General features: G+C 51.5%; 2 protein-coding genes and 2 long non-coding RNA genes across 8 annotated transcripts; 2 read left to right on the top strand and 2 right to left on the bottom strand.

Annotated features, from left to right (window-relative positions):
• Positions 1-1,129: 1,129 nt before the first annotated feature.
• Positions 1,130-5,717, top strand: LOC116451236. The gene is made up of 3 exons (XR_004243145.1): positions 1,130-1,900; positions 2,177-2,316; positions 3,332-5,717. It is a non-coding gene; the product is annotated as an uncharacterized LOC116451236 (long non-coding RNA).
• Positions 5,718-8,713: 2,996 nt separating this feature from the next.
• On the top strand, positions 8,714-20,465 carry LOC116451079 (probable G-protein coupled receptor 83). Of its 4 annotated transcripts, XM_032124215.1 has the most exons (6): positions 8,714-8,924; positions 9,097-9,373; positions 9,458-9,728; positions 10,502-10,627; positions 11,289-11,422; positions 14,587-20,465. In XM_032124215.1, the coding sequence occupies exons 2-6, from the start codon at positions 9,345-9,347 to the stop codon at positions 15,179-15,181; spliced, it is 1,155 nt and encodes a 384-aa protein (XP_031980106.1). In that variant the 5' UTR covers positions 8,714-8,924; positions 9,097-9,344; the 3' UTR covers positions 15,182-20,465. The 4 variants fall into 4 exon arrangements, with proteins under 4 accessions (XP_031980106.1, XP_031980105.1, XP_031980103.1 ...); XM_032124214.1 differs by having other exon boundaries at positions 8,715-8,924; positions 9,142-9,728; XM_032124212.1 differs by having other exon boundaries at positions 8,715-8,924; positions 9,097-9,728.
• A 4,589-nt stretch (positions 20,466-25,054) lies between these two features.
• On the bottom strand, positions 25,055-38,677 carry EDA2R (ectodysplasin A2 receptor). Of its 2 annotated transcripts, none has more exons than XM_032124039.1 (9): positions 38,472-38,677; positions 33,426-33,534; positions 32,590-32,768; positions 31,734-31,819; positions 31,408-31,572; positions 30,796-30,942; positions 30,175-30,653; positions 29,899-29,947; positions 25,055-29,507 (listed from the first exon to the last, which is right to left on the bottom strand). In XM_032124039.1, the coding sequence occupies exons 2-9, from the start codon at positions 33,510-33,512 to the stop codon at positions 29,212-29,214; spliced, it is 1,488 nt and encodes a 495-aa protein (XP_031979930.1). In that variant the 5' UTR covers positions 33,513-33,534; positions 38,472-38,677; the 3' UTR covers positions 25,055-29,211. The 2 variants fall into 2 exon arrangements, with proteins under 2 accessions (XP_031979930.1, XP_031979931.1); XM_032124040.1 differs by having other exon boundaries at positions 33,426-33,516.
• An 11,510-nt stretch (positions 38,678-50,187) lies between these two features.
• Positions 50,188-56,399, bottom strand: LOC116451227. Its single transcript, XR_004243138.1, has 2 exons — positions 52,272-56,399; positions 50,188-50,547 (listed from the first exon to the last, which is right to left on the bottom strand). It is a non-coding gene; the product is annotated as an uncharacterized LOC116451227 (long non-coding RNA).
• Positions 56,400-60,948: the final 4,549 nt, after the last annotated feature.

The following is a 60,948-nucleotide window of genomic DNA, read 5'->3' as shown; positions in this document are numbered from 1 at the left end:
TGGGGCATGGTTTATGTTACAGGGTACTATTATTTTGCTGTTCCTATTTCCCCACACATGCACACAACAAACTCATCTGGTTTTAAGCCTTTTGTTGAGCTGTTGGTGTATTTGAGCTCAATTACATACTAAGGAGGGAAGAGAGAAGATTGCTCACTGAGCAGCCTGGCAAAGAACCTCACTGCTGAAGGTCCCTCTTCGCCACAGCAACAAAGTCACTCAGGCCTTCCAGTGCTCCATTGCAGTGCTGATTGACTGGAGTACAAAACATGGGATGGTGATCAGGAGATGTGGGGGTGTAGCTGCTTCCAAAGCCACGCTGAGTTTTAGCACATCAATGAGCTTCTGGTACCTGGGGAATCTGTCGTTTTATTATCACCTGAGCTGCAAGAAAAGCAGAACCATATCAGCTCATCTTTTTTCACAGCTATCACACAACTGCAACACTGAGTTCGGTACCTTCCCTCTTCCCAGGGAATACAGGATTTTCTCCTGAATCAGAATGGGAGGGCTTAGACTGCCAAAACAAGGAGTCAGCCCAAGACCTGTGGTGTACCTCTGCTCTCAAATGAGGTCTTCATTGCTGACAACAGGCTGTTTTCTTCACAGGAGTGTTTTAGGGTTCAGGTCTACAAATCAGTTTAGGCTGGTCTAAGCCAGCCATCCCTCCATCCCAGCAAGCCATATCAGGGCCACTGACCTGCACTCACTTGTTTCATTTAGATTATACCCTTGCTGATTAGCATAAATGAGATGAATAGAAAGTGGAAAATTGGTCTTTGAGCCCAGCACTTGGCACTGAATTCTTATACAAAAAGGAAATGCCTGTCTCTTCAGTTTCTTTTCAGTTTTTTGTTCACAAATTCTTAAGTGAACAGAGAGACTCCTGGTGCTCCTTCTTTGCAGCCATTCATGTGCCTCTGGGAAAGGTTTGGCTTCTATGCTTGCCAGGCTAATCAAGGAAACAGAAAATACAGAACATTAGTGCATTGAAATCCCAGGCACTCTAAAGTCTCAAGAAAATAGAAAAATGTTAGGCAGATACACCTGATGCCCACAGCCCTGAGGGCCTCGGCTGGGAAAGAGTAACAGGAGGGGCTTCTTTGAGGTGAAGTTTCCTGACTGAGATACCAGCTAGGGCAGGAAAAAACCAGAAGAAAAAAGGATAGGACCTGAGTCCCAGATTGGATAAGCCCCAAATACAGAAATTAATCCATCACCCAGGGTGATTAAGCATTGTGGATAGGAGAAATGAGTTTCCAGGGAGGATCCGGGCAGGCTTGCCAGAGGTCCCAGCATCAAGGGGGATGGCATTGAGCCGACCAAAGGCTCTGTGTTTTCTTCTGGGAAAAGCCTCAGCAGCCCCAACAGCAGCAGCATTTCCCTTGGTCTCTGCATTTTCCCCAGCAGGAGCCCCCTGCCACATGTGGGTCTTTCTGGCCTACCAAAGGTTCTGCAGCGTCATGGTCAGGGTTTCAGGGTTTTGGGAATGTGCTGGGGACTGTGCAGGTGCTGGGGAGGGCAGGCAGGAAGTATGGGCAGCCCCTGCTGGCATTCTCTCCCCATCCCTGCTCCTTCCAGCCCTGGCCCAGTGGTCCCTGCCTCAGCAGTTTTGTGCCTCCCATCTTGTCTGAACATCTCAAAAACAAGAAGAGGATTCATAATTTTTCCTCTTACATCTGGAAAGGGAGGAACCCCACAAGACTGTGATTTAGATCAGTCCCTGGAGCAAGAAAGCTGAGCAGAAGCAACAAATCAGCATTCCTGAAACCTCTCCTGGTACCTGAGGTACCTTAGCTCTGGAGCAGAGGAACGTTCTGACAAGTACTGAACCCTGAGCAGAGCTCCCTGCATCCAGGAGAAACCCAGGAATTTCAAAATATAGCTAAGCTTCATTTTGGTAAGGAGAATATTTTGCACCATGGCTGGGGAGGGGCCCAGCCCCTGCAGAACCTCACAACCCAAATGGCAGTAACTGGGCTGCAGCAAGCGGCTCCTGCCGAGCACCAGCTGGGGGGCTGAGGTGTGACCTTGCTGTCGGTGTGACAGCCTGGGAGGCTTTATTAGCTGAGCTCTCTAGTAGTAGGTTGGTTGTTTTTGTGTTTGTTTGTTTGGGGATGGTTTTTGTGAAAACTTAATCTCCTGGTTTAATAAAATGGCATGTTTTTCCCTTGAGCTGGGCTGGCTCCCTGCAGATGCCCACCCATCACTGCTCGCCTGGTCTCTGCTGGAGGAGAGGTTCCAGTAGCCAAGGGCCAAGTGATGCTGGTGGCTGGAGACCATGGAAACTGACAAGAGGAAGACACACACCTTCAGGTATGTCCTTTCTGGTTTTGCTGATTCCTGAACTTGTTCCACAATCACAGTTCCAGAGGGTTTAAGTACAAAAGTTTTTGATAGAAATATTGTATCACTATTGTGAAGAGGAAAAAACTTGCCTCGCCTTTATCCAGCAGGGAAATGCACATTGATGGGCCTTGACTTCACCCTGTGGGCCTGTTTCCATTTAAGTAGTTCAAAATTCTGCAGATAAAGCAGCCAAAGCTGGCACAGGTAACGTGTTTTGTTGGATAATTGCAGCTGGGAGTGGAGGATGCTGGCTGGCTGTGTTCTGCAGCCATATGCTGGCTGGGTGGTTTGTGTGTTGATTTCTTGCCTGGGTTGTTTAGAATTCTGCACCAGTAAGTAAAGAAATGAAAAATTTTTGCCTTGTCCGCAGTTGTTACAGAAATCTAAGGCTTCAAGCGGCCCTGGAAATCTTTGTGCTGCTTGATCCTAGGGCCAAAGCTCACTCCTCAGTGCTCTTGTTTAGCTCCTCACACTGAGCTTTTGAAGCTCCAATTTTCTCCAGCGCTAGATTTTGCGGAGTTACCCCAGGGCTGCCTGGCTGCTCCAGGGGCAGAGGGGCAGTGTGGGGCTGCACAGGGACGTGCCTGAGCAGTCCCAGCTCTCTCCAGTTTTGCGCAGCAGTGACAAATGCCCCTTTCATTCTAAACCTGCCCAGCCATTCCTCTTCGTTGCAGTTCCCTGAAGTCATCCTGTGGCCATCTGTTTGTCCCGCTCAGGCAGAGTGGCAGCCAGTCACCCTCTGCCAGGTCTGCCTGTCCCCAAGGCTGCCCCATGCCCACCATCCCACCCAGATCAGTCTCTTCAAGAGCCTTTGCCGGGAAAACCAGTGGAAATCCTCCTAGGGATTGAAAGGGGTTGTGTGGAGAGGTCCTCTTTATCCATGGTGCCTCCTTCCAGCAAGGAGGTAATTTCTCTAAGATGCATGTGTCTGCATGCTCCAGCAAATCACATTTCTCCAGTGTGTATTAATCCTTTTTTTCAGGCTGCTTGGAAGGGAATCTGGATGTAAAATAACTAAGATTGCCCCTGAAGCCCCTTTCAGAAAGGACACCCTACTGGCTGTTTTCTGTTCCCTTGGTGGTAAGGTAGTTTAGCTTATAATTTAAAAGCACAATAATCAGTACTTTTGTGTTTGAGCTCTTTAGACCTCCTGGGAAAGTGCCATTTGGATTATGCTCTCCAGATTTTATTGCTGTAATTTCATAACCTCTATTGACTGAATGAGTTGAAAATTAAGTTATAAATGCTTCGACACAAGCGACTGTCAGAACTGCCCCTCCTTTCTTTTCCTGGTTGATTGTGCTTCTGCTTCTATGCATTTGCAAACCCAGAGATGGATTTTTGGGACCCTGCTGGGACCCTGCAGCACCTGCTGCAGCTCAGCTTTGCTGAGGCCCCCGCCCCCAATGCCCCTCGTGAGCAGCCGCTGGCGCCTGTGGCTGTCCTGCTAATCAGGAATCTGGCAGAGCCTCAGCACCCTCTGTCCTCTGGCCGAGCTGCTCCACAGTCCTGGCTGCCCTGGGCTGTGTGGCAGAGCTGCACCCCTGGCTGGGGCACCCATGGCCAGGGGTCGCTGCCAGGAGTAACGCAGGAACCTACCTGTCACCAATGCTGGTGGTGGCTGAACCATTCCTCCCAAATGCAGAAACTGGGTAAACATGTAGATCCTGGGGGATCCTTCCCAAGATCCTTGAGGGACCCTTCCAGCTGAGTGAGTGAGCTTTCACCAGAGCTCCACAGCTCAGAGGCTTTCTGAGCTGACACATCCCTACAGCTACACACAGACATTTGCCACACAGGGAGGTCCCTGAATCAGGGCCGTGGTGGGTGACTTGTCCCCAGATAGAACTCAGCAGGATGCTGCAGCTGCCATCAGCCTCTGCACAACTGTTCCTTGCTGCCTTTGTCACATCTCTTCCTTTGGTCAGAGCGGCACAACGGACAGAGTTTTGAAGTAAATGTATATTGTACCACTACTTTTCAAGTCATATCTCCATTCTTCCCTTCCTTTGGCGTGTGAGTCATCCCAGCAAACCTGTCATGCCTTAAATTAATTGGGCCTTGGAAGGGGACAGAGATAATGAGCCATTCCTGGATGGCATTTCTTAAAAGCCAGGGAATGTACAGCACAAGGTAAGGTGCTGCCTGAGTCTTCCTCACCTTGTCAAATGAATCCACATCTCTCCTGAGCTTGTGATGGGGTCTGTGTGGTGTCCATTGGCTGCTGGCCTCCAGTCCAGATACCTCTGAAGAGAAGCTGCTCTTACAAAGTCCTACTTCCAGAGCTCCAGTTTTCTGGCCTCAAACCAGCGATGTGCTCACAGAAGGGCTGAGTTTGGACACTGTGAGAGGTGGACAAGCTTTGAACTGTTCATCAAAGGCGAGAGGGCTCCTTGTGAGCTCAGTGCAGTGGGGGTGTGAGTGTGGGTTGTGCGTGGTCCCACCTGGACATGGGGGTGTCCCTGCTCACTAGCCTGTACCTGTGCAGGAGGACTCAAAGAAGCTCTGGCTGGTGCCCCCGAAGAGTGAGCTGCAAGCAGGGATGAGGGAATGAATGTCCCCCATCCCTGAGGGACATGAGTGTCCATGCATACCACACACAGAAAGTGACTTGCCCCTTCCACTCTTTGCCAAGTCCCTTTCATTAGCACAGAGTTTTCTGGTAAGAAAAACAGGATCTTTTTGTTTTGTTTTGTTTGTTTGTTTTTCTGTCTTGATTACCATGCAGAGGGGGAGAAGAACCAAAGAAGAACCTCCAAAAAGAAAATACACCATAAGGAATGTTCAAGGCTCAGAGGCTTCTGAAGCTGATAGTTCACTCCATCAAAGGACAATGCACATTGATGGGTTGAATTCCCACATGGATGGGCTGCACCAACCCAAAGGCCAGGCTTTGATGGCCTAAGCCATGGCCAGGCTGGAGCACTCAGAGCTGGTAGGACAGCACAGGTAGGAGCTGCCTATTACTGTTACCTGTTAGGGTTTTGCATCCCATTGAAAATCAGGGAACCAGCAATCAGACAGGAATTGGGTGTGCTGTCAGTCATTCTGCATGACTTTTTTCCAAGGAGAAACAAAAAAAAAGTGCCTGAAGATCCAGCCCCAGTGGGCCACTAGACAAAGCCCATCAGAGTGGGGAGGGGCCACAGTTACAATGGTAGATTGTAATAGATAGTTACAATGGTTGTTCTGTCACCCAAACCTTACAGCTGAACCTTGAGGACTATCAAATCCATTATAAAGCTTTTCTTTTCCAACTACCTTGAAACTGCACTATTAGTAGCTATTATGTACTTGTAATTTGTATTTTGAATAGTAAAGTCTAAATTGTAACTGTTCACAGGATATCAAATACAATTGTTATGGCATTGTTGCTCTTTTCTTATTTCTCCTTTTGAAGCCCATTTTGTACAACTTGCCCCTCCACCCACTCGCCTGTGCTGAATCTCAGAGCCAGTCAGAGCACATGATAACAGCAGGCTCTGGCCTGACATAATGCACACAAAAACACTGTTCCCATGTCAGTGGCAACTAATGCCAGATCATACTCTGACCCTGGGGAAATTGAGATTTGTTATCAGGATGACTATTTGCACTCCCCAGTTTCTGCCCCCTGAATTTTCATTTAAGTTGGACGATGAATTTAAAATTTAGTTGTAGTTTCTGCTTTAGATATGCAATGTCCATTGTTTAGAAATGTGGTGTGTCCATGCCAGGCGAGAGGATCCTGAAAGCCTCCACGGCTTGGGCTGGAGGAAGGTTCCAGAAGCACTCAGAGAGCCGGGCTCGGGTGGAAGCGCCTGGTGCCGAAGCTCCCACCCTGCCGCCACATCAGGCAAACCTGAGCTGGGTTATAACACCTGTCTGGGCTGTGCACATTAGTAGCACATGCAATGGAAGGCTTGGTAGTTAATATTTCAGGGGCTCAGATATACTTTCTGTGCCCTAGAATCTAACAGACAGACACAAATGTCTGAGAGCAAAAGGAGGAGTTCTGCAGCTCCTCAGTTCCAAAGCCTCTGGTGCCTATGTATCTGCACTCTTATTGATTCTTCTGTCCAGAGGGAAACCAGCCCTCCAGAAAACAAAAAGACCTTCTGACATTTAAGACACAGAAGGAAAGACACAGAGTACCTGTAATACCTCCAGCCTGCAAAGTCTCCTCAGAGAGATAACAGGAATTTTACTCAAGAAGGACAGGCAGAAAACTCTAACAATTTTATCCCACAACACAACCATTCCTGCTCCTGAAGTGTTTTCTGACAGATGAAAACCAGACAAGCATCAATCAGAGACTTGTCTAATGACATGGAACACATGGGACTGGCAGCTCCATCAGGGGTCCGAGGGCAGGAGAGGCTGGTCAGGATTATTGCTGTGTAAGGGATCAAGTCTTAACTCCTTAGCCAGTGAGGGCCTGAGTGTTTCAGGAGGTTCTAGCACATACCTGTAGTTGATAATTTGCACCTGGAGAAAGCTAGCATGCCTGGGATTTTGCTGGAAATACAATTAGACTAAACTCATAGCTCATAGCTCTCCTCTTCTGAGCTTGCAGCTCTAAAGCCAGCGATGATGTATGCCAGCAAGAACAGCATGGGAGGATAATGAAATGGCTCTTTGGATGCACAATAATCTCACAGCCATAGTGAGAACCGCTTCAGGGGGACTGAAAAATAGCAGAAGCCTCCCAGATCATCTTGCTATAGTGGTAATAAACATCCAGTGTGTCTTTTCTGTAGCCCTCAGGCAAGAAACTCCAGAGAGTAAATGCAAAGCTCATTCTGCTTCTGCTGAAAGCAACTGGAGTTCTGGCACAGGCATGAGCCGGAGCATCTCTTAGACCTGGGAATCCATAAATACAAAATTCTGAGCAAAGAGCCAGTTCCTTGGAAACACACACCAAATATACAGATATTTCCTCCTGCAGAAGGAATTCCTGTCTCCATCTGGACTCTTTTTCTACTATTTGCCAGGAAGATCTTCATTAGTCTCTCCAAGAGCCTATGGCTGACACGATGCAAACTGGGATGCCCAGTTTGCTCCATGGCAAACAGACCCCAAACTAGGAAAAACCTAACCTTCAACCTGTCATCATGGTTTATTTGCCCTGATAGAGGTTACAAATACCAGGGACCAGGATGGACATCAGGGCGCTTGTGAATGACATTTAAAAATGCATTATTAATTGGAATTAGGAAAAATTAGATGATTTGGAAAATAGAAGTGTTGTTATCATTGGAACACACAGGATGACCGGACCTGTTTATTGAACTGGCCTGGACTGACAATAAAAGTGAATTCTTGGCTCCACATGTCAGCATGGGACCTTTTCACTTAGAAGTAGAATTTGGAGTCTGACAAGAGGCACATCCTCTATGTCCCATGTCCTTCTCATGTGTTCCCCATCCTGTAGCTACTCCCCTGTCTTAGTCCTTGCATGGCCTGGCCACAGCATGGACATGGACAAGAGGAGCAGAGCCATGGACAGGGGAAGGCGATCATGCAGGGGACTGGATATGGACAGGAAAAATCCTTTTTTTTTTTTTTTTTTTAAATAAGGAATAAGTGACACATACAGGATGCAAAACGTGAAGGATTATAATACCTAGTTTAAAAATATGCTGTCTAAAGTCTTTGAAACTTAAACTCTCTTCTTCTGTGTCAGCATCTGTCAAGAGGGACCCAGCCGTGGGAAAAACACCAAAAAACAAGCGCTGAAACTCCACCAGAAGCCTTTCCGCAAAGATTCGTCCCGGGAGAGGCTTGTGAGGATGGTTTTCCCCTTTTCCCGTTAAGGCACAGCCAGGGTGTCTGCAAACACAGATGCTCCGTGCCCGCTCGCCACTGTGGTGGGCGCTGCCCTCCGCCCTGGCCCCACAGCGCCGCTTAGCCCGAGTCCGCAGCAGCCCCTCCGGGTACCGTGGGAGCAGACTCGGCACCTGCAGGTGCGTGTGCGCGCAGGAAACCGCGGCACTAATTAACCCCCGGTAACGACTCCCGGGCCGGTGGGGCCCCGCCCGCACCGTGTTATGAATGGAGCAGCGCCGCTCCCCGAGCCCCGCCCCGAGCGGCGACTCCGCTACCAGCGGCCGCACGTGCGGGGCGTGAAGGGGGTGCGCGGTGCGCTGCGCAAGGTGCGCGGGGTGAGAGGGAGTGCGCAAGGTGCGCGGTGCGCTGCGCAAGGTGCGCGGGGTGAGAGGGAGTGCGCAAGGTGCGCGGCGCGGTGCGGAGAGTGCGCGGGGTGAGAGGGAGTGCGCAAGGTGCGCGGTGCGGTGCGGAGAGTGCGCGGGGTGAGAGGGAGTGCGCAAGGTGCGCGGTGCGGTGCGGAGAGTGCGCGGGGTGAGAGGGAGTGCGCAAGGTGCGCGGTGCGGTGCGGAGAGTGCGCGGCGGTGAGTGCAGAGGGCGCGGCGCGGCGCGGGCAGTGGGCTCTGCGGGGTGTGTTGTGAGTGGGGTGTGTGCAGTGCGAGGTGTGTGGGGTGTGCGGTGTGGGGTGTCCTGCGCGGGGAGCCGGAAGAGCCGCTGCTGCCCCTTGGGACCGGAGGCCGAAGGGGACAAAAACGGCCGGGCAGTGCGAGGTAAGTGAGGGGGGGTAAGGGTAGGAGTTAGGGAGGGGGGTAAGGGTGGGGAGTTTGGTTTCTCCTTGTGGTTGGAGTGTGCAGGGAACTGGCATGTAATCATGCTGCAGTGTATGCACTGTCACATATAGACCTGTCTGGTCCAGGAAGTGAAGTGTTGGTTTCTATTCAGAATTCAGATTTCAGTTGCTGGAAAGACATCTTTGGATTTGTTTAGAGTGGAAGGTGAATGTTTCTGCATTGGGAAGAAATTCCTGCGACAGCAGCACGGGATGGTCAGGGAGCCTGCTTGAGCCCAGAGCTCACCTGTGAAGTTCTTGCTCTTCTTGGTATGTGAGAGAAAGTGTGGTCTCCAACCAGCCCCTTTTGGACACACCATTGGAACTGTTCCTCAGCAGGAAAGACTGGGGTTGACCTACCATGTCTCGCTCACTGCTTCAGCCATACAGGTCACAGGTGATGGGGTTTCTTGGGGAGTTTGACCATTACTCTTCACTGGCCAAACTCATGTCCATCTACCACACAACTAACAGGACCATCTTCAACTGGACAGAGAGCCGCATTGTTGAGTGGGAGAAATTTGCTGAGCTGGCTAAATATGAGCCAGAATCCCAGAAACCAACAGTGAAAGCGCTCCTAATCGTGGCGTACTCGGTCATTATTGTCATGTCTCTCTTTGGGAACATGCTGGTGTGTCACGTGGTGCTGAAGAACAAGAGGATGCACTCTGCCACCAGCCTGTTTATCGCTAACCTGGCAGTGTCAGACATCATGATCACACTGCTCAACACACCTTTCACCTTGGTAAGTAGCTGGTCTTGCTGTCCCTTCAGCCAGGACAGGAGTCTCCCTCCCACCAGAATTCTGCCTGGTGGTCACAGGCTTTTCTCCTAGGGCTGAGGTGGGAACCCAACACCACCAAGTCTAACTGATAACTCTCCCAGGCAAGTAAAACACTGTTCAGCAACCTGTGGGCTCTCTGTTTCTCTGTTAAGACTCTGTAACTCCTAGAAACTCTAAAGCCTCTCCATGTGTGCTATGAAACCCCAGCAAGAGCTTTTTGGGTGATGAGAACAAGTGCCTGGGTGAACATGTGTTTTTAATGCTCATGCAGGAGAGCACTAGAGAGTCCCTTAGTGGGTCAGAACAGTCTGAATGCCAGTCATACTGGGTGAGTGGAAGAAAGTAGTCGCACTTTTCAGAGATGCCAGCTGGATAAAGGCTTCAATGAAATCTCTCCAGATCTGACAGTGGGGTTGATATCAAACCTTGGTCCACTTTTTCCAAATATAGTTGTTAGTGTAATAAAAAGTTATTACCACTGTTTACAAGCAATGTCTGTAGAACAGGCCAGGAGGGCTGTGGTAGCTCCACTTCATAATCAGCAGGGTTTGACCCCATAAACTCTTCTGTAAAGGTGTTTCAGAGACCAGGATAGCTGATCTTTCTTTAAGTTTCAGGTGAAGCTGCCCAACCAGCCAGAACCCCTGAGCCAGCTCAGGTTCCAGCCAAGGGACTTTCCCATGTATTTGTTTTCAGCACGTTTTTCTGGCTGATGAGCTGTTGTTTCTCCTCAGGTCCGGTTTGTGAACAGCACGTGGATTTTTGGAAAGGCCATGTGCCACATCAGCCGCTTTGTGCAGTACTGCTCCCTCCATGTCTCCACACTGACCCTGACAGCCATAGCTCTCGACAGGCACCAGGTGACACTGCCCTCCCCTCTTCCTTCCAAGGCTCTGGGAGGAGACTTGAGCTGTGAGAAGTTTTCACCCATGTCTCTCTGTGGCCATGACAAATGCTGGCTGTGTGTCCAGTGCAGGGCAGCAAGGACAGCCCAGGCCATGTGCTTATCCCTAGCAATCACTCCCCTTCCCTGTGCTATTGTCAAATAGTAAGTTCCAGACTATCAGATTTTACCAGCTTAAAGATCTAACAAAGAAAATTTCATGGAAGGTGAGTTTCTGTCTCAGCAGAGGGGAGAAAAGCTCAGCTTCACAGGCCCAGCTAGAACAAGAGACATTTCTATATAGTTCATACAGAATAAACAAACATACCCCTGAGTGAATACCATTGTGTGGGAATCTTTTCTTTTTTTGACCTAATGTAACCCCCAGCTTAAGGAAAATGGTTCTCACAGAACAAGGTAGAGGATGAAGTTTGAAAGTTCTTCTGAGCAGACTGAGAAGTTCAATGTTTCCCATTTTCCAGGTCACTCTAACGAGCAGGACATTTTCCTAATCATGGCTGTCATTTTCCTCTCATTAGCTGTGTTAGGTTATGTCACAAACCGCCCACCCCCCACTGTGGGCTGTGAGGGCCTTTGCTTCCCGTGGGAGAAGAGTCATGACGGAGTCTCTGTTGCAGGTCATCCTGAACCCACTGAAGCAGAGGATGTCCCTGACGAAGGGAGCTCTGAGCATCTCTGTTATCTGGCTGATGGCAACCTGTTTCTCCCTGCCCCATGCCATCTACCAAAAGCTTTTCCAGTATAACTACAGGTGAGTGATCTCCCCTTCCCAGTGAGTGTGTGGAGGTCTGGCAGCCCTTGTGCAGTGCCACTCACTCAGCAGGGAGGGCGTTGGAGTGTCCCAGGCATGGGGACAGTGGTGTGGGATGAGAGGGTGTTGGTGTATGGGTGAGATCCCGCTTCCCACAGCAGAGGCTGGGGCTGTGGAAGAGCCTGCTGCCCGGGGTTTGCTCTTGCCACTTCCCACATGCCCAGATGAGGGTCTGGGTCCCACTCCCAGCCACGTGCTGGGGCAGTCCCAGGCATAGCCTGGCTGGGGCACAGACATTAGTGACACATACCTCCTCCAGTGCCATGGCCTTGCCAGGAGAGGCTCTGTCCCGAGAAGATAATTTTCTCCTGAGGGACTTTCCTCTTCCCTCCTTTTGCCTGCTCAGTTCCTCAGACCCAACAAGACCAAGCCCATCCAACTTGCTCAGGCAGGGAGGGGAGAGAGAGTCAAACTGCAGTTTCAAAAAGGAAGAAAATAAACCTCCTGTTGGGAATACCTGTGCTGACATCTCCAAAGCTCTGCAGGGAGCAGGAGCAGGGGACCACCCTGGCTTGTCAGCAGAGCCACCAATCCCTCTTCCCCAGGACTTCATACATTGAGTTTCAGGTTGTGACTTCCCTGTATTTCATCCATGTGAATTTATGAAGCAGGACCAACCTTCCCTGAAGCTTGAGGTTCCTCTGCCCAATGTTACACTAATGAGAAAAACAAAGAGAAGCCCCCACCCCCTTCTTCTGAAGCAGGGCTGTGGGGGACCAGTGTGGAGTTGGGGGGACCCAGTGAGGGGCAGGTGAGGGTCCAGTGCTTTGGCAGGAACCAGAGCTGTCCTGGTATGCCATGGTGCCTCCCCGCAGGAAAGGGAGCTCTTTGCTTGGCTGAGCACAGTGACAGCAGATGAAGTGGAATTTAACATCCACATGAGGACTGCTGAAATATAAGAAAATACAGAAGGTTCTGATATAGAGGGAAAGAAAGAAAAAGAAAAATAAGCTTCTGCTTTTAATATCTCCCCACAAAAGGCCCAGCAATGGCACTTGTCTCTGCTGTAACCCTCTGCCAGGGAGAAATACAGAATCCAAACTTTGGGGTTGCTTTGCCCTTGCAGTCCTTTCCTCTGTGGTACCCAGCCTGTTCTGTCCCTCCTGTCCCCACCAGCCTGTGGCATTGCTGTGACCTCTCCTGTCTAGAAAACAGTCTGTAACAGTACCCAAGTGGGATTTTTGTGGCAGGTGTCACGCTGCTGGTGCTGCCCTTCGCAGGAATTCCAGCCTCGAGGCCAAGGGGATAATCTTACCATGACCTGTATTTTCAGGCTGAGATCAGCATCCCAGGGAGTGGGGCAAGGAGACACTGACAGGCAGTAGGAATGAGATTTCTATTGTAGATATTGACCTTCTCTATAAAGGACAAATCTAATTTCCTGCAGCCCAGCCAAGTCCCTCCTGTTGGTGAGGGAGGGGAGCGTGAGTGTCTGCACAGGCTGTCACTGCTTTTTGTGTACGAGGGGCTGCACCAGCTAGAAGTGTGACTGGGGCTTCACAGTCCTCCCCTGCCTGTGCTTGTGCCTGATGTGACTGAGATACTCAGGGGATATCATACCTCCAACTGTCCAGACTGTAAACACAGGGCAGGGTTACTCCATGCTTGCATTGCTCCGCAGCTGTGCTTGGGGATTAGGGAACAAATTGCTCATGAATGAACGAACACTATGATCTGTTTCGGGGCACCTGTCTCTGCTCATCCTTTGGCATGGCCAGAGGAAACCGAGCCCCGTGTTGGCACGAGGCAGCTCAGCGATATAAGGACTTCCAGGACATGCTATTCCTGTCCCTGCTTTCCATTGAAAAAAAAAATCCCAGTTGTAATATTGCTTGTAATAGCTCTGCAGGGCCAGGGCTCCTGAGATTCCTACCAGGGAGTGGTTAGGGTTCTGGGATGGGAAACAGGAGCTCCAGCAACATCCATCTCTGGCTGTACTACACAGCAGCACATCTGAGTCCCTGATCGTACCAGAATTCACCAAAATATTGCCTTGTCACATCCCCTTTGGCAGGTCCCCTGTGCCAGGGGTGAGTCAGATCCAGGGGAGGAAAAGCCAAGACTGCAGTTCAGAAAGGATGATTTTCCCTTCTGCGTCAGTTCCCATCTTGAGTGGCGTCTCCAGGTCCTCTGCGCTCGGTGGACCCATTGTCACTCCTCTGACCTCATCCCCTGCTCCAGCTGCCTGTTCTCAACAGTCTCCTATTTGTGGTACAAAAGGCAGCTCCAGTGGTTGAAAACAGGATATTAAAGATACTAATCAATACTGCAATGAACAGTACAGCTTGATGAGGGCTAAAATCTGTGCTGAATAGAGGAGAACAGAGGACAAGGGATGAAGAGAGAAGAGTAAAATGGAATAAGAGAGAGAAAGAAAGAAAAAGAGAGGGGGGAAGGGAAACAAAAGGAGAAAACATCCACTGGAAATAAATTCCATCACTTCCAGTCACCAGCTGCAGGGTGTGGAGGGGACACGTGGTGCAGCAAAGGGTGCTGGGCCTGAGCCACTGCTGGCCAGGTAGTGGGAACACACCTGGTTCCTGGATGGGATGGGACAGGTGTACGGGAGTTGTTAAAATGAGCTGTTGTGTATGATTACACTCAGTTCTTCTGTCAGTTAATTGTCAGTGGTTCAACTGGAGCCAAGTGACCAATCATCACACCAGTTTTAAGAGGTAGCAGGAAGGTTGTAGGAGCTGATGGCAAGGGAATGGTGGGTAGGGAAGGGAAGGGAGGTGGGTTGGTCATGCCTGTGAGGCTTTCTCACAGCCTCCAGCCCCTCCCTCCCCTCCAGAACAGCTTTGGCTTAGAGCTGCTACAGCTGCTCTTGCTGAGGGATCCTGTGCTGGGGGGTATGGCAGGGTGAGGGGTCCTGGCTGCTGAGGGGCACAGAAGGGTGGGTGCTCCCGTGGAGGGCAGAGGCTGCAGGTCCAGCCTGAGAGAGACATGTCAGAGCTGTGGCTCTGTATCCTCCCTCTGTCCACACTACACCTCTGACCAGCTGGCTGTGGGCAGTGTGAGACCCCCACTGTGGTTTGCTGAGCCAGCAGCACCCATGTGACAGCAATGGCCATGTGCTCTATCTATATTTCTTCATTTTCAAGGGAAGCCACTGTCCGGAGTCTGTGTCTTCCTGATTTCCCTGAGCCTGCAGAGTTGGTCTGGAAGTATCTGGACCTGTCTACCTTTCTCCTTCTTTACCTCCTGCCTCTGCTGATTATCACTGTCACCTACATGCGTCTGGCCAAGAAGCTGTGGCTCCGCAATGCCATCGGGGACATCACCACGCAGCAGTACGTCACCCACCACAGGAACAAGAAGAAGAGCATCAAGATGCTGATGCTGGTGGTGGTGGTCTTTGCGATCTGCTGGTTCCCCCTGAACTGCTACGTGGTGCTCATCTCCAGTCTGGGCATCAAGACAAAGAACTTGCTCTATTTTGCCCTGCACTGGTTCGCGATGAGCAGCACCTGCTACAACCCCTTCATCTACTGCTGGCTGAACGAGAACTTCCGTGCAGAGCTCCGGTCCCTGCTCTGCATCTGCCAGAAGGCGCCACAGGCTCAGGACCAGGTGCTGCCACCCAGGGCCATGTCCTGCCATGAGGCATGGGTGGAGCAGGCCAGGTGCAGGAAGGGACCTGCCTCCCAGGCCAGATGCTCCACTGGGAACCTCCCAATGGCCAACACGGACCTGTGAGCCATGGGGCTGAGGGGAGTTACCTGGCTGCGGGAGGCATCAAAGGGCATCTCCCAGTCTCTCCTCAGGAGCCAGCGTTGCTGCTCTGCCTTTTCACTGCTGACTTTTGGCTGGTCTCACTGTAGCCCCTCCTCTGCTTGGCGTGGTGGGCACACAGCCTCTCCAGCACTCTACCAGTAGAACCCATGCTGCAGCTGGCCCAGGGGGCAGGAATATGTACAGGGGGCATGGAGCTTCTCAGACAGAGTGATCTACTTTCCGGTTTTCTCATTTTTTGCTATCAGAGGGAGTGGATCTGGGTTTCCATCACTGGGCTGACTCACTGGCCTGTAACATGTGCCATAATGTGGGGCTATGCACAGCAGTAGAAAAGGATCCATGATGACAGGTGTTTGAAGGAAGATCTTGGACATGCAGATGAACTCCATCCGTAGGGAGTCTCACCAGTTAGTGTATAGCAAAGTATCCAACAGAGGTAAGGATTGTTAACAGCCATTTTCCTCTCAGATTCTGCTGCCCCTCCTGCCCTCTGTCCCACCCACAGCAGCTGGAAGCCACCCTCAGACAAGGGGAGCAGGGATGCACCCTAGGAGCCATGGCCGTAGGCTCAGAGGGCATGATGACAGACTAATGTAGTTCATTGAGAAGTTCTTTTTATTATAAACATATTAACTCAGTAAAGAGAGCTACACTGGCACTTTACAAAAGGCCACAAAATATTTCATCAGGGCTGTAGCATTGACTCACTGAAGAATGGAATCATTCTGCATTGTTACTAGTTGCTGTGAAAGTCTCATTTAAACAACAGGAGGGCAAGAAAGGGCCGTAAGGAATGTCCTGTGAGGAGCAACCGAGGACTCTGGGGCTGTCTAGTTGGTGCAAACCAGGTGATGGATTCCAGAAGCCCAAGGGCAGCCATATCTGCTGGGAGGCTCCTGGTCTGCCCGGGTGATAGCCCAGACAGAGCTTCTGCCCAGAGAGGCAGTGGGGGGGCCTGAGTGACTTGAGGGAATAAGGACATACTCCCACCACCTTCCTGGGGGAAGATAAGCCAGACCAAAGAAGGAAAATTAAGGACTGTTTGGTTTGTTTTTTTGTTCTGTTTTTGGTTTGGTTTTTTTTTTTTTATTATTTTCCATTTGTGCAGTGAGAAAGAACAGGACAGAAAGGAGGGGGGTCCTTTCTTCAGGCCACTTGACCCCAGTTGGGTACCTCGGGTGTGCACTGCAATGCCTGCACCAGAAGAAAACAGCAGAACATGAGGAGTGGCAGAAGGAATGGGTGAATGCTTGGTCCCTGAGGCACTTTGCTTGGAGCTCACAATTATTGAACATGGGAATTCAAAGCTGTCTGTGCTGGGTGCTAGCGCTCTCTTCCCTCACTGTACAGCAGGGTTTGTTTTCAGTCAAAAAGCATAATTGTAAGTTTTTCAAAATGTTAAAATCATGTCTAATTAATGAGCATCACTTCATTTAATTATTAAGAGAAGCTATCATTTGCTTTTCTACTGTTCCTCACCCCTCATTAGCTTTTGATAGCAGCTCTCAAACTGCCATGTATTGTCTTTTATATTTCTTAGGTTTGTTTTCCTTCTTTTCTTTCCTTAAATGGCTTAATAACCTTTTTTTCTGGAGGAATCCAAGCCCTTACTCCAAAGAAGTGGGTCTCTCCACACTCCCTTGATCTGCTAATCCCTGTAGTTAGCGATCTCTTGCTGTCAGAAATAACCTGGCTGGTTTTCCTTGGATCTGTCAATTGCAGCATCTCCTCATTGCTGAATTTTTCTCCCCTAAATGGGCAGGATGTAAGAGCTGACTGTATCGAATCTCCGTAACGGCTCAGTTATCTGGACTGATAATTATCAATGCCTGAGTGAGATTCAGGGCCTTGCATGCTTCGCCCAATGCCCCAAGGCTCCTGTATCACTTTAGGATGCCCTAACTCCCAGCAGCTCTCAGGCAAACATAGAATGCACAATATATATAAAAAAATATAACCTGAGCGTTGTTTGACTGGGGCACACCTCAATTTGACTGACAGCACCTGAGGCAGGAGGCTGCATCCCTGCTGGACTCCAAGCCAGGCTCTGGAAAAGGGAATCTGTGAAATTCGGCTTCTGCTGGGTCTGAGTCAACTCAGCATGTAAATAGATGCTTAAACATTCCTTAATCTGTCTCCAGTCCCGCCGCCCACCTGTGGAAATGGCTTCCTGAGCGGCGCCGGGATCCAAGGGAGAGCTCCCAGAAACAGGACCAAGGATGTGCTCCCGCTCCCAGCCGGACAGTGCTGGTGGGCGCACGGTCCTGCCCCGGCCGGGGCAGCAGCAGCGCTCTTCGTGTCCTGCAGACCCGGAGCTGGAACCGGACAGGAGAGTGGGGTGGGAGGAGAATCCTCCGCCATGAGGAGACCCCTCCCTCTTCCTATCTGTGGACCGAACCCTCACCCGGTGCCTTCGGTGGCTGTGGCGCGGCTCCCTCGGCCGGCGAAGCCCCTGCGGGGCAGAACCCCGAGGGAGAATTTGGAGGGCAGATTATTGAAACACTGAGTCACCACAAGTCTACTCCCGGCAAACTATTTAAGCACACACAAATCAGTGTGAAAGATCCAACGAGACATGTCTGAGTGATTAACAGCCCAAATTTATTAAGGTTAGCTCATGCCAAATGCAGCAGAGTGCCTTCAGCAGAGTTGCTGATGAAGACGATAACAGGGAACACAGTGCAGGGGATACCTGAATTCCAGAGACAAATCCTCTTATATAGCCCCACCACATAATGAACAAAGAAACCACAGCATGCCAACTAGATTAACAAAAAGCTAGCAGAAAAACCCCCACAATGAGTCAGAAAACTAGCTCAGGAAGGAGAAACAGAATACAATCATCATCACTTAGCTCTTCAAGTGGAAAACAGTACGGAGGGGCTGGCCAAAGCACGCTGCAGGGATAAAGGGGAATGTCTTCAGTTAAATCCATCTTAAGCCCTGGAAGTGGGGGTGTAGGTGGGCCAGTGTCAGACCATCTTCTTGCACTGAGAAATAACTCGGCATCTTCAGTCACTCACAGATCAGGGGAGGAAGGAGCTTGACCCTTACCTGGGAGACTGGATGTGAAAGGCACACCCCGAATTCCTGCGTGGGAGATGATGTGCAGCTGCCCTGTGCCCCAGGCAGCAGGAAAGTCTGTCCCTTGAGCCCGGGCACACAGCTCTGCCCTCTCACCGACTGTGGAGGCAACCTGCCTGCCCCCCAAAGAACCCACCTGTCCCCGAAGAACCCACCTGCCCCCACAGAACCCGCCTGCTCTCTCCCGCCGCCTCCCCCCGCCACTACTTCGGCGCTGCGGTGGGCAAAGGAACGCTTCTGATCTCCCAGACTTTGGATGGAGCCCAGGCAGGAATACCGGCAAGTGAGGGCAGGTCTAGCACCAGGCACAGCGTGCAGCCAGTGCTTGGTTTGAAGACTAATGGCATTTCACAAGCTGCCCTGTCCTACCAGTGCTCAGCAGTGATCCCCACCCCAGTTCCAGGGTCTGTTCCTAAACTGCTCTCCTGAGGTGATACCAGAGTACTCCCAGTGCTTGGCTCTTCCCAATGTGCAGAGCAGGTACATTGGAGGCCCCTCTCTCCCCAAATGGGCTGTTGATGTTGGGTGTCTGCACTGGAGCAGGACTAATGTCCTTTGGGGTCCCTGATGGGATGGGGCAGCGGTACCAAAGGCTGCTCTGAGCAGTGCTGGAGAGAGCCAGGAGGGACTGGCCAGAGCAGGCAGGGGTGTGGGTGCTGTGCCTGGGGGGAGGTCACATGGAGTCCCCATAGGCAGCAAATCAAAAGCACCTCTTGCCCTGCTCCCCAGCCCTGGTATTTTGTTCTTTGCCCTGGTATAAAGGGCTGGATTAATGTACTTGGCCCTTGACTGATGTTTCACTCCCCCAGCAGCCCACACTGGCTGATGCTGCCCAGTTCAGTAGTGCCAAATTGCAGAAGGACACTGCGGCGAACTGTCAGTGGAGAGCAGCTCTCGCTTAACCAGAGGCAAGAGGGAAAAAATAGTAATAAACCCCCCCAAAAGCCACAGTCTTTGCAGGAACCGGGTCTGACTGTACAACAGAGTAGTCTGTCACTTGAAGAGACTCCTCCATGACAGGCCCATAAAAGTCTCCTTGGCAGATGAGAACAGACTAATTGCTTTATAAAATCAGATGAATGGACAATCTAATGCATCTGCTGGAGACAAACCCAACTGCTTTATGGGACACTATAAGGGGCAAGTACAGGGTGTGTCCCCATTAATGGAATTTCTGCTTATTACTTCACAATTAATGGGGCTTTAGAGCATGATGGTTTATATTCTCTATATCATTCCCACATGCTTTCATTGCATACATCTGTATCCGATCCATACTGTGTCCTGCAGGCTGTGGGACCTTGGTGGTCTCCTGTCTCCAGGATTTCTGCTCTGTAGGGACCTGCAGTTTGTGTTTGTAGCTGACAGCAGCAACAGGGATTTTCAAAGCCTCATTCTGACCGTTCCTTGCTGTTCCTACAGCACTGCAGAAGACATTTCCATTTCAAACCCACACTTGGAGCCAAGCTGAACACCACAATCAGTGTGACTCCGGGGTGGCCAGACTGTGGGTACCGATAGGAGATAATTTATGATACCTAACAAAAATGATGGCAGCAAGTTTCAGAGCAGCAGATTTTGTTTCTATTTTTGAGACAGACAATATTTGTTTGCAGCCACATCCTGTCTCAGGCAGTTTTCCACAGGAATTAAGCAATCAATTAATCAATGGTCTCAACCTTTCGCAGCTTCCTTCATCCTCCACAGCTTATTTTGACCTTTTACTGGTGCTATATGCCAAACATGGCAGAATTCAGAATACAAGGAGTGCCTGGATCACTTCAGTGATGGATTTACCACAGTTCCACCAGTGGGGAGTTGCAGTAGGCTGGGTGGCTCTGGGCTGTTTTGGACAGTTTCATTTGCTTTTGAACTGTAATGCACTGCTCAGACCTTTCACCTTCAGGTTAATAAACCAAGTCTCTCCTAAAGGCTGGAAAGGAATCGAGTTTTAGTTTTTACCATTACAGTATTTCTTTCACAGTACGTTGTCATTCCTGAACTCCACAGTTCAGTTATTTAACTGTTCATCTCCATTTCTCACCCTGTTCTGGAATTAAACACACCAGTTGCTCGTGCTGATGAGCAGTGACTGACGCCGACTGTTCCTGCATGGAGATGGCAATGGCTGCACTCCAAATAAAGTCTTTAATGCAGTGTCCTTTCCCTCTTTACGTTTGTGTTTCTATGGGAGGATATAGATTTTCCCCCGTTATTAAATTTGACACACCCTGTGTTCTATTTAAGAGAATTGCTCTGACTTGCCTTACCTTGCCTTTCATTTAGGAGAATATAAGTATTCTGCTGTCCTGCACAGCTTGCAGGGCAGGATGTAGGGACATTCACTCTCCAGGGGAACTGTTATGATTAACAGAGCAAATAAAGACCATGAATATTTAGCAATATATTCAGGCATGTCAGCTATAAATGGGAACATCTTCACCACTTGAGTAGTTCTCAGCTTCTTTGTGAAGCCAAGCTGTCAGTTTATTTGTTTTGCCTTTGTTTCTCCTGGTCACTGTGCAGGAAGGAGGGATTGAGGGGGAAGGTAGGACAAATGTCCAATTTTCCTCTCTGTAGTGTTGAGCATTGCTAACACATTCTCTGCTCCCCCTCCCCGTACAAAGTTGGGGACAGGAGCCTTTCCTCCATTTCATTTCTGTCTGTATTGATGTGTTTGTGTCCACACACACACTCTCAACACCAGGCTGCCATTTCTAACACTTTTCTGTGGCACAGGTGCTGCAGGGCAGGAGCATGACCCTGTAGGTGCCCAGGGCAGAGGGCGTGGGGCACATGCTTTGGGAATACCCTGTGGACAGGACCAGGATAAGACAATGGTGAGGAGCAAAGCAGCTCACAGCCCACCTGCTCTCGATGGAAATGTCCTTGCTCTGTTCCCTGGGTCCCATAGCACAAGGGCCCGGGCAGGATGGGAGCTCCAGCCTGGGGTCGTCTGACTTGTCTGACTTTGGAGGTAGCCAGGGCACAGACCTGGGGCATTGCTCTGACATGTTAACATTAACTGTAGGGGTAAGAAATGATGAACATTGGCTCTGTTGTTATTGTATTTGATTGGGGTATTTATTTGTAATCCTGTAATTCCTTCAAACCAGCTCAGGGGAGAATGAAGGGGAGTGTGAAGAGGTATTTAATGGGTTGTAAAAACACTTTATTCTTTTGCTAAAATTCCATCCCTAATGCTGCTGTATTGGAAGGCAAACCAGCCCAGTACCCAGGCTACCAGCTCTCATTAAAGCACTAATTGTCATAGAGAAACAGGCTGGCCAGGCTCAAAAACCTCATTTACCACCAGGGCTCGAGGCAGGAATATAGGAATTTCATTTGGGATAATAATGTATTTTTGAAGGATAAAAATAATAATAATTATTGGCATCAGGTTGTCCCCAAAGACAGAGTGCTTTTTTGCCTCCAGCACAGCTCATGTCTGGATTTGTTTCCCCTTAAAAATGAACATCTGCTGCCAATAAAGGAATTAGGATTTTTTTTTTTTCTCGATTGTGGTGGATGTTGCTGCTCACAGTTTGGTCCTAGATGAGATGCTTTGCTCTCATTGATGTTCCCCCAAGCATTCTGCCCAGCTCCTCAGAGTCTGGTGGCTCATTTGCCCACTGAGACAATGGGTGACGGTGGCACTTCCTGCAGGGGCACCCAGCCGCCTTGGACACCGTGCCCCAAACATGCACTGTGACGTTTTCAGCTGCTTTTTGAAAGTCCCTGTGAGTGATCTGACAGGTTGGGAAGGTGAGTGTGGAAGACAGAAGAAAAATAGATTTCTGCCTCCTGGCAAACACATCCAATTCAACAACATGCTGCGAAATGTGTGTTTTCCTTTGCTTGTGATTGCCCTCGTGTCCTACAGAGACTCGGTGAGGTGAGAACTGAGTGTGCAGGGGAAGCCTGGGGAAAATACAGAATGAGAAAAACAGGGAAGAAACAGTAAAAACACCACCTGTGGGGAAGGAAAGTGGAGAAGGAAAGGAACTTGGGTATGGAAATTCAGGTCTCTCTAATGGATTTCAGTCTTCAATTTTAGCAATGGAAATTTATCTGCCTGTTCCCCCCACCCCTGTGCAGGGCCCAGGGGCACACAGAGGGCAGGTGTTTAAGGTTTCTTTACTGGTGAGCCCCCTGGTTAGGCAAGGAATGAAGTGTGAAAGCAGGGAAGCTGTTTGCCAGGGCGCTCCAGAGCTGTCGGTGTCATTCCTGCCCTTTCCTCAATAAACACTGCAGCTCAGGCTCCCCAGAGCAGTGTGTGCTTCCCCTCTCCTGCATGGAAAAGGGCAGCCATCCCCTCCCTGTTAACGACAGCATTTCAATAGGTGCTTTAACAAAACGTTGTTCTTAATCCAGGTCATCTCAGCCCAATGCAAACATAGGGCTTTAGTAAAAAGTCCAACTGTGAAAGCTCTTCTTCTGTGCCCTCAGAATCTGCATGAGGGAGATCTTAGAAAGCTCCTCCGAGTTCACTGTCCACAGACCATGCTGTCCTTGTTAACACAGAACTCATGAATTAATCTGGTTCTAGGCAGGATCCCACCTGGAACACTTCATTTGTGAGAGCACCTCTTCACCCTGGCCAGCCCCCTCCACCAGCTCCCCCTTTGCCACTCAGTGCTCATGGGGAGAAGGACATGCCCTCAGAGCGGGGGTCACCTGTGACAAGGATACAAAGACCTCACGAGACTTGCAATCTCACCTCAGCAGGTCTGAGATAAGCTCTGCTGAGGGGTCACTGTCTACACAAGGACAGGGCCACAGTCCCTACCTCTGCAGGTACATTTCAGGGTGTGCAGGTGAGGTATCCACACCCCACACTTTTCACTAGAGCTCTTGAAGCAAACCCCCATCGGTCAGGAACATGTGGCTCAGTAGGACTGCTGGCTGCGATCTGTGGCTGCTGGGAGCAGCAGGACAGACGTCTGCCTTCCTGCTCCAAAGACAGCTCAGGAGAAGGCCTGGTGCATGTGCCTTGTCTGGGCCAAACAGCATTCCCTGGCATTCCCTTGGTAGCTGGAGGCTCACCAAGCTTTGAGTGCCTTTGCACAGCTCTGCATCCCAGCTGGAGATGCTCCTGCTGGAGGCAGCTGAGGTAAGGACTGGGTACCCCAGCACCCTGACATGCTGCCAACCTCTCTGTGAAGTGTGGCTGAGGTGGCACCAGGACTGGGGGTGGGAGCCAGCCTTGTAGTGGCCACCAAGGAATGGGTCCTCAACCCCACACTTCTCTGCTCACATGGAGCACATGTGTTTATCTGCCAGCTCTGCTTCACAGGAGCTACCTCTTATCCCAGGGTGGAGTATGAGAATCCCAAGTACTTTGAGGGGAACATGATTGATTTATCATTGCTCCTTGGGCTTCAGCCAAAAACGAGGCAAGACCAGACAACACAAGCGCTCTGAGGTGAGGAGCAGAGTGGGTGTAAACCTCTTGTTCACTGGGAGTTCCTGCCTTGGGTGGGAGCATCTGCTCTGCATGGGAGGGGTGCCCCTGTTCTTTCAGAGGAGCAGACCTGAGGTGTGGCCAAACCCACCCACCCTTTACCTACTGCAGTGTGTCCAGTCACCTGAGAATGCAGAGTCCGGATGGTTACAACCCCAGAGCCAGGAATCACTTGAAGGTAAGGCATGGCATGCCTTGAATTCCCACCCCAAAAGCATGCAGGAAGCTGCTCTCCCAATGGACACCTCTGGCCCTCTCCTCTTGCAGTGACAGTGGCCTTGGCCAAGTGACAGACACAGGCAGAGCTCTGGGCTCAGGTCACCCATGGGAGGGCCACAGCACCCTGCCCACACCTTCTGCCTTGGGGTGCAGGCATGGACACGGGGATCATCACCCCTTGCAGACTGTGGTGAGGTTGGGTGCTCTCAGAACACCTGGGCTGCACCATGTAGAGCGTCTGGGACAACAGGCTCCAGGCACCCACATACTCCACAGAAAAGGCTTCTTTGGAAACTGTGGGTGCAGAGTACCTGTACCACTGCATGGCTTTGTGTTTGGGGGTGGATGACTGATTCTTCTGCGCCCTGACTCCGGAGGCTGTGCTGTCCATAGCTGTTATTCTGTGGTATGACAGAGGCAGCCAGGGCTGCAGACACAGCACTGCATGGGGATCCTCACACACAGGATGAGCTGCAGCACTGCAAGCACTCATAGAGCCTGCCAGAGTTTGGACAAGTATCATAGCTTTAATTAGACCAAAAACATCCTTCATACTAATAATTATTTTAAACAGATCAGTGTAAGGGCATGAACAGGCTTAACGAACCTGTAATTACCGAGCTTAAACAGCAACTGCTCCTCAGCGAAGCTTCAGGAATGGGAGTTCCTTGGGCATTGCTTAGGGGTCTCTGCCTCCCTCTGTCCCCAGGCCATGCCGTGAACCACACCTGGGACTTAGCCCCTCTGGGGAATGTTAAACCCACCCAAAACCAAAAGCTGATGCCTGTGGTTGGGGCAGGTGCCCTCTGGGGACCCTGAGGGTACGGGCCCAGGACCACGGGCACCCCATCCAGCAGCACCCACTCCAGCCCCTCCCGCCTGTTCCCACACCAGGGGATGAGGCCGATGGCCTCGGCTGCTGCAGCATCTCTCTGAGAAGTGCTGCCTGCCCTGCCAGATGGGCCCCCTCCCAGACAGGGCCCTCCAGCCCCCACTGGCCCCTGCAGCATCAGCTCCCACCAGCAGGTGATGGGGAGAGGAATCAAAACTCACCAAACATCACCATGTCTGGCTCCAAAATTTATTGAACTACAAACACACATCACTCGAGAGCACCAGGTCTGGAGGAATGTGGGGGACCATCCCCCTTCCATTAACAGAGGGCAGGAGCTTCAGCTTCTGCTTCATTTGAACACAGACAACACCCCAAACCCAACAGAAACAACTACAGCAGAATTACAACAGTAACGGCGCAGAATTTACAAAAATATAAATAACCCATTCGTAACCTTAAAGAAAAATAACATCTACCATAAAAAAACCAACAAGTATTCCCTTGGGTAAACCATGGCTACAGAAATGTAGTGATTTTCTTTTTTTGAAAAGCACCAGAGTCTGAAGTATCAAATAATCCAACATGGAGAGGGTATCTCCCCCAACACTTGCAGACTCTTCCAAGAAGTGTGCTCAGATCAGTAACACCAAGTTTTCTTCAGTATTGCCTATTTCTGTAAAAGCACATTGGAGGGACAGCTCTCATGAGCCCCCTGTTCAGGAACAGCACCCGAGGGATGTTCATCAATTGTTCATCAGAATAAACACTTTAACAACACTGAAGTATGTGCCTATTTTAAGTCTATGCTTAAGAGCTTCCCAGAACAGCGCTGGATTTAAACTTATCATACAAATTCCTCTGCAAATCAGACTTCCAGGCAAGACTGGTGTGGAAACCAATCACTTGTAAAAAAACAACCCCACTGCACTGAAGTGTTTCCACCCTTCGGTCCCAGCTCAAGTTTGCACAGATGCAGAGTTATTTGATTTCTTTCACCTCTCTGTGAGCCATGCCAGCTTGGCACAAATGGCTTCCTGAGGCTGTGACGTGAGATCCAGCACTTCAGGAATTTCCCTCCCTTACATTCCATGTATTATGTTGAAAATACTATTAAAAAGCAAAAGTCAAGTATCAAGTCCATTGGTTCCCCACTGAAGCAGTTCCCTGCCCAGGGATCACCATTGTTCTGATGTCCAAGTCACAGCGTTATCACTGTTTCCAAGGCTCTCATGGTTCCCTGAGGGCTCTGGTTGGGCTCGAGGCAGCCTGGCCAAAGGGTCTTAGGGTGGGCTAAAGGTTACCTGTTGAACTTTTGGCCCTTGTAAACACAGATGGTTTTGTCACCACAGCTGAAGGAAGGTGCCTGCCATGGACACAGTGAGAGTGGGGAGCAGCCCTTGGCTGGGAGCTGGGGGAACCTCACTGCTGAAAAGTCACATCCTGCAACACTCCTGTGCAGTGTCCAGCCCTGCTGGAGCACCAGCCAGTGTGACTTGCACTGATACCATGTGTGAGGCTGTGTGGGGGAACAGTTCAAACACATCTAAAACCAGCCCCTGCTAACCAGTGCTGAGGCAGCACACTCAGTGGCATGGCCAGGTCCGATGGGCAGCACCAGTGAGGCAGGAGTTGTGGCATAGCACACACCCACCCGACACACCCTGTGTGGCACAGCCCATACCCATACCCATACACAGCACACACCCACCCAATGCGCTGCACCCTCAAGGCAGGGGTTAAGTTTTGACTGTAAGGAATACTGCTCAGACATCAAACAACTGAAAAATAATAGTTTACCTTAAAAGCTATAAAGGAAATGGGGTTGATTTCTTTATAAAAGTGAGTAAAAAACCCAAACAAATGAACTAAAGCCTCATTCCATTTGCTTGGCCCAGAGACCCACCCCAGCACACCAGTGGAGCTGCCCAGCATGTGAAGAGATTTGCAGCACACACCTGTAATATGTCCCCGATATTCACAGCTTTAATTTACCAGCCCTTCCTGCCCATCTCTTACTCCTGACACTGCCCTGTGACAGGAGCAGGCTGGCTCTGCCATCCTACCCAGCTGCCGCAACTCTGTGCACTCCAAGGGATCACACACTGGTGGCACTGGTGACACAGGAACACACAGGACAAGCTGCCCAGGCCAGTTCCAACTTCAAAGCCAGGGCCGGCCAGCCGAGCTGCAGGGAGGCTCTTACTCAGATGCAGCGGGTGAAGTTATTTTCCTTCCCACAGGAAGTGACTATGTCCACAAAGGGATTAAATATTTACTGGATTTTGTGAGGTGATTAAACCCAGCACTCTCCGTGCCACAGAAAAGCCTCAAACAGGAAATCCCTGGCCCCAGGCTGCGTGTGCTGCAGCAACACTCCCGGCTGCTCCCTAACAGCCCAAGAGCGCAGCAAGAGTCTGACTAATCCTGGCCCCACATGGCACAAGGTTCAACGCTGTGGGTCTTGGGGAGCAAAGAGCAGTAAAACGGCCTTGACTGTGGAAGAAACAAGCAGTGAGAGAAAGTGCCAGATCCAGCTGAAACTGCCCATGCCTTTGCTTATCTGAGCACGTCCTGGGCACATTCAAGCCCCAACATCATTAAACAGGAAAGGGAAACACCAGCAGCTATTAATACCCAGGGTGTGCAGGACGTCTGCCCTCCTAAAAGGGTACCTGCTTCTTTCAGGTACTGTGGTCAGATGAAGGAGAATTCTGTGGGCTCAGCCGAGGGGGCCTGGGGAGGGGCAGCTGGCAGTGGGGTAACAGTGCCACTTGCTGGTGACTGCCACACCACTGGCTTGGCCTGAGACCCCGGTGACAGGCACGACAGCAGAAAGCACTCAGCAGACCCAGCCACGGCAGTGAGGATCAAAGCAACAGAGGCAGAACAAACGTCAGCAGCTCAGCCCCAGGGATGCTGTCTGGGAGTCTCGGGCCAGCTAGGGTGACATTTATCACAGAGTATCCTGAGTTGGAAGGGACCACAAAGACCATGGAGTCCGATTCTGAAGTGAATGGCCCACACAGGGATCGAACCCTCACCGTGGTGTCATTAGCACCGCGCTCTGCCAGCGCTGCCGGGCGCTGAGCCACCGCTCCAGCCCTGCCGGCAGCTGCTCTGCCCGTGACCCCGGCGGGAGCGGCCTCCGCAGGCCCTGCGTGCCTGGCCGCCCCCGCGCCACTGGGCCCCGCTCAGGAACGTGCCCCCGCTCCTCTCGAGGGCCGCCAGCAGAGCCCCAGTGGCCAGGGCAGGCTGAGAACAGCCCAGCTGCCCGCAGCCCCCAGGCTGCAGGCACAACACCAAAATCAGGGTGACCAGTGACAGCAAGACCATGGCAAGCTCTGACAAATCCCCCAGGAGAAAATACCAAGCAGAAGCGTGCTCCCCCTTCCCAGTAGGCAACTCCTAGGAATGAGAAATCAGGCCATTTTTAGGCAGGAAAAAAAAAAAGAAAAATATTATTTTAAAAGAGGAGGAGCTTCTGGAGCTCCTGCTGTGGCTGGCACAGGAACGTCACTGCTGCCTGTGACCAGTTACAGCTTCAGCCCTCAGCTGCCTCCCGCTCCCCAGGGTACGGCGGTGCAGCGTCCCTGCCCCTGACACCCTGTGCCACCGCAGGCATTTTGCGAAGCCTTGGAGGCGATGGGCAGTGAACAGCCACAGGGCTGGGGTGAGCCAGCACCTGCCCATGGCCAGCAGCCACAGCCCCACAACAAGGACATACATCAGCTCATCCTGGCAATCAGTCCAAAACTCCTGCCAGGGTATTGCACCGCACCACAAATGGGCACAAGAGGAATGTGCCAGGGTGGCACAGGGGGACAAAGGCTGGAGCCTGGCATATCAGCCATGGCCAGGTTCTCTGCCATGGAAATTGCAGCACAGAGGGAGAGAAGCAACTGAAAAGTAAACTGGGAAAGTGGCAACTGACACCTGGGAAAACAGAGCATGGGCCAGAGGAAGGATGGGAAAGCTGGAATGGAAGAGAGGTAATGGCTGGGCTTATAGGAGGGCACTGCCCGTGGAGCCCGCGTCCCATGGCTGAGGGACCCTATAGCAACAGTGGGGCATGACAGGGCTCACTGCACAGCCAGAGCAGCACAGCACGGGCAGCACAGCGACTGACAGGCAAGGGTGTCCCAGCCAGAGAAAAACAGCCTCTGTAAGGGCCTGAGAAAGCCCTCCCCCACAGGGCTGGTAAAAGGCACAGCTGTGCTTCCTGGAACCCCTGTGCAGGGATGCCCCCATTGTATCCTTCCATTCCATGATGCAAAGACCATCTCTATGTTCTCCTGCCATGCACACCAGGGATGTTATGTGACTGCAGGCCACTGGATCCTCTCCACACCAGCAACAGTGCATGGAGCTTCCTCCGTCCCTCCCTGTCCTCTAGCGCTGGTGGTCTGGCGTGGGGCTGAGTGTGAAGTGGTCGCAGAGCAGGAGCAAGGCGTCAAACCTCTGGAGCCGCTGCAGCGCCTGCGCCAGCAGTGGGACAGTGACCGTGGCTCCCGCGTAGGTGAAGTGTGCCACCAGCTGCTCAAACCCCGAAATCCGTCCCAGCAACTGGGGCATGAGCCCCAGCTCCAGTGCCACGTGGCTGAAGTTCTTCACACCGTTCAAGGAAGGGTCCAACAAGAATGCAAGTGACTGCACCAAGGAATGGGGCAGCTCCGCTATTGGGAGACCTGGGGGCAGCAACACAGCGAAGCTGGGTTAGTACCCATCCTACTCAGACAGGGTAAGGGCAAGAGAACAGCCAGTCTTCAGCCTTAGCCCCTGCCGAGCAGGTGAAAACCACCCTGCCAGGACAGTATCTCCTCCAACATCACTTTTAGAGCTCAGCAACATGGAGCTGGCTCAGTCTTGGGAAAGCTGGTAACAGCTGGGCCACCTGCCTGCAGGCCACTCAAGGCAGAATCACAGAAAATGTACCCTGGGGACCAGCACCAAAGGCCACAAGTCAGATAAGTCCCTGGTGGGGACATGGTGGGCTTCTGGAGGAGCTCCCTTCCAAGAACCTGCCTCTCTGATATGCCAGTACTTGGAGTACAAAGGTGAGACTGGAAGGCCACTTACCCTTGGCCGTGCTGCTGATTCGAGTCACCAGGCTCTGGACATCATCCACCTGGCGAGACAAAGACCCCAAGGTTGGTGGCAGTCTGCTGAGAACAGCAACGCCTGGCACTGTTCCCAGGGCCATCACAGGGGCTCAGGGAATGCTGTTTCTCCTCCAGCCTTATCACCCCATACTAACATACTTCAGTCCACGTTCCTACCCCTATGTTAAGCCCAGCCCCTGTGCCCAAGCCTTGGGCAACTGGCAGTAGTTCTGAGGAGTGATGAGGAACTTACCGGCTGCTCCCCCTGTGGGATTTCAGCTGTGGGCAAGTGATGAGCCCCCTCCTGCACTACACCACCGCTCTCTGCTGGAATCCTCTTCATTGCCTGGCTTGCTGCATCCTCCAGCCGCTCGCTACCCATGAACTCTGCCTGGGTGGAGAACTTTTGGAGGTCCAGCTCAGTGCACTCCACTGGTGCATGTGGCCACTTGTGCTGCATCTCAGAGGCACAGGAGGAGAGGGGGGCCAGGGCCTCCACTGGGCCCGGCCGGTCCTGTCTGGGGGTGGGGGGTGGCAGGACCCCGTCCAAGCAGTCGCTGTGACCTGAGGCCCGGATGAGGGGCTGGCTTTCCAGGAGACTCCTGCCCAGCTGGGCTTTGGAGGCAGTGCTGATTGCAATGGCTGGTGGCAAGTCCATCTCTGGCTGGAGAGAGGGAAGCTGGAGACCCACAGCTTCCCCATCCGAAATGAACTGCACTGCTTCCACAGGGCCTGGAACCAGAAACCAGCACGGATCAGTGGAGCTCACCATCCAGCTCCATCCTTCCTGCCTAAGGGCATCTCATCCTGGAACGATGTGAGCTGGAACCCAGCACCACCCTCCCTCCCCAGGGAAGGCAGCAAGAGCAGGTACCTTCTGCCTGCCTGTAGCAAGGGCTCAAGTTCTTCACACCCAGGCAGCAGGGTCCAGACATCTGCTCCTCACACAGGAACCTGCCGGGCACTGCTGCAGTCGGGAATGTTGCTCGCTGGCCTGAGAAGTTCTGAGTCCTCAGGAAGACTTGGAGGATAGAAGAGAAACAGCCTGAGCAAAGGCTTGGCTCACTTCCCTAGCATGTCCTCAGCCCTGTGGTATGTCTGCCAGCAAGGAGCTGGGAGCCAGCAGCTCCCCAGCACGCTGCTGGATGCCATCCTGCCCCAACCCTGGCCACCAAACCTACAGCCCTCTTCCTTCAGCAGAAAAGAGCCACCTGACTGAGAAACCTCAGAAGGGAGGATCGCCAGTTCCGACTGTGAAATGGCCTCCTCCTCCTGATGGCCCTAAGAAGGAGGGAGGCTCCTCTGTGTCACTGAGCAGGAAAAGTACATGAGAGGTCCTGCAGGCATGAGAAGCAGGATGAGGTGTCTATTCTGTACGAGGTGAGGAACAGCTGGGTTACTGTGCTGTGAAAGTGGCAATGCTCTACACAGCAAGAAGGGGCCACGGGCACAGGTGAACGGCACGGCAAGAAGAGCACCAACTCACCTCTCTGGCACTGGCTTTTCCAGAATCGCTTGCAGTAGATGATGGAGAGTGCCAGAAGCACCAGGACAATGATGACCAGGGCGCTGCTCGTCAGTGCAAGAAGGGCTGTGTCCTGTGGTGGTACAGTAGGGACAGCGACCTTCACCAGGTTTGTTCTGGACCGACCTGCAAACAGCCACAAAGCGCTGGAGCCAAACTCCGAGGCTTGGACCAGCATTTCCCTGCCATCCCTCGTCACATGCCATGACCGTGCCGCCTCCAGTGGGGCTGTGGCTCCGCTGTGCCCACATCACCTGCCCTGACCCCACCAGAGCGGGGGCACCTACACTGTGGCTCGGAGGATGGCGTCTGCTTGGTGCAGGGAATGCACTCCCACTCCAGCTGCCCGCTGATCCGTGCCTTCCGGTAAAACCTGCCAACAGAGCAGACGGGCTCAGCAGAGCCTGGCCCCCACCGAGCTCCCGCCACCCTGGCTGTGCAGCCAGCTGTGCCACCCACCCCGTAGCAGAGGGGGACAGCTGACCCCGCACTCCTGCCTGGCTGGCAACAGGAGCAACAGGGCTCTCATCACTGGCTGGAGCCACATCACACCTACTTGTTCATGTCCAGCCATTTGTCAAGAAGCAACATCTTTCCAACAGCCCCCCACTCCCATGTCTGCTGAAGTGGATTATACTGATTAATAGCTCCTCAAAGGGCCAGGAACACCCCAGCTACAGCTCTGTCTGAGAAGAGGCTCATACACTGGAACCCTGACTTGCTCCTGTCCCAGACCCACTGCTGACCACTCCTGAGCTGGGCACAGGCTGGCTGTATGCAGCCGTTTCATTTCAGTAACCCCTTAACCCCCTCTTTGGGGACTACGAACCATAGTGGTCTACAACCCCATATCTTCCAGGGCTCAGCCACCCCAGTGTCTACAGAAAAATTTGAGTCTGGAAGTTTTCTTTCATGGCTCATTTACAGGAGCCTTCAGCTTCCCTTCTCTGCAGCCACAACAGGACCCACCAGACGAGCCTAACTTCCATGTCATTAGCAGTGTCCTCACAGAGGCATCACTGGGTCACCAGGCTCCTCTTAGGTCCCATGTGGGACCATGGGTAGCCTTAGGTAAAGCCCCCTCTGCCCAGCCCCTCCCTGCCTGCCCCCAGGTGTGGCTCTGCTCAGGCCGGCCCCGCTCACCCTGGCAGGCACTCCCCGCAGACCGCGTCGGCCGTCGCCGTGCAGTTGGACTTCTGGAGGCGGTTTATGAGGGCACAGGACAGGCAGGGCTTGCAGCCGTGATGTCCCCAGCGGTCCTTGAACTTCCTGGGAGGGCAGGCCACGCACTGCGCGTCCCCACCACTGCCATCGCCACAGTCCTGCAAGGCACAAGGGTAGGGACATGGCTGTGGTGAGGGGCCACCATGGGTTCCAAATGGTACTGAGGGGAACAGTGTCCCTTCTTTGGGGGCAAAGGGTGGCAGGGTCACCTCTCATGTGTGGGGTCCTCAGAACCCAGCTGAGAGCAGCCACCACCAGTGCAGCTCCCAGGAGACACTCAGGGACCCTGTGTGCTGCCCAACTGGGGCCCGCCGGTGCGCTTTGGGTGTTGGAAAGCTCCAGCAGCACCGAGCCCCAGGAGGCACCGCCAGGGGAACCCTGCTGGCACTCCCACCAGCGAGGCCAGGCTGCTGCCCTGCAGCAGTGTCCTGCTGGCACCCACCCATGTGCAGCCAAGCCATGCAGTGTGACCTTGCTTGGGGCTACAATCCAGAGGAAATTTAGACTTCCATCAGCAAAAAAGGAAATCAGGTTGCTCCTTGTGCTGCCTTAAATTCCTCACCACCTCCTGCTTCCATTGTCTCACCCTTCTACCAGGGTAAGTGAAACAATCCACCATTCCATCCTACTAAGTCTTACCTCTTCCCAACATGCTGGGACCTAAGATCATCTTTCTGAAGGGAGGTTGGCAGAGGATTCACCCATCTGGATGCCACCCATGACGATTTCTGCTCCTTAAAGAGAAGTCAATTTACCTTGGAAAGCTCCTGCCCGGGCATGCACTTTCTGCAGGGGACACATTTCTTCTGGTCATCCAGGTACTCACTCTCTTGGCAGGCCATTGTGCTGAAGAGGAGAAGAGAGCTTGGGGAGGAGAGGAACAGAAGGCAGAGGGATCAAAGCCAGCCTTAGCACATTTGGGATGAGCAGTGTGACCATCTCTGGGTGGACATTTCCACCTGGCCAGGATGGCAGCCAACACTGCTGAGCACCATGAGTGGGACTTGGGCAGGAGGTAATTCCTGGCTCACTCCACATGGCTTCATCAGTGCCAGGCTTCCCAGCAAGGCAGGTGATGGGCTGCCCCATTCTGCTGCTATCGTAATGCAGCAAAGGAAATTTCAGTCACAGTATTGAAGTATTGACCACTAACTGCTCAGGTCACCAGTGGATTCTGCCAGCCCCAGCCATGGCTCTGGGTACCACAGACAATCAGTAGAGAGCTCAGCCCCAGCACAGGCTCAGCAAAGCCCCAGCTTCAGGATCCAGCAGCCCAGCTCTGGCCAACAAGGCTGCACTGGTGTGACAGCACCAAATGCTGGTGGCTGATGTGTCCTTGGCAGAACAGGACACACTTCCCCACACACACCCTGCACCCCCAGCAGAATGGGGGACACACACACACCTGTGGCCCTGCTGCTCCACCCTGGAGCTGTGCAGTTGCTCAGGCTCTTGCTCCATGCATGTTTCAGCTCTGCCCAGCCTCAGTCACAGCAAACTCAGGACCAGCAGAACAAGCCCCCACCTCCCTCCAAAACACCCTCCAGAGCCGTCTCGAGGTGCATTAATGGCTCAGCTGAAGGTAACAACAGAACAAGCCCAGGAGCCATGGGGCCACACTGTCAGCAAGGGTGGCTCAAAGGGCAGCACAGGACCTGCATCTCAACCAGAGCAAGCAGACTGGAGCTACAAAATGGAGAAATTTGTTTGGAGTTTTGGGGCTGCCTGATTATTTCTGCAGATTCTAGATGAGTTCTTCCCTTGATGACAGAAAGGGAATAAAATCTCCAATCTCCAATTCGCTTTTCCCATTACCTTGTGCAGAAAATAAGGAAAGAAACTGTTCAACCTGCCCTGGGAGCAAGTTCTCAACACCCATCAGGAATAGTGAACACCTTTTGGAGGGCACCATCCTGAACAGCCTGAACTGACTGGGGGAACCTGGCACTTTAACTAGAGCCATCCTCTGGGAAGGAAGCTTGGCCAGATGTCTGGCCCCTGCAAGGCTCTTGCAGCAGAGGAGGATGGGCTACAGGACCCCCAGCACCCCCAGCCCCTCCTGCCACAGCTCCTTCCCCTCCCACAGCAGCATTCCTCTGCAGGCTTTTTCTGCCTCCTCTGCCTAATCCCACCACTCCCTTGCCGGTGCCTTTTGGAAGCGGACACTTGGCTGGGCTCCCCTGGCTCTGGAGGGCCGAGATTCATGGTAGATGAGGTCTGCCCAGACGAGCACAGTGCATGAGTCACCCTCACGTAGCTCCTGCTCGAAGCACATGGGCTGATACAAGGATCAGCAGCCAAGTCCATGGGGACAGGCCAGGAGGAGCTGAAGGGACTAAATCTGTCTTGCAAGCACCTCGGGAGGGGCATGGGCAGAGCTTATAACCAGCGTAAAGGTTTCTGACACCATTGAATAAAAAAAGATTCGTCACCGTCTCAGAAGGTGGTGAAGAGGGAGCTCAGTGCCACTGCCCCAGGAGACACAGGGTTTGGTGTCAGGGTTCAGCTAGAGGCTGAATGCAGGAGGGAAAATAAAAAGCAGGGAGATAGTCCCAGATGGGTGACAGGTAACTACTTTGGAGGGGCCGGCACACTGGGCAGGTGTCACCCAACCACTCTGGGAGGCCAGCATGCCAGTGGCCTGAGCCCAGCCTCTTGGTGAGTTTGGTGTCCAGAGCCCAGCTCGCCCCTGCCAGCAGGTGCCTCTGCCTCATGTGTGGGTCAGCACCACTGATGCTCTGGTCTGGAGGCTTGGTTCAGGCTTTTGCTCCTAATAAGAGCAAAAGATGAATGAAACAATTGCAGGCAACAGGAAAGGAGCCCAGATACCAGAATATGGAGGGCAAGGGACTGATTTTTACCTTCTCTCCAAAGTGCTGTAACACAATAAAAAAAATACTGGTGAAAAAAACCTCACCAAAACAATAAAACCCCAAACCAGCAGGGTTTTCGGTGAAACTGTCCTGTGAACACATCTTGGCCACTTTCTCTCATATATTTACAGAATTTCCCAGCCTTCCGAAGGACCTGCAGCTGAGACAATGCCCTCAGAGCCCCCTCCCCACAAGAACCCGGTTTAAAGCAGTTTGCCAAATACAGAAAGTTACACAGGCCAAAGGAATCCTGTGTCAGAGCCACTCCACGCACAAGGACATTTGCCAGGATGACGGAATCACTCAAGATGGAGGAGACAGCCATCCCCAATGTGCCAGCACGATACTGGGCACAGAGCAGGTCTGCTGCTGCTCAAGTGTAACAATACAGGGAACAAACACTTTGTTGAATAGCCAGCATGAAATTCAAAGCTGTGGGATCTTTGTCCTTCTTATTTCAACACCACCAGACCCAAGACACTTGATTTGTACATGGAAGACACATCTAAACCACCTGGTGCTGCCCTGGTATGGCAGCAACTGCATATCACCTAATGTGTGACTGAAACAACTGGTCTTACTGAGGCAAAAGGAAAAGCCAAAACCAAGAACTCCCACCTCTTTGGGAACACATGGAGTCTCCCTGCGACTTCCAGAGCTGCACATTTTATCTGCCACAGGGGAATATAAAGGTGACACAGTAACAATGAGTATACATGGGACACAGTGTCAATGTACTTGAGGTTGGGGGGGAAGAAGAGCCTCCTGCCATCAGTGCCAGATGCATGAGATGTAACTTAAAAATGTTATTAATTTGTTGAAGAACTCTTTTATTGCCTTAAAGAGACATCCTGCCTGAGCAGGAGAGCAGAATGGGCTCCCCACTGCATCAGCCCTTAAGATACCAAAACCACAAGCTCCTGAATGAGTTTCACTGCATGAGAAGAAATCGTTCCAGCAGTGCCACAGTGTGAGCTGCAGTTCATCCACCCTGTGACAACACTACAGCTCAGCCATTGTCTTCTCTCTGTGAAAGTGTAATTAAAAAAAAAAAAAAGACTATACTGGAATCCAATCTATTTCTTCTGTGTGCAGCTAATGGATTCTGGTAGGAAAATAAGGGTGAAGAAAATAGTAAGTGAAAAGGTACAAAATTAAAGTAATCAGTGAAAACATTATCACTGCTGATTCTCCCCATCTGCCCAGCAGGTACTGGGACAGGGGGGGGCTGGCAGGGATGCAGGCAGGACAGGAGGAGACGGGGTGGGCTGCTTCCTATCCCAGCCACGGACCCTGTTCCCTCAAGCTATGGGTCTCTGCTTGCCTGGGACAGGAGGTGCCCAGACCCACCCTCAGGGACTCAGATACCCACACCCTGGCAGTGGCTCTTCCATGTCACCATGTGAGCCAGCACACCATTACAGGAGATTTCTACTCTGCTGCAGGACTGACTGGCACAGTCAGGCAGCACTATGCCTCAGATGAGACACTTGTATACATTGGAACCTAAGAACAGAGAGCTGAAATCCTAAATAAGAACTGCAAGTGAAAAGCAAGGGGAAAAAATGCTATCTGGAAAATATGAGTGCATGCCTCATGGCTGGCCACACTCAGTTCCAGTCTCCTGCTCAGCCATTCCCTCACTCTGGTCCGAGCAGTGTATTCCTCATCTCCTTGTGCTACAAACCATGCTGGGAGAACCTTTGCAGCAGTGGGACTCATGTAGGCAAAGGGGTTATCACAGAAGCAAAAAAGAGGAAAAAAGGTGGAATCTGAGGCTTTCCACGCGACTTGGAAATCAGCAGGGTTCCCAATCTGGAGATTCTATGCACACAATTGCCCATTAATTGTTTTATCTGGAGTGGCTGGGAACTTGTGTTTGCTTTAAGTGAAAGCACCGTGCGCTCGGGTGGCAGAGGAAGTGCTCCGGACTGCTCTCACCCCGCTTTAGCACACGGCAGGAGTCCCCAGGGCACAATGCCCACTTTCCAGTGATTTTTGCCAAGTTAGGGCTGCCCACCTTGGAAACCCACACTCTGTCTTACCAGGTATCTCAAGTAACACTTCCAAAGCTCCTATCAATTTGCATCAAACTTTGGATTTCCATTTGTTTTTTGAGCCACATCTAAATCTTAGTGACTGTCACTATCTTCCTGCAACAATCAGAGAATCACTGAAGCCGTAAAAGCCTTCTGAGACCACGGAGTCCAACTGTTCCCCCAGCACTGCTCAGGCCACCACTAACCCATGACCCCGAGTGCCACATCCACACGTCCACTAAATCTCCCCAAATGGTGACTTCACCACTACCTGTGGCAGGGCAAGAAATCTTTCGGGGAAGAAATTGTTCCTAACAGGCAACCTGAACCGACCGACCCTCGCATCCGGCAGCTGCTCGTTTCTGGAAAAAAAGCCGAGGCGAGGCTGGCGGCGGGACGGGTGCGGGGGCAGCGCGGCGCCCACGCGGGTGCCGGCCGTGGGCACGCCCCGGCGAGCGCCGGCCCGGCTCGCCCACCGCCCCCGCAGCCCGGCCAGACCCCCGCGGCCCCGCCGGCGCCCCCCGCCGCCCGCTCGGGGGAAGGCGGCAGCGCGCCGGGATATGCCCGGGCACGTCCCGGCCAGGGGCTCCGCCACCCCGCATCACCCGCTCGGCATCCCCCGGGACCCTGGCTTCGGTCTCCGCATCTCCCGGACCCCGCACTCATCGGCCCGGTGCCGCCCGGCCCCGGTACCGCCGGTGTTCGGAGGTGATCACGGAGCCGGCTACAGCCCACGTGTATCGCTGCCGCTGCGCTACCGGGAGCGGGACCCGCCGCAGGTCCCGCCGGGCCCCCCGACCCCGCAATCACCTCCGACGGTGACACCGGCACAGGGCAGGGTCGCAACCGCCGTGGGCGGGCGGGCAGGTGCGCGAACCCCGTGGCTTACCTGTGTACCGGTGCTAGCAGCACAGCGCGGGTCGGGACCGGGACCGGGATCGGGATGGCAGGGCGGCGGGACCAGGAGAGACGGCGCGGGCCGGGGCCGGGGCCGGGGCCGGGGCCGGGGCCGGGACCAGACCGCCAGTGACTCGGCGGCCCCGCGTGGAGCGGAGCGGGTGGAAGCCCGTCCCGTCCGGGGCACCGGGAGTGCCGCCGCGCCCCGCCCCGCAGCCCCCATTGGCGGCGGCGCCGCCGGGGCGGGGCGATGCCGGGGAGCGGCGCCGGCGGGGTCGGCGGGGAGCGGCGAGGCCGGGGCAGCGGGGCGGCGGGGCTCAGCGCCGAGCGGAGTCTGGGCACAATAAGGACGGGCCGTCCTGCTGTCAGCGGCCGCGGTGTGACACTACAGAACCCCCGGGCTTGCGGGACCTTGTTCCCGAAGGCCTGGGGTTGTCCGGCACCTCAGGTGTGGGCTGGAGGCTGAAGGAGCCCCGCCAGCCCTCGCCAGCCGTGGGGGAACGAACACACACCAGAAAAGAATAATGTCACCGGTTCCGACTGCGGCTGTGCCCCGCAGTGTGTGTGCAGTGTGCGTACACCGTGTACTGTGTGTGCAGTGTGGGTATCGTGTGTGTGGGCAGCACACACCGGGCATGGACGGCCCCGGAACAGAGGGCTCTCCTGGGCTTAGCGTTAACGTCTCCCAGCCCTTGCCGTGACTCGCCCTCAGTCTCTGGGTGGCTCTGGATCTTGGTATCCCAGGATTGCCGTGCAATGACTGACTACCACAGTGTGAACCAAACTGCTGTGTGGAACTGAACCTCCTTGTGCAGGGGGAGTTGATTTTCCCAGTGACAGTGCTGCTCCCCGTTCAGTGCGCTGTCCCCGAACTATTGCTCCTCAGTCCTGACTCAGGCCCACGACAGGGCCCTGCTGCCTTCCCACTGCCTTCCTGACCTCTGGGAGGGGCAGGATGGGCAGTCAGTGCTGCTCATTTCTGTGCACTGGCCCATAGTGGTTGCTGTGCCAGGATGAGTACCTGAACTATGTTTGGGTTTAAACCTGTTATTCTGGGGAATGGTCCCCGTTTCTCTCTCTTTCCTTTCAAAATTCAAGCACTCTCATTCCAGGCAGTGCTTTTGAGAACTCTCCTCAGCTCCCCACTGTCACTGTGTAGCAGCTTCAACAGAAGCCAGACTGTCAGGTTGGAATAACTTGAAGGATTTAATGAAATTCTGTTAAGCAGTCAACTTCACAAAATTATTATGGTTGGAAAAGGCCTTTAAGAACATTGAATCCAAATGTTAACCTGGCACCTGCCATGTTCATCACTAAATAATGCCCCCAAGTGCCACACCACACTCATTTTGAACACCTCCAGGGATGGTGATTCCATCAGTGCCTTGGGCAGCCTGTGCCTGACCACTTTTCAGGGAAGAAGTTTTCTCTCGTATCCAACCTGAACCTCCCCTGGTGCAACCTGGGGCCGTTCCCCCTCATCCTGTCCCTGTTCCCTCGGAGCAGAGCCCGACCCCCCCTGCTGCCCCCTCCTGTCAGGGAGTTGTGCAGAGCCAGAAGGTCCCCCCTGAGCCTCCTTTTCTCCAGGCTGAGCCCCCCCCCCCCAGCTCCCTCAGCCTCTCCCCATGGGACTTGTGCTCTCTCTCCCAGTTCCCTCACCAACTGGTGGGATTTCTCAGCCCAGTGCTTCAGCCGGTCAATGACGCAACCTCGCAGGCGAGGGGAGCTCGGAGGAGTCGTTCTGGGCGGTGAGGATGATTTCACCGCTCACACAGGCAGGCGGCTCAGCGGGGCCGCCTCTGATGCAATCGCCTCATTGCATCACCCACGGCCACGGGACGGGGGGGCTCCTGTGGTGGGACGTGCGGGACAGGAACACCAGCAGCTGCCCTGCGGGAGCCTGGCACCAGAGTGGTTTCACCGAGCACAGTCCCGTCAGCAGAGGTCACCTGCAGAATTGATTGCTGCTAAAAGGCCGATTGCATCGGAGTGAAGGATTTGCCGGTAGCGCGTCCAGCTGCTGGATGGGCATGGGCAGAGCTGCCCCAGACTGAGACTGTTGGTGGCTATTTGCGGTGGTGGTTGGTGGTTTGTGGTTAGTTAGTGGTGGTTAGTGATAGTTTGTGGTGTAGTGGTTTGTGGTTGGTTAGTGGTGGTTAGTGATTGTGGTGGCTTGTGGGTGGTTAGTGGTGGTTTGTGGTGGTGAGTGGTTGGTTAGTGGTGGTTTGTGGTGGTTAGGGTAAGAACCCTTAAAAACAGGCTTAAAAACAGGCAGAGCCAGAAGGTCCCCTCTGAGCCTCCTTTTCTCCAGGATGAGCCCCCCCAGCTCCCTCAGCCGCTCCCCATGGGACCTATGGTCTCTCTCCCTGTTCCCTAGTGGTCGGTTAGTGGTTGGTTAGTGGTGGTTTGTGGTTGTTATTGGTTGGTTAGTGGTTGGTTTGTGGTTGGTTAGTGGTTGGTTTGTGGTTGGTTAGTGGTGGTGTAGTGGTTGGTTAGTGGTCAGTTAGTGGTGGTGTAGTGGTCAGTGGTCAGTTAATGGTGGTTAGTGGTTGGTTAGTGGTGGTGTAGTGACTAGTGGTCGGTTAGTGGTGGTTAGTGGTCGGTTAGTGGTGGTGTAGTGGTTAGTGGTGGTTTGTGGTGGTCCCCACCGGGGTTCTGGAAAGCCATGCTGCTCTGACCAGCCTGAGCCCACCAACACTGGGTCTGAGACCAAACCGGGCAGTCCTACTCTAATCCCAGTTCCTGTCTGTGGGGCCGGCTGTTACTGAGGTGGATTATTTCGCAGCTCAATAAGCACCTCGCAGCCACAGCCAGGAGAACATCGGGGAAAGCTGATGATACCAGATGCAGGCAGGGATGGCTGTGTCAGGCAGAGTGCTGTACAGCCAGCAGATTTGGGTGTGGTTTGCAGGCTGAGGCCTGGGGACATTAGCTTCAGTTTACAGAACCGTGTTCTCAGGTGTCTGGTGTTGTGCTGTGATCATCTGATATGCTCAGGGTCACGTTGTCTCCGTTAAGTTGTAACTGTGCTGCATAATTAACGGATTAATGTATTAAGAGTTAGCAAAGCCAGGAATTCTGAAGCGGGGATCAGTTTTTCAGTTTTTTTACATACTGGAGTGTTCACAACACTAGAGGGCACCGAGACCAGGCAGGAATCAACTGGGGAGGTGAAGCAGATTGTAAGCACCCCCCGCACACAGTCATGCGGGCACACGGACGCATGGACATACGGACACGTGGACATACGGACGTAAAAATATCCTCCATTGGCAGGATCATCCACTTGACACACGATGTGGTGCAGAAGTCAGTCACCATCGGAGTGTTTTTCCACAGCATCCTGCAAGGCTGAATCACGGGTGTTTCCATGAGCGCACTCGGGCAGGCAGGCACGGGCAGGACACGGGGCATCCCCGCAGGAGCTGCGGGAAGGGGCAGGCCAGCGCGGTTCCATCATTTTCCCAGAGGGGAATTGTTGTGGTTTTGTGCTGCCAGAGGAATTAAGAACTCGGGATATCTGTTGAGCAACTCGGGTGATACCGCTCGGGCTTCTGCAAGGCTACTCCAGTCTGGTGTCAGCAGAGGGCACTGGGTGATCGCTGGGAGCCGCGTCACCCCCACCCGACCCGAGGAACATCAGCAGCTTTCCAAATTCGTGTACGAAGGTCACAGATTCAGTTGCGCCTTGTCCTTTTCTCTCTTTCTGTTGTTGCACTCTCCTCTCCTCTCCTCTCCTCTCCTCTCCTCTCCTCTCCTCTCCTCTCCTCTCCTCTCCTCTCCTCTCCTCTCCTCTCCTCTCCTCTCCTCTCCTCTCCTCTCCTCTCCTCTCCTCTCCTCTCCTCTCCTCTCCTCTCCTCTCCTCTCCTCTCCTCTCCTCTCCTCTCCTCTCCTCTCCTCTCCTCTCCTCTCCTCTCCTCTCCTCTCCTCTCCTCTCCTCTCCTCTCCTCTCCTCTCCTCTCCTCTCCTCTCCTCTCCTCTCCTCTCCTCTCCTCTCCTCTCCTCTCCTCCTTCCATGCTGTAAAAAGGAAGATTGTCTGGTTTCACTTGCTGCCACTGAGTCCATCTGACTCTTAGGACAGATGTAGCTCCTGTGATGTGGCCAGCACACAGTCCATCCACAGCTGAACAGAATCCAGCCCTAAATGTGTGCATACATCCTCTGCCGGAGCAGCATCTGGGATCAAGAATTGGGCTGAAACTCAGCAGTGGCAGGAGCAAACTGCTGCCTAAAGTATGTCCTCAGGATTTAATGCAAATCGACTGTTCTTATCCACCAGGCAACAACTATGGCTGTGGCACAGTTATGGTGTTACTGTACAACTAAATAATATTTCAGCCTTTGCCCAATGAATCTCACAGAGAACTGTTTTGGGAGGGCAGTCACAGCAGGAAGGCAGCTGCAATCAGTGCAATTTTTTAAATGTACCAGGGTCTTTGGGTGACCTTTTGCTCTCACTTGTCCCCACAGCTTCATTCTCTGCAATTGATCATATTTTTGAATTGGTTTTTCAAACTTACTTTCAAATCCTTGAAGGAGCTTCCTCTGTATGAGAGGGTGCCCAGGGACCACAGGCTTCACTTATCCCTGTTTTCCACTCAAAGTTGAGCTCTGACCTTGCATCCTAATGTTGACAGACGGAAACTAAGAAAAGCAGATTAATTTTTTTTTTCACTGAAAAATTTCTGATCAGAAAAGGCTGCCCATGGCACACACAGCATCTTGACTTTCCAAGTTGGGTGCCATGCGTATGAGAGGAAACCTGCAGTTACTTCCCACCCATCTCCATATTTATAGCCTTCATTTACGGCTGGGTTATTGTTTGGTGGCCTTTTGTCTTTTCTTGGCAGTGACAGTGACTTTTCTGCTATATTATAAATGAGCAGCCATGTATGTCCATGAGCCTGTTCCAGGTCATTTTCACAGCACGATGATCACGGGCACAGGGCAGGCTGCTGCCAGGGCTGCTGTGCTGTGGGGCAGTCAGCTCCAGCACTGACAGGTTGGGATGTGGGGCTGCAAAAACAGAAACTGCTTAAAGATGGGCCCAGGCCATAATTTCTCTTGGTACACATCATGGAGGAAGTGGTCCTTGTGTCAGTCTGCTCTGAAGGACCCAGTGCACTCACAGCTTCAAATATTTCTTGGCCCAGGCTCTTGGCCCAGGAAAGTTGCTCAGAAATCCAGGCAATGTCACCATTTGATATGTTTCTTCCTAGGTTCATTTTCTTTTGGAAGACAAAAGCAAACCAGATGACCTTTTTTCCTCCTGCCTCCAGCATCTTCCCTGTCTGACTTTGCTCTGACAACAACTTGGACACACTTGCACTTTGGACACAAGTGTTCTTATTTTGCTCACCCAGCTGCAGACCTCAGCTTTTCCAAATCCCGCATTTTCTCCAGTGGGTGAAGTATGTCCGTGGAAAAGCACAAGGCCAAAGACTCCCCAGAACAGGAAGACTTGTGAGGCCCAGCTCAGCAGAGCCCAGGGGGCAGTGTGAGGAGCGTGAGGCATATCTGATGAGCCCACAGAGCCCCTTGTGCCTGGCAAGTTTCAGCAGGGTGGAGGGGAGGACTGTCCACAGCTGCTTGTACCACTCTGGGCCCTGCTGGTGCAGGAGAGAAGAGTGGACAAAGCCATCACTTCATTCCTTACAGCCTGCTTTGCCCTTGACTCTCTTGATCTCTTTGAGGCAAATATCAAATAAAGCCACACTGAAAACAAACTACCACGGATTTATGACTTCAGGTCTTAATTAGATGGTTCTTTTGTAGCTGCTTGTTCACTTGCAACATTCTTGGCTCCAGGGAGAACCTAGAAGCAGGTAATACACATAGAATTGCTCTCCTGATGGGTGACCCCCTCTGGTCTGGTGAGAGATCGCTCATCGTGTCACTACTGGAAGCACAGAGGGGAGGAGGGCTGGGCTGCACCGACCGAGCCAGCAGGGTCCCTCAGGCAGCTGGTGAATGTCCCTTGAGTCTGGCTCAGCTTCAGCTCAAGATTTTGCAGCTTGGCTTGAGCCTGGGCAGCAAGGGAGTCATAGCAGGGAATCACTATGAGACACCTGCTCTGGCAGTGGATACACCTCAGCCCTCTGTGTAAAACTCCATGGCAAGAAGAGCCAGCCCTGATCAGGCTCCTGTCTAACGAGAGAAGCATTTCTCGGTATCATAGTCTGTCTTTTGAGTCAAGGAAAAACAGACAGTCCTTTCAGGTCAGTCCTAGCTGTTACCCTAGCTAGTTGGGATTTCCATTGAATCACAGAACCATTTAGGTTGGAAAGGACCTTTAAGATGATCAAGTCTAACCATTACTCCAGGGCCCGCACATACGATATTACCCTAGATTGTGTGAGGGTTCAGTTCCAGCTGCCTTCTGCTGAGAGAAGGGAGGGTTGGGTTCATACAAGATTCTTCTGCCAAATAAGAAACCCAACAAAACAAGATTTCCTTCCTAGAAGCCTTTAAGTGCAAGTATCCTTCATCCTTTGCACTGTCCTGCCTGTCACATCAGCGAGTACGTGTGAAAGCAAAGTATGTTTTATTCAAGGGAGAAGGAACAATTCCCTGTGTGTACAACCAGTAATTCCTCTCCATCACGCTGCAGAGTTTGACACTGTGATTCCCCAGCTGTCACCATCATCTGCCATGAATAATCATCTCTCTCACATCATGTTAAATATCACTCTTTTTTACATCCCCTTTCCACTACTGATTTTCTTGTAGGAAAAATATCTTTGCTCGGGGGGCGTACCTGGATGGTCTGCAGGATGAACTCGTGGAGGATGAACTGCTCTCTCTGTAAAATCCCCTTACTCTGACACGCACGGTGGTGTCCAACACCCACTGCCCTTTTCACTGAGGGGCAAGATGTTGCGAATGCCAGGGATGATCTGCGTCTCCTTTGCATTTCTGTTCTTCAGCTGAGCAGAAAGCCCTTGAATCCTCTTCCCAAAATTCTCTGGCTGTGTGACACCTGTACAATACCAGCAGTTACAAAAAGAAAAGTGATTTCCAGCTGCATTTACTAGCCAATTAAAAAGAAATCAGTCCTGTTTTTGATAATTCGGGGGGGGGGGGTGGTCTGAGATACTTATGGTTCGTATTAAATGAGCAGATTCTTTTTGGTCACATCTGGCTCACCAGAGGCAAGTTTGAACCTGATTACATCAGTTCCCTTTTACAGGAACATGTTCCTGACCCAGGTGGTGGGTTTGCAGTGCATGGTCTAAGCCCAGGTTTTTGGCTGTGCATTCAGATCACCTGCTTTCATATTCATCCTATTTCCCTCTCACTTGCATGTTTTAATCTTCACATTGTAGCCAAAACAAATTAAATTGACAAATAGAACTTGACCCACTCATTCAGTTTATTGGCATGTTTCCTTATTAAAGAAAAGACAAGTGAAAACATAGAACAAATTGTGAAGATAAGTATCAGAGAAGTCAAAGCTAATCATATCTCAGCATGTTCATGTGAGCGACTGGCACAGAATGCACTCATGTTGGACTGAGCCAACAAACTTCAACACGGGTTTCTATTCATTTTTCTTCTCCTCCACTTCCTCCTTACGCACAGAATTACAACAGCATTAAAGTCGGAAAAGTACTCTGAGATTATCAAGTCCAACTGCACCTGCAGCACTGACAAGGCCACCACTAACCCACGTCCCCAAGTGCCACATGCACATGCCTGTTAAATCCCTCCAGGGATGAGGACTCCACCACTGCCCTGGGCAGCTGTGCCAGGGCTGGACAGTCCTTTCTGGAAAGAAATTTTTCTAATATCCAACCTAAACTTCCCCTGGTGCAATTTGAGGCTGTTTTCCCTTGTCCTGACACCTGTTACCTGGGAAGAGAGACTGACTCCCACTTGGCTACAGCCTCCTGTCAGGGAGTTCCTGAGCCTCCTTTTCTCCAGGCTGAGTGCCCCCAGCTCCCTCAGCTGCTCCCCATCAGACCTGTGGTCTTTCTCCCCGTTCCCTCCCTAATTTGCGTGATTTTTCACAGAAATTGTTTCACAGCAACATTTCTAGGTTCATCAGATATATTGTTTTTATCACTTCAGAGGAACGCGTGTCTGAACTCCATGACTGGTTGTGCCTGTGAAATCCCAGGGAAGCAAACAAAGTCGGGCTTCAGTGGAGCTCATCACGGGGACCACAGCTGAGGGATCACCTTGCAACCTGGATGACAACAAAGGGAAACTCACCAAGCATGGAGAAGGGCTGATAACACCATTGATAGCAGAATGATAACAACATCAGCAAACAGCTGAGAGAATGTGGAACTGGGATTCTGACTGGACTGGGTGTGTCTTACTCAGTAACTAAAGCAATTGACAAACCCCTTGGTTTCCAGAAAATGCCATCAGCTTCCTCAGAACAGCACTCAGTTGCCAATTCCCATTCTCTTCTGGTACAGATGCCAACCTAGCTTGGAGCAAGAGGACAAGCTAGTGCAGGCAGGTGGCTGCAGGAGAACGCTGCAGGATGGGGCGGAACCGCTCCTGAGCCATGGCATAAGGGCCAATGTGAGCCCACTGCCCAGGCCCCAGCAGCTTGGGCACAGCACCCTGATGTCCACATTGCTGCATGTGCTGTGTGGATGATGAGAGCAGCAGAACTCTGGAGTGTCCTGAAGCTTGTTCAGAGCTGTGACTCTCCCTGCCAAACCATGGGAGCTGTGTGCCTCGGTACCACAGGCAGCATGTGCAAGCTGCAGTCTTGCACAAACTGGAATGATCTTGCACACTATTCCCACTCTGTGATAAAAAAGAAGAGGTAGAAGAAAATCAAGGTGCTTGAAACAACACTTCCAATGCCTTCCAAGCAATTCACAGCATGTTTATCTGCTCTCAGTGAAGGTTAATATTGTGGTTTATAATTTGCATGAATGTACACATTAAGACCCTCTTCTCTGACCAATAAATGTTTGAAGAACTGCTTCTTGAAAAATATCTTTTATGTAGTATTAGGTCCTGTCAGAACAGAGACATATGTCTTCAGAACTCATCATCAGTTTAGCACTCCAGAGGTTGCCTCTCACTGAATCTTTTATCTCGAGTCAGCAGTAAAAAATGGATCTATTTCCTAGCTGTTTTCCTTTTTGCCTAACTTCAAGCTTAACTGGAACTTTTACAAACTGTAATAGTTAAATCCTTTTTTTCCTCCTTAGTATGTCTGGCCCAATAAGAAATACAAGTGCCAAAGCATTGCAAGGAAGTTTGCCTGCATGTATCTGTGACCCAGCTGGGAGCAGGGAGTGCTCACACACAGCTCCCTCTCCTCCTCTGGGAATGGGCTCCTGGAGGCTCCTTATGAAAGGGGGATGCATCCAAACAGCCTAACAGAAGGGCCTGTAAAGGGATATGCCCAGGGGAGGGATAAGTAGCAGGGATTTTCACTCATCCCATCACAGGATGAATTAACACCTGCACTAACAGTTCCTGTGGCAGTCACTGACAAAGGCAGTGACACGGGGATGGTACAAATCTGCAAAGCAAACACCATAACAGAGGAGGTGCTTCGTGCCAGTAAAACCCCAGAACTGACTCGCCCTGAAACTTCATTGTCCTGGGTTGCAGTGTATTCTATTACCATCCTCATGAAATCAGGTGGGGCAGTGTTTCCTTGCCTCCTCCCCCCAGACTATCTTTCTGTTAATGGCCCATCATTGTCCTGCCGCATGACTCTCAGATAACTCCCTCCGGACTATCTTCTGTTAATGAGCCTCATCAACGCTTGGCCTCATGACTCATTACCCCATTGTGAGATGCTCCACCCAGGGGGAGGAACCAACCATCCCATCATGGATATAATCTGAGATGCTGAACACCAGAGACAACCCCTTTCCACTGGATTTCCAGAGGACAGGGGCTACACAGCCACCACTGGACCTTCTGAGGAAGAGCAGACCCTTTTCTACAGGATCACCGCTTCAGAGGACTGCAGCCACCATTCTACCAGACTGCTACCACCACCCTGACTAACAGGGTGTCAGGTTGTATCTTGACTGTCAATTTGAACCAGTGTTTTCTTTTAGTTTTTTCCTTTTCTTTAATTTCCCCATTAAATTCTTATTCTGACTTGGTGCCTCCCACTGGTTTGTTTTCAAACTAGTACACTTCATCTCTGTGTGTGCACAGATACAGTAAAGCAAATCACAGACCCTCCCAGCCCACACACTCTGGGACATGTGCTCTCACCACCCAAGAGTCAGGATGAATGTTTGGGACAGTGCAGTGAGAAGATTGGGCTCCAAGTGTCCAAGGTCAGGTTGGATGGGGCTTGGAGCAACCAGGTTTGGTGGAAGGTGCCCCTGCCTGTGCCAGAGAGTTGGAATGAGATGATCCTTCAGGCCCCTTCCAACCCAAACCCTTCCCTTCTATGCTTCTATGACATTTTTTCCCTGTGCAAATGGTTAGACAACATGCAAATAACTGTCTCACTGAAGGAATGATTTGCTGAAGTTGTGGAGATGCTGCAGAGCTGCCTGTGGTGAGCAAAAGGTCTCCACAGCGCAGAGCTTGTCACAGTCAGCACCGGGTTGAAACGTGTTAATTACTGCGACTGTTCTCCCAGGATCACTGGTATTCCTGGAGCAGGCTGGGCATGGGACCGCCATTCTTTGTTACCAAACTTTGCCAAAACTTGTGCACTAGACCTGCATCCTGGCAGCTGACCCAGGTAAACACACATGCAGTAAATCAGGTCCATGACAAAATAATGTCTGTGCTTTTTGCAGTGCACCTCTGTCCCAGTGGAATAGGAAACATTTTTAAAAGGCAGCATTGCATGCTGCCAGCTCCCCCTATGCTGCAGGCACAGCAGTGAGCATATTCCAGAGCAGAGGAGGGCAAAGGAGCAGTGTGAGAAGGTTCTCCTGGTTCTGTTCAAGATGCACACCAAAGCAAGTGTGTATTTTACTGAGAGCAGTAAAAGACACTTTGGTGATTATTATTCTACAGAAGATACTTTCTGTTGCCCAAACCTTGTGCATTACCTTTGCTGATTGAACTGCTGGATGTCTGTGATTCCAAGAAGCTCAGCACAGCAGTATCACATAATCTCTGTTTCCCAATAAACTGAGATGATCAAAGCTGGAGGGTAACTCGTAGGTGTTTGGGGAATGCCACGCTCAGAGCTGACAGTAGACTGAGCACAGGATGCCATTGCATGCCCTGTGCCAGGGCTCCTGCCAGCCAGACTGATCAAAGGGACTGAGGCTGTACCTTTGCCCCCGCGACTCCCCTGGAGCTGGGATTCCAGCCCTGCCAAGACACTGAGCATTCAGAGCTTCCAGGGGTCATAAAGGCAAAACTAATTTGGTCTGAAAGTCGTGCCGAGAAGACAGTCAGGGGGAGAGGCCATGTTCCCAAGGAGAGGGAAACCGGCATCATCCATGGCACTGGCGTCTCTGCGGGGCTGAGTCTCCCTCCCTCTGCTCTCTCCTCCACCTTCAGCAGGGCTCCTCCCTCAGCCTTGTTACACAAGACAGCACCGGGGCAGAGAAGGGCAGTGTATAGAAAGCCTGGCTGAGGAAATTATTTTTCTTAAGGACAGTAGCTATGTACCACAAGGATTAACCTAGTGCCTCACTTTGAGACAAGTTTAGGAGGAAACGTCCTGTAATGAATGTCTCCTCATAAGAAGGCAGGTTTCAGCTCCGCCTCCCCCACCGATACAGAAGGAATTTCTCAGATGAAAGAGAAAAAAACTATTTATTTAACAAGCAGAGTGCCGGCAGGGCAAAGAAAAAAAATAGAATAATGTTAGATAATAAACCTCCTCATTGCAGAGAAAGCTGGTGGATTTAGAGTTCCCTCTGTAGAGTTCCCTGTGTAGCTGGCTTGGCCCCTCCTGAAGTCTGAGGTTTGGATGCAGCATTCCCTCAGCCTCCCTGCTGGTCCACGGGGTCTGATGATCTGGTTCTCGGATCACAGCTAGGCCAAACAGTTCCAGAAAAAGAAGAAGAAGTTCCAGAGGATTTCAGTATGCAGTCCTGGGAAAATTTCTTGCCTCAGCTAACAGGCCAGCTAAAAGCAGGAAGGTGCTCCCTCAGCTCTGCAGTGGTGAGAACGTGGGGGAGTGTGTGAGTCCTTGAACACAAACCACTCTGAAGAATTCGCCCGGCTTCTCTCCCCCCTCTCCTGGACCCAGCTTAAAGCTATGGGATCCATTTCTGGGCATAAAGCAGATGATAGGGAAATACAGTATTATCATAAAATCACCCCAAGACACCTAGGCACTACATAATTAAGAAAAAAACATTAAAAATATCAGTGGAGAGATTTCTCACACCTATCTATGTGCATTTAATTTAAAAGAGCCTGTCTGGGCATGCTGTAAAGCTGGGAGAGAAAATGAGAGATTCCTCTTCCAGCTTTGGCACCACTGCAGTTCTCAGGTCAGTCCCATTACCTCCACACGGATGGTGTGGGGGAACTGGGACCATGACCCCAAGAGTTGGGGCAGGTCAGTTTTTAAGCCCTACAAGAGGACACCAACAGCTTGGATAATAAGCTAATATTTGTTAACATCATTTAAATACCCAAGAAAAAAACCAGCAACTTTCACATTGCTGAGATATTTTTGCTGTGAATGATGAAACAGGAATGTCTTGGCTTCTGGGTCTGGGGATGCTTGTGTAACTGTGATTTGGTTCTGCATCACCCTTCTGTGTCCCTCTTCTCTGTCACTTCTTTCTCCAGAAATCAATATTGAATACAGAAATAATTGAATCTTGTTATTAAATCTCATCCTATGGAAGGCAGTGGTTTAACTCTGATTTGTGAGTGCTGATAACACTTTGAAATAAAAGGCTCAAGCAGTATGAACATTGTGCATCCTGTACCTCAGCAGCTATTTCAATATTAAACAGTTATTTCTAGGAAAAATCAATAATCATGGAATTGCTCTTGCAGGAGTAGGGCACAAAAAGGATTGTTCCTTTTCATTTGCTCATTAAACTACACTAACAGAAATACCGTGCCCATATTTCTCCTTGTCGTGCCTGGCTTTACATGGATCCAGCCATGAATCTCTAAAATATCCCTGTCTAGCATTAATGGAGATAAAGAAACCTATCTCAGATTAAAAAAAAAGTACATGATCATCATCCCACAGATTTTAGTTCTATTTTTTTGGTATTTTATAGGCAGAAAAAATATTGCAGTCGCAGTTACAAACTTGGTATAAAATAAACTTTAAAGAAGGGGAAAGAACCCAAACCCCCATCCTGGTAGCAGTGAGATATTTATAAAAATCCCCCTAAGTTATTTCCAGTGAACTTTCTCCTTACCCCATATCACAAATTGCCTTGTACAGAGAAGGGAATTGGTTAAATATTTTGCAGGAAGATGAAATACTGAGTTTCTTCAAGAAACAGGAGAAGCACATGGAGACAACTGCATGAGCAGTTGTGCTGCAGCTGGATTGTCACTGACACTGCCAACACACGGAATTTCATCACTAAGTGTACAGATTTTGGTTTCATCTCTAGGTGCCAGATGATCACATCCAAACCTCAGTCTCACTGGTTTGTTGTTTGGAAAGCAGAAATTTAAAGCTCCCCTGGTTGCACAGGATAGCCAAAAAATGATCTGAAAGATCAACACCAATGAATTGTTTTTTCTCCACTGAGCTCTTTTCAGAAAGCTGAATAATGAGTGATACTCAAGCCCTGTCTTGTCTCCCAGCACTCTGAAAGGCTGGGCAACAGCTTCACTGTTTATTTTCCCTGCAAGAACATCCTAGCAGTGCATGCATCAACAGTGTCCTTTTCTCACCTGTGTCCCAAGCGAGGGAGGCCTGACTCCCCACAGTGCTGCTCTGTCCTGACAACCATGTGTGAGCAGTGTCCTCATGCTCTCCTGAGCCTGGGGAGCATCACTCGGCTGCGGCTCAGCAGCAAAGGTCTGACAGGAACCTGGTCGGTACAAGCCTCGCACAGTCAGTGTTGTCAGTGACAGATGAGACAGATCCATAATGCCCTCATGGAAAGCAAAGATCCACTGTGAAATCAGGCAGGATCTATCTGTGTGCTGCTGCCAGGCTGGCAGGCAGGAGCATGGGAGGGAGTCCAGGGGATGGAGCAGCAGCAATGAATAGACAACACGTGAGTGTCAGGATGCTGTTGGGAGCGATGAAGAGGGATGTGGAATGAACCCCAGCAATGAAATCAGGTGGCAGTGCTCAGAGACAGCTTGTTCTCCAGAGATGCTGCCTTGTGGCTTGCATGGTGAGTGCTTGAAGCCTTACAGAATTGTTTTTCTTAGGAGGTGAAAATGATGATATGAGTCAGAACTTTCTTCAGTTAATTCCCTCCCAGTTACAGGTGTTGAAAGTTCTGTTTCTGTAAACAAGGGAAAGGTCAGCAATAGCTAGCAGTTTCCATGCTGGCAGTTTTCAAACACACTTTCCTAGCCAGTTCCGTGCCCTGAAGCCCTTTTTATTCTCTCCTCCAGTGAGTTTTGAGGCTTTCCAGCTGCCTTCTTCCCTGAACTCAGATAAAACTGCAATGCCCCATGAGCACTGGTAGCCAGTTTCTTAGGAAACTGTCTGGGTTTGGCACAGTTATTTCTTGTTTAGTTCTTGTAAAGCAACATTTCACCTCAGGTGACAGTCTCTTTTGTTCATACTGTTGTCACAGGAAAGCATTCAGCGGTGCCTTTGGTTGGTCAGGATGAGGGGCACCACCTCTCCTGTTAGCCTGAGCAGGATCTGTGGTTGCCAACACTCCACTGGTGATCATTAACCATCATTACTCTTGTTTGGTCACATGGCTCCTTTTCCATGTGGAGGCAGACTTAAATTGTGATTTCTACCATTGCTAAGGAGCTGCATGAAAGAGGGTTCATTGTTCAGTGGGAGACACCCATCACACTGTTGCATGGCTGGAGAAACACTGGAGTGAGAAAAGGACTTATTTTCCAAAAATGGATCTTTACCATGCCCTGTAGCTGAATTACATTTTGGAACATGCACACGAGTCACAGATAATAGATATCCTGACTTTAGAGCAGAGTTTATGATAAAATAAAGCTGAAATCTAAACCCAATAGAGATTAAAACCCAAAGGGGACAAGCATCTGTCAGTGGCAGAAGAGCAGAAGGTAACGGAAGGTAGCAGAGGGTCATGTTACAGACATGGAGGAAGGAGAAGAGCCAGATCTGAGGAGCTGGAAGCAGCAGGACTTGCTGACTGATTTCCTTCTCAAAGTTCTAAGCAAACTCCAGCATATGCCAAGGCAATCAGGGACACGGAATGTAAAATTGCATCTTTTTGTAGCTAAAGCCTTCATATCAATTTCATACACCTGAATCTGTACAGATTAAACCAACAACCTGCCAGCAGCACATAAATCACTGTGGATTTATGTCTGGGGCTGGCTGCATTACTTCAGAACTTGTAGCAGGGATGGGAAAAGCCTAAAGCTCTTGGAGCTGGCGTGGGGTGGGGGCTGTTGGATGTGCTGTATTGAACGCCCTGACTCCTCTGGAAGTGGCTCAGCTCCACCAGAGGCAGAGGAAGTTCTGAAAGGAGCAGTGGTGAGTACTTCTGTGCCAATCCTCCTCAATTCCTGCCTTCTGTGCTGAATCCTACAAATTGCCAATGAAATCCTGCCTAAGGCGAGAGAGGAGATTTTGGAGGACTGGCAGATTCCTGCTGAGGCTCCCCAGAGGGGTGCTCAGGTGGGCCAAACAAACCCCAGGCTGCTCTGCTCAGGGGGTGCCAGGACATGTGCAGCTACGCTGTGCAGGGCCAGGCACGTCAGGGAGGCAGCCATGGGAGCCTGCAGTATTCACTGTGCCAAGGCATCGTGACAGGCTCATGGATTGGCAGGAACGCTCAGCATCTAAGAAGGAAACCAAAGAAAGGAAGCTAAAGCAAACCCAGAGGATTGTGAGAATTCCTGATCACCACTGAGAAGAGTTCAGAAGCGTGGGCCAGCTGAGGGACCGGATGTGCACAGTGACAGATGCTTGTGTCATGGAAAAGGCATCCTGGCCTCTTTGGAAAAAGGCATCTTTTTGTTCTAGAAAGACATCTATGCAGTGAAGAACTGATGGGAGAATGTAAGACTGCCTGAGGAGCTTGGAAGGATGAGGGTTTGTGAACTGAACAGAAGGTAAGGAATTGTTCCAGCATAGGAACAGGATGGGCAGGGAGACACTGGTGATGAAGATGGTGTGTATGGATGCAAAATCCTGTGGAACTTAGAGTCCCCAAAGCCCATGATCTTCTGATGCCACAAAACAAGCCATCATTTCCTCAAGTAGTGTGTCTAGCTTTGACTGTCACTTCAACTTTCACAGAGTTACTGAGGATTTAAAGCAGGAAAATAAAGTGTCACAATAATGAAAGTACAGCACTTCCATGGTGAAGGGAATGCAGGAAACAGGATCAGTGGTGTGGCTTTGTGAGAAGGCTCACAAAAAGTAGAAGCAAAGAAATCTGGGGGGTTCTGCCACTCTTTGCTTTGCTGCAGAAATAGCAAAGGTAGGAAAAACAACAACAAAAGAAAGAAAAAATTGAAGAAAGATTTAATTCAAGGAGAATTCAAGATATTTTAAACACTTCTGCAAAGTATATTTGTGGTGGTGCAAGTGGCTGCAGCCACGCTGACCCCTGAGGATCCAACCAACACCAAGCTGTGGTGGTCAGGCACCGAAGCTTAATGCCTCACTCTCTAGTTAGGGTGAGAGCCCATAAGCCCCCAGTTCCACAGTTCACATATTTTTGTATGATTGGTCCATGTTTTCCCCTCCCTATTTTATGTATAAATCTATGCACATTTTGCTCCCTTAAGTTAATAAGTTCCAGAAAGTTCTGTAATACTCGACACCCCATTGACTCCTTCCCTTAGTCCCTCCTTTCTGTTAATCCCATTGGTCCCCTTGCCCTCAACCCCTCCTCCTATCCCATATCCCATTGGCTGTATCCCTTATCCCCGCCTTCCCTATCCCCACTACAAAATCCCTGGACACTCGCAGATGCTCGGCTCTTCATCCCTACCCTTTGGTGTGAATAAGCTTTCTGCGTGGAACCTACACGAGGAGTCCCTTCCCTCTACTTCTTCACCTCCACCTGCCTGCCCTCACACCCAGCTCAGAGGAAACTCGCTCAGGTGAGGAGCTCGTCCCCTCCTGCGTGCTCTCTTTTTGTGTGGACTGCCTAGGACCAGGCAGGTTGCAGCTGGACCTCTGGGCTCTCTTTGAGCTAGCATGCAACGTGAGATACATTGAGAAGTGCTGAACTGTTCCCAGAACCACAAGTTTACCCCACCCTCCCCCTTTGCCCTAGCTCAGGCACGCTTGGGCTCATTTAACCACTGTAAGAGTTTGCTGTTGTGCACACAGGGGACATGAGAGCTGTGGGAGTAGTAGGGTGAGAGACTGGGAAGATGGAAGTTGAGTGAAGTTAAGGTGATCACCCCATGCTTTATGTTAATCCTGTGTGATCTGTGTGGAATGTTCATGGAAACAAGAGGAAGCAGTGAGCAAAGTGACCAGAACTACTCATATGCCAGATCTTCACTGATTCTCAAGTCCTTCATGGCAGTTGGAAGTTAGGCCTGTGCCCTCCTCTGAGATGCCTCAGTTTGTTGAGAGTGGAACAAACAGTCCTAAAGTTTAACTTTTTTCTTTCATTTCTGTCCAATTTTCTCTAGTCTTTCCAGATATTGGCATCCTGCTCTATCCCTCTTGGGGAGCCCTAGAGTCTGCATTGAGTGTTTGTGGTGAGAGACAGTCCATCAGCACACCGGAATATTTGTGAGGTAGTGCTATTAAAACCAGTATAAAAACTTAATGGCCCTTTAATCCCTACTTCTTTTTTGAATTCTACATCACCATAACATGTTACCCCTCGATGGAGCAGTATTTATGCTCCGTATTTTGTGCATAAGTTGCAGACAGTTTGTCTCGGTTTTGAAAGACAGGTGTCTGCTAAGGAAGGCAGAGGCCCCCCCTTGAAGTGGCAGATATAACCCCTTTTCCCTCCAAGTTATTATATTTTGAAATCAAGGGCCTTTAGGCAAAGATGTGGGAAATAGGAATAACAGTTCTTTACTCTATATATATATGTGTATATAACCAGTCAAACAAAACAACAACAACTATGGCAGTAACAGCAATCACAAACCCAGTGCCAGCCTTCTCGGCTGTCAGGCCCTTTCCCCTCGGGTGCAGTTTTGCTCGCAGCCGGCAGGGGCGCTGGCGGCTCCCGGTGAGCAGGGCAGGTGCGATGGTTCCCCCGCGGCTGCAGGGGGCGCTCCGGAGCGAGCTCGGGGAGCACGCGGCACCGGTGCCCTGGGATCCCGGGAAGGGATGGGACAAAGGCTTCACAAAGCCCTGGGCAGCCGATCCCGGACTCTCAGGAACAGCAGGCTGAAACGGCAGAGACGGACGCAAATCCCGGGTGGCAGGCGAGATGTATCCAGATGGGAGAACCCCACGGAGGCCCAGGCAGGCAGGGCGAGCAGGGCTACAGCGTAGCGGAAGCTCGAAGCAGCAGCGGGGCAGGGCAGCCACAGCCCGGTCTCCAGCAGGGCAGGGAAAGCGGCTTTTGGGGTCCCGGCGTTGCTTCCAGCAGAAAGAAAGAACGGCCAAAAAGAAAGAAGCAGCAGCTCCTTTCTCTGCAGCTTCTCTCTCCGGACGCTCAGAGCGAACTGACCCCACACCCAGGTGTAGACAAAGGAGTAGCCAGGTCCGCCCCACTCCCCTTTTGTCTTTCTTAAGTACAGCTATTTGTCCCCTAGCAACATGCATATGGGAGAAAATTCCTTTAACAGGAAAAAAAACAGACTAAACTAAAACCCCAACATTATCCACCCCGAATTTTTTCCCATACTAACATGTTACATGAAACTTAACTTTTTTTAACCATATAAATCTATGCATTACCCAAATTATATACAAATATACATGCTGATACTGATACAAGTACAGAGCCATGGGTAGTTCACCCTAAAACAAGGTCCCCTTGAGGTAAGCATCGGGTCTCTCCATCCTTTTGCATCACCCACCAGGTGCAACCTGGTCCCTGAGCAAAAACAACCCCACGGATGGGTTTGTCTTTGCTCAAGGCAGACTTTACCCAAACAGTTTTTCCAAGCATACCTCTCATGTGCACCACTGGAACCTTATCCCCGTCTGTTGTTTGTAGGGGTTCAGATTGGGCAGGGCCTGCTCGGCTGGTGGAACCTCGAGTGTTAACTAACCAGGTGGCTCTTGCTAAATGCATCTCCCAGTTTTTGAAAGTCCCCCCACCCAGTGCCTTCAAGGTGGTTTTAAGCAGTCCATTACACCGCTCAACCTTCCCAGCTGCTGGTGCATGGTAAGGGATGTGGTACACCCACTCTATGCCATGTTCTCTAGCCCAGGTGTTTATAAGGCTGTTCTTGAAATGAGTCCCATTGTCAGACTCGATTCTCTCAGGGGTGCCATGCCTCCAAAGGACTTGCTTTTCCAGGCCCAGGATGGTGTTCCGGGCAGTAGCGTGAGGCACAGGGTAGGTCTCCAGCCATCCAGTGGTGGCTTCTACCATTGTGAGCACATAGCGCTTGCCTTGGCGGGTTTGAGGCAGTGTGATGTAATCAATCTGCCAGGCCTCCCCATACCTGTATTTGGACCATCGCCCACCATACCACAGAGGCTTCACCCGCTTGGCCTGCTTGATCGCAGCGCATGTCTCACAATCATGGATAACCTGGGAGATACTGTCCATGGTTAGATCCACCCCTCGGTCTCGTGCCCACTTATAGGTGGCATCTCTGCCCTGATGACCTGAGGCATCATGGGCCCATCGAGCTAGGAACAATTCTCCTTTATGTTGCCAATCCAAGTCTATCTGGGACACCTCTATTTTCGCAGCCTGATCTACCTGTTTGTTGTTACGATGTTCTTCATTAGCCCGGCTCTTGGGGATGTGAGCATCTACATGACGGACCTTCACGGATAGCTTCTCTACCCGAGTGGCAATGTCTTTCCACTCTTCAGCAGCCCAGATTGGTTTTCCTCTGCGCTGCCAGTTTGCCTTATTCCACCTTTCCAGCCAACCCCACAGAGCATTGGCTACCATCCATGAATCAGTGTAGAGGTAGAGCTTTGGCCACTTCTCTCTTTCAGCTATGTCCAGAGCTAATTGGACAGCTTTGAGCTCAGCAAATTGGCTCGATCCACCTTCTCCTTCAGTAGCCTGTGCAACTTGTCGTGTGGGGCTCCATACAGCGGCTTTCCATTTCCGGCTAGCGCCTACAATTCGGCAGGAACCATCAGTGAAGAGGGCGTATTGTCTTTCACTCTCTGGTAGCTCGTTATATGGTGGGGCTTCTTCGGCACGTGTCACCTGCTCCTCTTCTTCTTCAGAAGATAACCCAAAAGTCTCACCTTCCGGCCAGTTTGTAATTATTTCCAAGATCCCAGGGCGACTTGGGTTTCCAATTCGGGCGCGCTGCGTGATGAGGGCAATCCATTTGCTCCAAGTAGCGTCGGTGGCGTGATGCGTGGAGGGAACCTTTCCTTTGAACATCCACCCCAGCACCGGTAGTCGGGGTGCCAGGAGGAGTTGTGCCTCTGTGCCGATTACTTCTGAGGCAGCCTGGACTCCTTCATAAGCTGCCAGGATTTCCTTCTCTGTGGGAGTGTAGTTGGCTTCAGATCCTCTGTAGCTTCGGCTCCAGAATCCCAGTGGTCGGCCCCGAGTCTCACCAGGCACCTTCTGCCGGAGGCTCCAGGACAGACCATTGTTCCCGGCTGCAGAGTAGAGCACGTTCTTCACCTCTGGTCCTGTCCTGACTGGGCCAAGGGCTACGGCGTGAGCAATTTCCTGTTTGATCTGAGTGAAGGCTTGCTGCTGTTCAGGGCCCCAGTGGAAATCATTCTTCTTGCGGGTAACCAGGTAGAGAGGACTCACGATCTGGCTGTACTCGGGAATGTGCATCCTCCAGAAACCTATAGCACCTAGGAAAGCTTGTGTTTCCTTCTTGTTGGTCGGCGGAGACATTGCTGTGATCTTATTGATGACCTCAATGGGAATCTGACGTCGTCCATCTTGCCACTTTACTCCCAGGAACTGGATCTCTCGGGCAGGTCCCTTGACCTTGCTCTTCTTGATGGCAAAACCAGCTTGCAGGAGAATTTGAATTATTCTCTCTCCTTTCTCAAACACTTCGGTTGCGGTGTTCCCCCACACAATGATGTCATCAATGTACTGCAGATGTTCTGGAGCCTCACCCTTTTCTAGTGCAGTCTGGATCAGTCCATGACAGATGGTGGGACTGTGCTTCCACCCCTGGGGCAGTCGGTTCCAGGTGTACTGCACGCCCCTCCAGGTGAAGGCAAACTGAGGCCTGCACTCTGCTGCCAGAGGAATGGAGAAGAATGCATTGGCAATGTCAATAGTGGCGTACCACTTCGCTGCTTTGGACTCCAGCTCGTACTGGAGCTCCAACATGTCTGGCACGGCAGCGCTCAATGGTGGAGTCACTTCATTCAGGGCACGATAGTCCACAGTCAATCTCCATTCCCCGTCAGACTTGCGCACAGGCCAGATGGGGCTGTTGAAGGGTGAGTGGGTCTTGCTGACCACCCCTTGACTCTCCAGCTCGCGGATCATCTTGTGGATGGGGATCACAGCATCTCGATTTGTCCGATACTGCCGGCGGTGCACTGTCGAGGTGGCAATTGGCACTCGTTGCTCTTCCACTTTCAGGAGCCCAACTGCAGAAGGATTCTCAGATAGTCCAGGCAGGGTGTTCAATTGCCTAATGCCCTCTGCCTCCACAGCAGCAATCCCAAATGCCCATCTGAGTCCTTTTGGGTCTTTGTAGTAGCCATTCCGGAGGAAGTCTATGCCCAGAATACACGGGGCCTCTGGGCTGGTCACAATCGGATGCTTTTGCCACTCCTTCCCAGTCAGGCTCACCTCAGCTTCCAAAAGGGTCAACTGCTGTGATCCCCCAGTCACCCCAGTGATGGATACAGGTTCTGCCCCCACATGTCCCGATGGCATTAAAGTACACTGTGCCCCAGTATCAACCAATGCATCATATTTTTGTGGCTCTGATGTGCCAGGCCATCGGATCCACACCGTCCAGAAAACTCGGTTCTCGCGTGCCTCTTCCTGGCTAGAGGCAGGGCCCCTCTAGCCCTGGTTATCATTCTTTCCCTGGGTGTACATGCTCGAGGTACCTTCAAGGGGATCCGACATATCATCCTCCTTTCTGTAATACCTGGCAGCTCGGTCACGGGAGGCTGAGGCTACCTTCACCTTAGCGGAACCCCCTCGGTTAGTGCCTCCCTCCTTGAGTTCACGCACCCGCGCTGCCAGGGCAGAGGTGGGTTTCCCATCCCACCTTCTCATGTCTTCCCCATGCTCACACAGGAAAAACCACAGCTCAGCTCGTGGGGTGTACCCTCTCTCTCTAGCAGGGGGACGATGGGCTCTGACTTGGGGGCCTG

Source organism: Corvus moneduloides, chromosome 14 (assembly GCF_009650955.1).
Source record: "Corvus moneduloides isolate bCorMon1 chromosome 14, bCorMon1.pri, whole genome shotgun sequence".
Taxonomy (NCBI): Eukaryota; Metazoa; Chordata; class Aves; order Passeriformes; family Corvidae; genus Corvus; species Corvus moneduloides.
This window is presented reverse-complemented; position numbering and strand designations above follow the sequence as displayed.

Excerpts from the sequence above, each read along its gene's own strand:
- LOC116451079 (XM_032124214.1), top strand. The coding sequence starts at position 9,345 with ATGTCTCGCTCACTGCTTCAGCCATACAGGTCACAGGTGATGGGGTTT. Across the intron at positions 10,628-11,288 it reads TAGCTCTCGACAGGCACCAG|GTCATCCTGAACCCACTGAA; the intron begins GTGACACTGCCC and ends TCTCTGTTGCAG. Across the intron at positions 11,423-14,586 it reads CTTTTCCAGTATAACTACAG|GGAAGCCACTGTCCGGAGTC; the intron begins GTGAGTGATCTC and ends TTCATTTTCAAG.
- EDA2R (XM_032124039.1), bottom strand. The coding sequence starts at position 33,512 with ATGGCCTGCCAAGAGAGTGAGTACCTGGATGACCAGAAGAAATGTGTC. Across the intron at positions 30,654-30,795 it reads TTGCTACAGGCAGGCAGAAG|GCCCTGTGGAAGCAGTGCAG; the intron begins GTACCTGCTCTT and ends TTCTGGTTCCAG. Across the intron at positions 29,508-29,898 it reads AATCAGCAGCACGGCCAAGG|GTCTCCCAATAGCGGAGCTG; the intron begins GTAAGTGGCCTT and ends TGCTGCCCCCAG.